This window comes from Lolium perenne, chromosome 7, assembly GCF_019359855.2.
Source record: "Lolium perenne isolate Kyuss_39 chromosome 7, Kyuss_2.0, whole genome shotgun sequence".
Lineage (NCBI taxonomy): Eukaryota > Viridiplantae > Streptophyta > Magnoliopsida > Poales > Poaceae > Lolium > Lolium perenne.
The window spans coordinates 57285938-57358026 of record NC_067250.2 but is presented as its reverse complement, the minus strand read 5'-3'; the positions used below and the strand labels follow the sequence as shown (position 1 = coordinate 57358026).

General features: G+C 45.2%; 2 protein-coding genes and 1 long non-coding RNA gene across 3 annotated transcripts; 2 read left to right on the top strand and 1 right to left on the bottom strand.

The window, feature by feature from the left end:
* Positions 1-57561: 57561 nt before the first annotated feature.
* LOC127317414 (U-box domain-containing protein 21-like) lies at positions 57562-59241 on the bottom strand. Its single transcript, XM_051347973.2, has one exon. The coding sequence runs from the start codon at positions 59083-59085 to the stop codon at positions 57748-57750; it is 1338 nt and encodes a 445-aa protein (XP_051203933.1). The 5' UTR covers positions 59086-59241; the 3' UTR covers positions 57562-57747.
* A 4184-nt stretch (positions 59242-63425) lies between these two features.
* LOC127317415 (uncharacterized) lies at positions 63426-64539 on the top strand. Its single transcript, XR_011749285.1, has 2 exons — positions 63426-63501; positions 63799-64539. It is a non-coding gene; the product is annotated as an uncharacterized lncRNA (long non-coding RNA).
* Positions 64540-66879: 2340 nt separating this feature from the next.
* Positions 66880-67635, top strand: LOC127316011 (uncharacterized). The gene has a single exon (XM_051346437.1). It carries the CDS (start codon positions 66880-66882, stop codon positions 67633-67635), a length of 756 nt encoding a protein of 251 aa, XP_051202397.1.
* Positions 67636-72089: the final 4454 nt, after the last annotated feature.

Genomic DNA, 72089 nt, shown 5'->3' with positions numbered 1-72089 from the left:
CGCGGAGAGGAGATGCACAAGACCTGCGCCAAAAAGGACCTTCACCGTCGAACCGCCCCTCGAAGGTCATCGTACACCACCCAAAGGCAGCTTCGACTTCATAGCAAGAGGAGGCCAACCAGCAACCAAACCATTCTCAACACCATTGTCGTTGCCGCCCAAGCCCACCGTCGAGAGTCACCTTATCGCCCAAGCGACCCAAGGTCAAGCACCCTCGAAGATGACGAACATTCGGAGCCGCCACTCCGACATACCGTTGCTCCGTCGCGCCCTGCGCGTCCACTAAGACCACCACCTTCCGGGGCCGCCGCCCCGACGTACCACCGCTCGCTCTCGAGCTGCGACGCCGCACGAACCGTCCACCCGCAACCCACGCTGCACAGGGCAAAAGGCCGCAGAACACGAGCATTACACCAACTCATCCGGGGCCGCCGCCCCGACATAACGTCCGAATGTCCCCTCTAGGACGTGTCTGACCGAGCCGACTGCCCTACCGCCCACACAGCCAGGGTCGCCACCCAAGCCGTGAAAAGCCGCATCCCTGCACCATAGAGATGCTGCCGCACCGCCTTCCGGGGCCGCCGCCCCGGCTCACAGCCACCTACCCGAGGCCGCCGCCTCGGCATCCTCCAAAGCAGACGGTAAGGCAACGCAGTCCGGCAAACAAACAGCGTTGTGTACTATTGACCTATTGTGTTTGTGGTTGCGTGCATTCTAGATATGAGGAGGTCAGGTGCTGATTCTTTTTTGCTTTTATCGCATTTATAAGACAATGTGAGTTGAATAAAATTGACGTTTGTCGAAACAATTGTGTGGACAATCTACATATCAAATGGTGCTGAGGTGGTTTTACTGATAAGCAAGATACAAACCGTTCTAAAAGTATATTTTCATTTTTTATATAATGGAGTTTTGCATGATTTTGTTAAATTTAAAGGAAATAAGATAATATGTTACTCCGCAGTTATATTTCATATTCTTTTGATTCTTTCAAAAAGAAAGAACTCCCAATTCCCGTTTTTTTTTTCTTTTGTGCTGAGGTGCTAAGTCCGTAAGATGTTGAAACTTAGTTGTTGAGGAGCCAAACATAGATTTTTGTGAACCCCATATCGAAGAAGGTTATGGAAATATATCAATCAAATCTTGGTCTTGGCCACTGCATTAGTCTCCTTTATTTTTGCTGGCGACACTAAATTATTCTTGTACAAGAAGTAATTCGAAGTCGTACATGTCGTTCCAGGTTATGAGAAGCTTCTCTTAGGAATATTGTTTCGTGAAATATTTGTGCAAGAGAAACGATGACTTGGACGTGGAATTCACCTGCGGGGCGCCAGACAAACCAAAGTCCCAGGTTGCCAATTCACTCGCAGCAACGAACGTGTGAACATCGTGCAACTAGCATAAGATAAAGACTTGACCGGCCTCATTCTGTTAGTTTTTGAATGTCAAAGAAAATAAGAGAGGAAGACGTATGAGCGTGTTGTACTGGTTATCCCCGGTCAGAAATTCCCTGAATTCGTTGCTTCATTCATTTCGTCTTCCCCAGTCAGTTGAAGTCAAAGAAATGAGCACAGAAAGGTGTAGCACTTGATGTACTTAGAGCTCGAATTATCTATTATTTTGACAAAGATATGAGTGTTTCTACGCTCATTTTTAAATATAAGCCCCACAGGATGTAGGATATGGGAGAAGGTTCGGGTGTGGTCTCCTTGTAAGAATCAAGTCAACGAAGAAAATGGAAGCCGAAACAAAACCAAAGCTTGCATAAGTAGTCGAAAAAATGGTCAATTAACCGTAGCCAATTGTATTTCAGCAGAGAGCGAACAGAGCGTCCCTTCAACCCTTTACAGTAGGCAATTACTATTTTAAGTTGTAGACATCGATATATACTTAGTACTCCGTATCAGCTTAATATTCACAAAGTATTATGAAGATACATTCTCGAGTCTATACAGACAAGTTTAATTCCCAGTAATTGTCCAATTTAATTCTAATGCAAGTGGGTATATAAATGACATAAATGAGAACCAAGAAAATTCATTGCCACAAAAAGGAAACAAAATAGGACAACATGTACCACCGTCGGACTAGCACAATGTGTCAAGGGCTACCTCATGTGCCAACGGCATTTTATCGGGGCCATCGGTACAGGTCCCCAACCGGCATGTCAGCAGCTTGGCCATTGGCGTAGGCCAACCTGTACCGACAGCTACCGTCGGCATACAAATGGCTGTAAGCGAGACTCGTCTTGGCCGCCGGAAATGTTTTTTTTTCTCCCTTCAACATTGTTTTTCGCCGTCCACACCCTCAGATTGTCTTTTTAAGTTCCGAATGAATGGTAAAAAATAATAAAAGAAATAAAAGTTAGGGTAATAATACTTCGTTTTGCCACGTGAGGTAGAGCTGGTTGGATCGGAACGGTGCAACCGATTTCTGAATTCACGCAATAATATTTCGCTTGATATATGATTTGGCCGATCAGCTTTTCCAATCTTCGCTTGATATTTTTACGGCGGCCATCTTTTACTTTTTCTTCTTTTTTTTTCTCTTTGAACATGCGCTTGATTCCTCAGGTGTTGCTTCTTGCGGATGCTTCGGGTTACCTCCAGTGTTGTGGTAGCTTTGCTTCCTCGATGAAGAACTCTATCCCAGCTACGATCTGAGCGATTGTTGATGATGAACTCGACAGATCCCGCCCGGATAACGAAATCCAGTCGTCGCGTTTTCCACAGAAGGTGCCAATTAACGAGGTATCACATCGCCAATGCCTATGGATTGTAGAGTTGGGTTTTGAGGAGGAGCGACGATGGAGATTCCAGGAGCGAGATTGGGCAGACGATTTACCCATCTTTGAGTCCCCTCGGTGGAGGATCCCTACGTGATGCTAGCAATCTAGTATATGATCATAATTATATTTACAGGGTGCCACCGTTGGCGGAACTATGTTATTTCTCTTGTCTCTATTGCTTTCCCCTCTATATGGGTGCCCTGGCTGGCTTTTTATATACAACCAGCTTAAGATTTTACAAGATTCCTAGTCGACTACTTCTTCAGGTTGCCTTCTTAGGCCATCTCCATATTGGGCCGAGCCGGATATGGTAATAATGGGTACCCGAAAGATATGCCCATGACAGTTGACAAATTTGAATTTTGACCTTTTTTTTGCAAAATAAGTTTGTTTCTCGATAAAATGGCATTATCTTTTGCATACGACATCGGGGAAAAATGTATAACCTATAAAAATGATCATCTCAAAAAGTTACATCCGACTTCAATTGCCTTTGGCTGTTTGCAATTTAAGATTGTCAAAATTCCAAAAGTAAATATGAAAGCATGACAATTTTAGTTTTTGCTAAAAAATTCTTTATTTATATTTATGGTTTTTTAAATAATAATTGAATGCTGCATAAAGATTATTATTACATAATCATTGATGTTAATTTAAATAATTGGTGAAAATTCAAAATAATAAAAAGTTTTTATATCATGGTTTGAGATAGGGCTGGACAAAAAGCTCGAAGCTCGGCGAGTTAAATGAGTGCTCGTTTGCTCGACTCGTTTGAGCTCGGCTCATTTTATTAACGAGCCGATCTGAAGAGCAGTTTTTGCTCGTTAAGATTAACGAGCTAAACAATCGAGTCGACTATGTTCGTGAGCTACTCGTTAAGATCGATAACAAGCTCGGCTTCACCAGTTTTGATAGCGAGTCACTTTAGTTATCTCAAATATTTAGCAGGAAGAGACCAAGCAAAATAGTGCTCTTTAACCATGCTTGAAACTTCTACAATAGGATCTAAAAACATATGCTTCCGCTCTTCCTCACCACGCAATGCACACATATTTGCTTTGCATTGCCTCCTTAACGATCTTTAACGAGCTGCTCGCGATCGCTCCCAAGAACATAACGAGTCGAGCCGAACAATGATTTCAGCTCATTATTCTTAAGGAGCTTAACAATTCGAGCCTTAACAATCACGAGCTTAACGATCCGAGCAGCTCATTAGTCCACCCCTAGTCTAAGAGTTAAGAGGAGTGATATGCTAGTATTATCAACAAGGTGTAATTTCTTTAATGAAAGCTCAACTGAGGGCTGGATAGTGTGAGGATGGGTGACCAAATTGGGTGTAGTTAGAGTTAAAAATGATCTACGCGAGAGATTAGAAAAGTTTGAAAAAAGTTCAAAAAAATTTGAACAAAAGTTGCTAAATGACCGTTAGTTCTATGCCAACGGCAAAGCCGTCGGCACTGGCACAGGCTACTGTGCCGAGAAGATATTAGCCTAGCGACGAGGTGCCGACGACAATTCTAGCGCTGTCGACACCTTGTCTGTTTCCGCAGTGTAGTGTACCAACTGGTCCCTTTTGTAGTCTAGTCTCAGATTTTCTGTATCATTATCCGGGTCCTTGTCGAAAATACTGAATGGAACCCGTCTCCGCGCGAGGATGAAAACCAACCAACCAGAAAGCACCACGTAGCTGACAACATTTGTATTTTCAGCATGTATATGATTGTATTTTCATCGTATCTGACAACAGGCATTCGACATTAACTCCGCTATTAACTCCCGTGTCCTCCTCCTGAACAACTCCTCCCCAGACCATCCGTTCCCCAACCCCGGTTCCCACTTCCCACCACGAACTGCTCCGGCCGTCTCGCTCCAGCGCGCCGCACCTATCCCTGGAAGGGCACGCCCACGATGGCCGCCGTCGGAGACGAAGACCACAAAACCGTCGCCGCGCGCCATCTCAAATCTGGGCAACCCCAGATCGACCGCCGCACCGCGCCCAACCGCGCTGAGCGGATGAGCCAGATGACCACCGTCGTCGCCATCGAGGTCCGGGCCCGCCGCCCCGGCATCCGTACGCCGGCGACCCGGCTCTGCCCCCTGAGCCGAGTTGGACGGGCGCCAGCGCGACATGCGAGGCCGACGGCGATGAGCTCGGGGAGCTATCTCTGTTCCCTCTCCCGCTCGTGCTCTTCCCGGAAGCGTTGCAGATCTTCGAGTTCTGCTGCCGCATCATGATGCACAGCGTGCTCAAGACGGATCTCCGCTTTGGTGTCATCTTCGTGGGCGCCGGTGGCGCGTCCGACGTTGGCTGCGTCAGGGAGGTCGCCGAGCACGAGCACCTCGCTGAAGACCTCTTCATCCTCATCTCAGGAGCGGTTTCATGTCGTCCGCAGCAAGTTCTGCCTCGTTGCCACCGTGGTGTGGCTCAAAGACCGCAGAATCGTGGAGATTGTCTGCAACCTTGTGAGTTGTTTAGTCAGTTCTCCCTTTCAGTCAGGATAGTCCGGCTTCTCTCCCTCCAATCCCTTTTCTTTTCTGATGATGTTTGTGTGTAATGTTCTCGTATTTGGATTCGTTGGCTTGTGGCTTGCTGCTAACATCTGATTAGCTAGCAGCAGCTTAGCAGGTACTTTATGAACTCTGAAAAATCAATGAATCCTATTTGGTATGGACCGAATTTCAGAAGCGACTGGAATATATGTCATGTTTTCCTGAACTGAGATGTTATTTTGATCTGGTGTCCTTTAATCCCGGTGTTTTGTACACATATTCCATCACCTCATTCTGATCTGGTACTTATTTTTTGTTTATTTATCATATGGACCAGATTCAAATTAAGGATTAGTGAATATTATGCTCTAATTGTTGGATTCTACCACAATGTTTTTAGTTCATTTTCTGATAGACTAGTAATGGGTTTAGAACCAATTATTTTGTGACCTCCATGTCTCGTGCATGTTCTTGCTTTTTTATTTATTTCTCTGATTCTCTTCAGTTCTCTTTGATTTGGGTTTTACTACAAATGAAGCTTAATTTGCCAAGTAAAAAATGTATTTTTCTATCTTCTAAAGCCATGGATCTATTTTGTGAATGCACTTTCAAGGCACTGGTGCTTACGGCATTTTATTTCAGATTATGTATACAATTTTGAAGTTATACCTGTACAAAAATCATGCATTTCCTACTTGATAAAAAAATGTTCCTTAGTTAATCTGTAAATTAGCAAAAAACAAATCAGACTTCTTCTATTTTCAGTAGGTTTTAGCTTGACAGGTCAGAGTTATAATTAGTTAGGATAAAATATTAATGACCGATGGGGAAAGCGAGTCAGAAGCATGCATGCACATTAACTCTGTACGGTTCTGGTTATGTATTTCATCACGTATCCAACTAGATACGAAAAAGTAAATCACCGGTATTAACTACACGCTATATTAAGTGCTAATCACATAGCAAACCTTAACGTCCACGATTTCAACCTCGCGCGTAGACAGGTTCCAAACGTCCGCGTCGGGGTCCTTGTTCTCTATTAAAATGGCTAGAGTAATGAACCAGATGTTCCACATTTGTTGTTACGTAACAGCAAGAACTACTTGAAACAACATTGACATGTACTCAAAACAACTTGTGTTATTTCGGATAAACATTAAGCACTTCTTTTAGCGGGGGATTAAGCACATTCATTTTATGTACAATCATGTCGATTTCCAGTGCCCCGGTCGAACTTCAGCACCGTATTAGTAAGCAGCAGTGCAACATCCACGTACCTGCCGATAATTGCGCATGAACAAACAATTCTCCGTCAGTGTTTATCCCGTCAAAATCTTTGCCCAGTCGCACACGATGCAAGCACGCGGTTTTCAAGAAAAGTTGCAGCCGATCAGCTCCCTTTAAAAAGTGCGGCAGCCCGAGACTAATTCAGTCATCTCACAGTGCAAGCCTTTGCAGCTGCATTTGCGCCATTAGCCTAGTCAGTTAATCTGAGTAATCTCAGAATTCGAAATGACGATGAGATCGAAGTCTGCTGTGCCGGTGATCCTTATGATGCTGGCGATCATGGCACTCCTCGTCATGTCGAGCTCGGCTCGGCCATTGGGCGGCAACAATGGAGCCCGAGAGTCCGCCGCCGCCACCGTCGTCTCTGGCGAGTCCACCCTCCAGCTTCTCCAGCGGCTGTACCTGCCGAACCTGCAGGCAGCGTCGTGCACGACGAACAGCCCCAGTGTCAAATGCCCGCCGCCCCCACCGATGGGTTGATGGGGTGGGTACTGGGTAGCTATATATACAAGAACTTGGGTTGTTATACAACGTGGTGGGTTACTGGTGTATACGTTTTTTGATTCATTGGCTAGTTCCAATTTTGTTGAGTAGTTCTCCCAAAGTGTATACGTTCTTTGATTCATTGGCTAGTTCCATTCTTGTAGAGTAGTTCTCCCGAAGTGTATAGGTGTAGCTTCTCCATTCTTGGTTTATGACAAAAAAATTCTTGCACCAGAGAAGGCTGCTGGCAGTTTTTTGCTGCTAGGGTTAAAAAAAAAAACAGTAGTCTGGAGTAAAAGTGTGACATATAGCACATATCGATCTACTTGGCCACCCTAACGACGTTTCTGACCGGTGGGGCCTGATGTCAGGCTGATCCACTGATGTGGCAAGGCAAGAGGGCCCAAGAAGTCTTATGGTGAAGTTGTTCGCATACGAATACGGTCACCGTGTACCCTTGATGCCCAGGCCCAGCGCTGAGCAGGTCCAACCGGTGCACCGGCGACTCTTAGGGGCCCCTGCCCAGGAATACGTTAAGCCCATAATGAAGGCGCCCACGATTCTTTTTTTTTTTTTTTTTTGAACAGAGGAGTGCCCTAGAAGGGTCATGAACCTTTCATTAAAATAACAGAGGAGGTACAAATATGTTACAAAGGACCCTATAAAATGAGAAAAACACACATAGGTCCCTAGCTTTTGTAGGAAGGACCTTGCTAAAAGATCTGAGATTACAATCTAGTCCCTCCTCTTCTCCACTGCGGAGCAGCAAACGCAGCTCGCTGCAGCCATCGACGACGGCGGGGACAGAACCACTTGCCGTCGGCCTGGCAAAGCTCCCAGCGACTGCGCCGATGAAGGGCCTCCAAAAGGAGGTTGAAGACTTGCCGGAGCACACCGGCGTTGATGAGATGAGCACCCAGATCATGAACGCTGCAGAAAAGCTCCATGAAGAAAAGGATCTTGGACCCCAAAGCTGCTTCAGAAAATCACTTGGAACACGGCACCACGACGGCAGGGAAGCCAGCCAACCATCAGACCCAAGATTACTGCCACGAATCTGGGTAGGTAAGCAGAGATGATATCGATGGCGACGGATCTGAGCACTTGCTGGAGCAACTTCAAGAGCCTCCACTTTATTACAGCAAGAAGAAGTGGGGATGGAAGGAGCAAGATCCGCCGAGGCAGAATCCCGCCATGGATACGACATCAAGGTGGTAGCATGAGATCCACCGATGCTCTTCTCCATTCCAGGAACAGATCGAAGAACAAGAGGAGAAACATCACCAGATCTGGATCTGACCGCCTTTTTATTTGCCAGGGGAAAGCTACAAACTACAGAGGCTAAATCTAGAAGAAGCTGTAGGATGACGTTGCATAGAAAACAAAAAATTTCCTACCGCGAACACGCAATCCAAGCCAAGATGCAATCTAGAAGACGGTAGCAACGAGGGGGTATCGAGTCTCACCCTTGAAGATGTAGGATAACGTTGCATAGAAAACAAAAAATTTCCTACCGCGAACACGCAATCCAAGCCAAGATGCAATCTAGAAGACGGTAGCAACGAGGGGTTTATCGAGTCTCACCCTTGAAGAGATTCCAAAGCCTACAAGAGTAGGCTCTTGTTGCTGCGGTAGACGTTCACTTGCCGCTTGCAAAAGCGCGTAGAAGATCTTGATCACGATCGCTTCCGGCGCCACGAACGGGCAGCACCTCCGTACTCGGTCACACGTTCGGTTGTTGATGAAGACGACGTCCACCTCCCCGTTCCAGCGGGCAGCGGAAGTAGTAGCTCCTCTTGAATCCGACAGCACGACGGCGTGGTGTCGGTGGTGGTGGAGAAATCCGGCGGAGCTTCGCTTAAGCATGCAGGATGTTGTGGAGGAGAGAGACCGCTAGGGTTTGGGGAGAGGGGCGCCGGCTAGGGCACCCTTGAGGGGTGCGGCCATGGTGGTGGCTTGAGTGGCCGGCCAGCCCCTCTCTCCCCCTCTTTATATAGGTGGAGGCCCCAAGGTTTAGGTCAAAGAGTCCGAATAAGACCCCAACAAAACCTTCCAAGTGTCCAAACCTAGGGGGAGTGGAACTCCCCCCCTTTCCTTGGTGGGGTGGCCGGCCACCATGGTGGGGAGTCCACTTGGGACTCCTCCTCCCTTAGGTTGGCCGGCCAAGGTGGGTGGAGTCCCTCTGGGACTCCACCTTCCATCCTTATTTCTTCCGGACTTTTCTAGAACCTTCTAGAACCTTCCGTAGATCCTTCCGGATCATTTTAATTCACATAAAATGACATCCTATATATGAATCTTATTCTCCGGACCATTCCGGAACTCCTCGTGATATCCGGGATCTCATCCGGGACTCCGAACAAATATTCGAACTCCATTCCATATTCAAGTTCTACCATTTCAACATCCAACTTTAAGTGTGTCACCCTACGGTTCTTGAACTATGCGGACATGGTTGAGTACTCACTCCGACCAATAACCAATAGCGGGATCTGGAGATCCATAATGGCTCCCACATATTCAACGATGATTTTAGTGATCGAATGAACCACTCACATACGATACCAATTCCCTTTGTCACGCGATATTTTACTTGTCCGAGGTTTGATCTTCGGTATCACTCTATACCTTGTTCAACCTCGTCTCCTGACAAGTACTCTTTACTCGTACCGTGGTATGTGGTCTCTTATGAACTCATTCATATGCTTGCAAGACATTAGACGACATTCCACCGAGAGGGCCCAGAGTATATCTATCCGTCATCGGGATGGACAAATCCCACTGTTGATCCATATGCTTCAACTCATATTTTCCGGATACTTAATCCCACCTTTATAACCACCCATTTACGCAGTGGCGTTTGGTGTAATCAAAGTACCTTTCCGGTATAAGTGATTTACATGATCTCATGGTCATAAGGACTAGGTAACTATGTATCGAAAGCTTATAGCAAATAACTTAATGACGAGATCTTATGCTACGCTTAATTGGGTGTGTCCATTACATCATTCATATAATGATATAACCTTGTTATTAATAACATCCAATGTTCATGATTATGAAACTAATCATCCATTAATCAACAAGCTAGTTAAGAGGCGTACTAGGGACTTTCTTTGTTGTCTACATATCACACATGTACTAATGTTTCGGTTAATACAATTATAGCATGATATATAAACATTTATCATAAACATAAAGATATGAATAGTAACCACTTTATTATTGCCTCTAGGGCATATCTCCTTCAGTCTCCCACTTGCACTAGAGTCAATAATCTAGTTTACATTTGTTAAAGATATAACACCTTGGCCTTCTGGTGCTTTATCATGTTTTGCTCATGGGAGAGTTTTTAGTCAACGGATCTGACATGCTCAGAAACGTATGTATTTTGTAATTCATTTGCGTCTCAACGCATCACTCATTTCCAAATGAGTCGGCATTTAAATATGTTTGGTCTTCTGGTGGAACCTTAATTCCGCGGTCTGAAATATGTTACTAATATTGTCACACACAATATAGTTTCAAAGTTCTGACTCTGTCGAAACTACACCAAGTTCTCAAAGAACCTCTTGACTTAACATCCTTTGTTTATTGTCAAAACAATGACATACTCTGCCTTCTTTTGTAGAATCCTTCACAATATTTAGAACTCTTCTAAATCTAGCATAGACAACTTCTAGCTCATTTGTGCTACCTTTTAAACAACACTTAGTCTAATTTGAGATTGAAATTTTATTTTCATATGTGACAAAACTAATATCGGTGTAACACCTTACAGCGATTTGTTTGTCATTTCTTCATACAAAAATATATATATATATCCTTAGTTCTTCTAAAGTACTCAAGGATATTCTTACTGTCGTCCAATGATCATCATATGAATCATTCTGGTATATGCTCATAACACTTTATAGCACATGATATCTGATTGTGTACATATTATTCGTGATCTATAATCACTCATGTGGTTTTACTCATTGAGTGTCAGATACACTCAAGTCTTGTTAAAACTTTAACATGACAAGAATATTTTCTTAATATTTCTATATTGAACTATTTCAATATCCATTCTATGTACTTTGACTTAAACTTATTTTGTGTTTCAATCTATCTTCATAGATCTTGACACTAGATATGTTTCAGTCCATATCCTTTCATTGAAATTAATTTCTCAATGAAACCTTTTAATCAAGTATATAATTACATCATTTATAACCAACTATATGTCATCTACATAAAGTATTATAAATATGTCTTAGCGCTCCCACTTAATTTCTTGCAAATGCAAGCCTCTTCATCGTCTCTGATGAAATCAAAAACTCTTTGATTATTTTATCTGGTGAAGATTCCAACTCCGTGATACTTACTTCATCCAATTTGAAGTTCGTATACCTATCTAGTATTCCATGGACCAGCAAAACTCTTGGTTGTATCTTGTATACACTTTTAACACACACTTCTGATAAGTAATATATTTTGCCATCCTACTAACATATCTTATAAAGGAAATATGTAGTGATTACTAGAATAATCCATATAGACTTTAAGCATTGCTACGGAAGATCTAATCTTGTCGTAGTCAACTCTTTGAACTTTGTCGTAAACAACTTTTCGACAAGTCAAGCTTCTTCAGGGATATTTCATCCAAGTCCATCAATTTTATAGATCTATTTACTTTCAAAAAGTATTCATCTATCTTGGATTTCATGGCGTATAGCCATTTTAAAGGAGTCAGGGCCCATCATAACTTCTTTGTTTGTAGTTGGTTTATCATTGTTCAAAATCAATCCTTTGTCCACAAATCATTTATTTGATCACAAAGTAAACCATACCTACAAGGTTCAATATGTACTTCGATCTCCATGGCTAAAACACTTTGTAGTCATGGGAGCCATGATCATTGTGGCCGCTTCCGAAACCAATTCCGATGCTGCGCTACTCTGATCATTATGCTCAGGTTCATAAACCTTATCACATTATATTGTCCTCCCACTCATATACTTCACTAGAAACAATTTCTCGGAAATAAGAAACATTGACAAACACTTTTTTTCTTTGTCTCGTGGGAAGAATTCCCAATTAAATCTCTGGGATAACCAACAAAGACATTCATCTGATTTTGGTTGTAAACTCTTAGACCAAAATTTAACGAAAAGACTATTATGGTTTATACCCATACCATAACTTGTATGGTGTCATTTCAACAGATCATGATGATGCTCTATTCAGTGTAACAACGGTAGTCACTAAAGCATAATTCACAAAAATATAATGGCGTCAATATTTTATCTCATCATTGATCCAACAAGGTTTGGATACATATCTCGGATACTATATCATCATTATGATACTCCAAGAAATGTGAGTTGTAGAACAATTTCATAACTCTCTTAGATGTTCGCTAAAACTCATAATTCAAATATTTCCACCATGATCCAATCATAGATATTTGACTTTTCTATTACGATGATTTCCACTTCATGCTGAAATTTATTTGAATCCATTCAAATGTTTCAAACTTCTTCCTTATTGAATATATCCACATATATATACTCAGTTCATTGTTGAAAGTTTTCATGAAGTAGAAGAATCTCCCGCACACAACTATGCCCAGTGAACCACATACATCATCATGTATTTTTCCACTAAGTTAGTTGCCCGTTCAACTTTTGGCCTATGAACGGTATTTTAATCATTCTCTTTAGAAAAGATTTGCAAGCGCCAAACGATTCAAAAAATCAAATGACTCCAAAAATCCATTTGCATGGAGTTCCTTCATGCGTTCCTTTCTAACATGACCTAAATGGCGGTTCCACAAATAAGTGGAATTCAAATCATTTGCCTTATGGCATTTTAGCGTCAGTGTTATGTATGTGTGTTTCACCATTAAGATTTATAATAACTTATCCATCGTACATGGAGTAATGTCATAATTTGAACAACTCATTGTTTTCATTTGACCAGAGCAAAATAACAATTATTAAGTTCTTTATTATAAATTCTAAGGGTTAGATAGAATGCCAACGATGAACATAATAACACTTTATTTTTGTTCCAGATGTGCATTCCTATCATATTCCTTATTAGTCACTTAGGCCATTGTATTCTTGTATTGCGTTGTTTTGTATGACACTTCATACCAACCAATATGGTACAAATACCCAAGAATTTCATTGCGTGACTTAACTAGGAATACAACCATAACATGTATATCATTTATATACACCTGAGCTAGACTTTCTAGTCTTTTCTTTTCTTTTGCCAAAATATCTTTTGCAGTTTCTCTTTTAGCTTTCCTCATTATTCATAAAAACATTTCAACATCAATAACTTCTAGGTTTGTTAGTCAAATACCAATAACCTTGAGGTTCTTACTTTGAAGTTGATCATCATATGACAAGTGTTCTAGATTTAACTTATTAGTAACTTTGTAATACGATAAACAATTTCACTCATAATTTTATCCATCAGTTCATGACAACTTTTTGAGACCATGTCTGTACATGCTAGGCTCATAAAGTTTAACCTCAGTATTCGCATGTGCAAATCTGGCTTGCACCCGTTGTAAACACACGTAGAATCTATAACACCCGATCATCACGTGATGCTTCGATACGACGAGTCTTAGCAACGGTGCATACTAAGTATGATAACTTCATGGATATGCGAATATCGTTAGTGCCCCAATAGTTGGAGGATTGTGACGCCTGGCGTCTTCAACCTTCGTACATTCCCATAAAACTTATGAGTTTATGTAGTCTCACCAAAATATATTCTATCATCTTGCAATAAGGTCTTAGATATCACATATATCTCATACCTTGATTATTTCTGAAAACTAAATTTTCAGCTCCTTATTTTTCAAACAAATTTGAACTTCAAGTTTGACGGAGACAAGATAACTTTAGGTACTAATTAAAACCATAGCTCTTTGAATCAACAATGTGAGGTTTACTAAAAGTTTGCAATAGGACTTAATCAATTCTTGATTCTTTAACAATACGGTACCAATCCGTAAAGTTTCTTGTCAGATTTTAACAGTATTTCTATCTCAATAACAAGACTAGCGCATGGTAGAAAACGGGTGCCAATACTACAAAATTAATTCAAAATACTACTCAGACTATGTTTATGATAATTAGTTCATGGTTTAATCTAATTACTAATGAACTCCCACTTAATACAACATCCCTCATAGTTGTTAAGTGGTACACGATCCAAATCCACTACACCAAAACCGATCATCACGTGAGATGATGTAGCTTCAATGGTGAACATCAACATGTTGATCATATCATCCATATGACTCATGTTCAACCTTTCGGTTTCCGTTGTCCCGAGGCCATGTCTGTACATGCTAGGCTCGTCAAGCAAACCCAAGTATTCCGCGTGTGCAACATGGCTTACACCCGTTGTATGTGAATCGTTGAATCTATCACATCTGATCATCACGAGATGCTTCGAAACGACGAACTGTTACAATGGTGCATACGAGGGGAGAACACTTTATTATCTTGATATTAATGTGAGGGATCATCTTATAATGCTACCGTCGCGATCTAAGCAAAATAAGATGCATAAAGGATTAACATCACATGCAATTCATATGTGATATGATATGGCCCTTTAGTCTTTGTGCCTTCGATCTTCATCTCCAAAGCACGGACATGATCTCCATCATCAACGGGCATGATCTCCATCATCGTCGGCTTAGCGTCAAGGTTCATGGCGCCGTCTTCATGGTTGTTCACCTCATGTAGCAACTATTACAACTACTGTGAAATACTACTCAACATGAAATTTAAAGACAACCATAAGGCTCCTGCCGGTTGCCACAATACAATAATGACCATCTCATACATATTCATCATCACATAATGGCCATATCACATCACCAAACCCTGCAAAAACAAGTTAGACGTCTCTAATTTGGTTTGCATATTTTACGTGGTTTAGGGTTTTCGTGTAAGATCTAATCTACCTACGAACATGAACCACAACGGTGATACTAATGTTTTCAATAGAAGAGTAAATTGAATCTTCACTATAGTAGGAGAGACAGACACCCGCAAAGCCTCTTATGCAATACAAGTTGCATGTCGAACGAGGAACAAGTCTCATGAACGCGGTCATGTAAAGTTAGTCCGAGCCGCTTCATCCCACTATGCCACAAAGATGCAAAGTACTCAAACTAAAGATAACAAGAGCATCAACGCCCACAAAACCATTGTGTTCTACTCGTGCAACCATCTATGCATAGACCTGGCTCTGATACCACTGTAGGATAACGTTGCATAGAAAACAAAAAATTTCCTACCGCGAACACGCAATCCAAGCCAAGATGCAATCTAGAAGACGGTAGCAACGAGGGGTTTATCGAGTCTCACCCTTGAAGAGATTCCAAAGCCTACAAGAGTAGGCTCTTGTTGCTGCGGTAGACGTTCACTTGCCGCTTGCAAAAGCGCGTAGAAGATCTTGATCACGATCGCTTTCGGCGCCACGAACGGGCAGCACCTCCGTACTCGGTCACACGTTCGGTTGTTGATGAAGACGACGTCCACCTCCCCGTTCCAGCGGGCAGCGGAAGTAGTAGCTCCTCTTGAATCCGACAGCACGACGGCGTGGTGTCGGTGGTGGTGGAGAAATCCGGCGGAGCTTCGCTTAAGCGTGCGGGATGTGGTGGAGGAGAGAGACCGCTAGGGTTTGGGGAGAGGGGCGCCGGCTAGGGCACCCTTGAGGGGTGCGGCCATGGTGGTGGCTTGAGTGGCCGGCCAGCCCCTCTCTCCCCCTCTTTATATAGGTGGAGGCCCCAAGGTTTAGGTCAAAGAGTCCGAATAAGACCCCAACAAAACCTTCCAAGTGTCCAAACCTAGGGGGAGTGGAACTCCCCCCCCTTTCCTTGGTGGGGTGGCCGGCCACCATGGTGGGGAGTCCACTTGGGACTCCTCCTCCCTTAGGTTGGCCGGCCAAGGTGGATGGAGTCCCTCTGGGACTCCACCTTCCATCCTTATTTCTTCCGGACTTTTCTAGAACCTTCTAGAACCTTCCGTAGAACCTTCCGGATCATTTTAGTTCACATAAAATGACATCCTATATATGAATCTTATTCTACGGACCATTCCGGAACTCCTCGTGATATCCGGGATCTCATCCGGGACTCCGAACAAATATTCGAACTCCATTCCATATTCAAGTTCTACCATTTCAACATCCAACTTTAAGTGTGTCACCCTACGGTTCGTGAACTATGCGGACATGGTTGAGTACTCACTCCGACCAATAACCAATAGCGGGATCTGGAGATCCATAATGGCTCCCACATATTCAACGATGACTTTAGTGATCGAATGAACCATTCACATACGATACCAATTCCCTTTGTCACGCGATATTTTACTTGTCCGAGGTTTGATCTTCGGTATCACTCTATACCTTGTTCAACCTCGTCTCCTGACAAGTACTCTTTACTCGTACCGTGGTATGTGGTCTCTTATGAACTCATTCATTTGCTTGCAAGACATTAGACGACATTCCACCGAGAGGGCCCAGAGTATATCTATCCGTCATCGGGATGGACAAATCCCACTGTTGATCCATATGCTTCAACTCATACTTTCCGGATACTTAATCCCACCTTTATAACCACCCATTTACGCAGTGGCGTTTGGTGTAATCAAAGTACCTTTCCAGTATATGTGATTTACATGATCTCATGGTCATAAGGACTTGGTAACTATGTATCGAAAGCTTATAGCAAATAACTTAATGACGAGATCTTATGCTATGCTTAATTGGGTGTGTCCATTATATCATTCATATAATGATATAACCTTGTTATTAATAACATCCAATGTTCATGATTATGAAACTAATCATCCATTAATCAACAAGCTAGTTAAGAGGCATACTAGGGACTTTCTTTGTTGTCTACATATCACACATGTACTAATGTTTCGATTAATACAATTATAGCATGATATATAAACATTTATCATAAACATAAAGATATGAATAATAACCACTTTATTATTGCCTCTAGGGCATATCTCCTTCAGAAGAGATTCCAAAGCCTACAAGATGAGGCTCTTGTTGCTGCGGTAGACGTTCACTTGCCGCTTGCAAAAGCGCGTAGAAGATCTTGATCACGATCGGTTCCGGCGCCACGAACGGGCAGCACCTCCGTACTCGGTCACACGTTCGGTTGTTGATGAAGACGACGTCCACCTCCCCGTTCCAGCGGGCAGCGGAAGTAGTAGCTCCTCTTGAATCCGACAGCACGACGGTGTGGTGTCAGTGGTGGTGGAGAAGTCCGGCGGAGCTTCGCTAAGCGTGCGGGAAGTGGAGGAGCGGGCGGCTAGGGTTTGGGGAGAGGGGGGCGCCGGCCACTATGGGGTGCGGCCACCTTGGTGATGTTTTAGGTGGCCGGCCCCCTCCCCCTTGGACCCCATTATATAGGTGGAACCCAAAGAGTTGGTCTCCAAGTCTTCGAATAAGACCCGAACCAAAAACTTTCCATATGGAGGGGAAACCTAGCCAATCTAGGACTCCCACTAGAGGTGGGAGTTCCACCTCCCATATGGGGGGGTGGCCGGCCCCCTAAGGGGGAGTCCACTTGGGACTCCTCCCCCACTAGGGTTGGCCGGCCATGGAGGTGGAGTCCCATGTGGACTCCACCTTCCTTGGTGGTTTCTTCTGGACTTTTCTAGAACCTTCTAGAACCTTCCATAGAACCTTCCGCGACATTTTAATTCACATAAAATGACATCATATATATGAATCTTATTCTCCGGACCATTCCGGAACTCCTCGTGATGTCCGGGATCTCATCCGGGACTCCGAACAAATATTCGAACTCCATTCCATATTCAAGTACTACCATTTCAACATCCAACTTTAAGTGTGTCACCCTACGGTTCTTGAACTATGCGGACATGGTTGAGTACTCACTCCGACCAATAACCAATAGCGGGATCTGGAGATCCATAATGGCTCCCACATATTCAACGATGACTTTAGTGATCGAATGAACCATTCACATACGATACCAATTCCCTTTGTCACGCGATATTTTACTTGTCCGAGGTTTGATCTTCGGTATCACTCTATACCTTGTTCAACCTCGTCTCCTGACAAGTACTCTTTACTCGTACCGTGGTATGTGGTCTCTTATGAACTCATTCATATGCTTGCAAGACATTAGACGACATTCCACCGAGAGGGCCCAGAGTATATCTATCCGTCATCGGGATGGACAAATCCCACTGTTGATCCATATGCTTCAACTCATACTTTCCGGATACTTAATCCCACCTTTATAACCACCCATTTACGCAGTGGCGTTTGGTGTAATCAAAGTACCTTTCCAGTATATGTGATTTACATGATCTCATGGTCATAAGGACTAGGTAACTATGTATCGAAAGCTTATAGCAAATAACTTAATGATGAGATCTTATGCTACGCTTAATTGGGTGTGTCCATTACATCAGTCATATAATGATATAACCTTGTTATTAATAACATCCAATGTTCATGATTATGAAACTAATCATCCATTAATCAACAAGCTAGTTTAAGAGGCATACTAGGGACTTCTTGTTGTCTACATATCACACATGTACTAATGTTTCGGTTAATACAATTATAGCATGATATATAAACATTTATCATAAACATAAAGATATAAATAATAACCACTTTATTATTGCCTCTAGGGCATATCTGCTTCAGTCTCCCACTTGCACTAGAGTCAATAATCTAGATTACATTGTAATATACCTAACACCCATGGCATTCTGGTGTTGGTCATGCTTTGCCCTAGGGAGAGCTTTAGTCAACGGATCTGCTACATTCAGATCAGTGTGTACTTTGCAAATCTTTACTTCTCCATCTTCGATGTACTCGCGAATCGAGTGGTAACGCAGCTTGATATGCTTCAGCCTCTTCTGTGACCTTGGCTCTTGTGCATTGGCGATGGCACCCATGTTATCACAGTAAATGATTAATGGGTCCAATGCACTAGGAACCACACCGAGCTCTACAATGAACCTCTTCATCCATACCGCTTCTGATGAAGCCTCTGAAGCCGCTATGTATTCTGATTCTGTTGAAGACTTCGCCACCGTGCGCTGCTTCGAGCTTGCCCAGCTTACTGCAGCACCATTCAATATAAACACGTACCCAGATTGTGACTTAGAGTCATCAGGATCAGTGTTCCAACTTGCATCGGTGTAACCACTTACAACGAGCTCTTGGTCACCTCCATAACAAAGAAACATATCCTTAGTTCTTTTCAAGTACTTCATGATATTCGTGACCGCTGTCCAGTGTTCCATTCCTGGATCACTTTGATATCTGCTAGTCAAACTAACAGCATGTGCTATATCCGGTCTAGTACATAGCATGGCATACATGATAGATCCTACTGCCGAGGCATAGGGGATTTTACTCATCCTTTCTCTTTCTTCTGCCGTAGCCGGTCCTTGAGTCTTACTCAAGACTTTGCCTGGTAACATAGGTAAGAACCCTTTCTTACTTTCGTCCATTCTAAACTTCTTTAGAATCTTGTCCAGATATGTACTCTGTGATAGCCCTATTAGGCGTCTTGATCTATCTCTATAAATCTTGATGCCTAATATATACGATGCTTCACCAAGGTCTTTCATTGAAAAACTATTATTCAAATAACCTTTAACACTGCTTAATAGTTCTATATCATTCCTGATCAACAATATGTCATCTACATATAATATCAGGAATGCTACAGAGCTCCCACTCACTTTCTTGTAAATACAGGCCTCTCCATGACACTGTATAAACCCGAAGTCTTTGATCACCTTATCAAAGCGTCGGTTCCAACTTCTCGATGCTTGCTTCAGTCCATAGATTGAACGCTGAAGTTTGCATACTTTGTCAGCATTTTTAGGATCGACAAAACCTTTGGGTTGTACCATATACAACTCTTCCTCAATGTCTCCATTAAGGAACGCCGTTTTGACATCCATCTGCCAAATCTCATAATCGAAAAATGCAGCTATTGCTAACAAAATCCTCACAGATTTTAGCTTCGCTACAGGTGAGAAAGTCTCATCGTAGTCAACTCCTTGAATTTGTCGGAAACCCTTTGCGACAAGTCGAGCTTTATAGACAGTAATATTACCATCAGCATCTGTTTTTCTCTTGAAGATCCATTTATTCTCGACAGCCTTTCGGCTATCAGGTAAGTCTACCAAAGTCCATACTTTGTTATCATACATGGATCCCATTTCGGATTTCATGGCTTCTTGCCATTTGTTGGAATCTGGGCTCATCATCGCTTCTTCATAAGTCGCAGGGTCCTCATCATTGTTATCCACAATCATGACATTTAGACAAGGATCATACCAATCAGGAGTGGTACGTTCCCTTGTCGATCTGCGAGGTTCAGTAGTTTCCTCATTCGAAGTTTCATGATCATTATCATTAGCTTCCTCTGTTGCCGGTGTAGGCGGTACAGGTACAATTTCCGGTACTGCGCTACTCTGATCAACGAGTATAGATTCATCAATCTCATCGAGTTCTACTTTTCTTCCAGTCACTTCTTTAGTGAGAAATTCTTTCTCAAGAAAGGTTCCGTTCTTAGCAACAAAGATTTTGCCTTCGGATCTGTGATAGAAAGTGTACCCTATAGTTTCCTTAGGGTATCCTATGAAGACGCATTTCTCCGCTTTGGGTTCTAGCTTGTCCGGTTGTAACTTCTTTACATAGGCTTCGCAACCCCAAACTTTCAGGAACGATAGCTTAGGTTTCTTATTAAACCATAGTTCATACGGTGTCGTTTCTACGGATTTTGATGGTGCTCTATTTAAAGTGAATGCGGCTGTCTCTAATGCATAACTCCAAAATGATAATGGCAAATCAGTAAGAGACATCATAGAATGAACCATATCTAAGAGAGTTCGATTACGACGTTCGGACACACCGTTTCATTGTGGTGTTCCCGGCGGTGTCAATTGTGAAAGTATTCCGCATTTCTTTAAATGCATGCCAAACTCATAACTCAGATATTCACCTCCACGATCAGATCGTAGAAATTTAATCTTCTTGTTACGTTGATTTTCTACTTCACTTTGGAATTCCTTAAACTTCTCAAAAGTTTCGGATTTATGTTTCATGAAATAGATATACCCATATCTACTCAGATCATCTGTGAAGGTTAGAACATAACGATAACCACCGCGTGATGCTACGCTCATTGGTCCGCATACATCGATATGTATGATTTCCAATAAGTCAGTAGCTCGCTCCATACCAGAAAATGGAGTCTTAGTCATTTTTCCCATTAGACATGCTTCGCATCTATCAAGTGACTCAAAGTCAAGTGATTCAAGTAATCCATCAGTATGGAGTTTCTTCATGCGTTTCACTCCAATATGACCAAGACGACAGTGCCACATATAAGTAGAATTATCATTCAATTTAATTCGCTTAGCATCAATGTTATGTATATGTGTATCACTACTATCGAGATCTAACAGAAATAAGCCATTCTTTTGTGGTGCTCGACCATAAAAGATATTATTCATAAAAATAGAACAACCATTATTCTCAGACTTGAATGAATAACCGTCTTGCATTAAACAAGATCCAGATATAATGTTCATGCTCAACGCAGGTACATAATAACAATTATTTAGGCTTAAAACTAATCCCGGAGGTAGATGTAGAGGAAGTGTGCCGACTGCGATCACATTGACCTTGGATCCGTTTCCAACGCGCATCGTCACTTCATCTTTCAACAGTTGTCGTTTATTCTTTAGTTCCTGTTTCGAGTTACAAATATGAGCAACCGAACTAGTATCAAATACCCAGGTACTAGAACGAGAACCAGTGAAATGAACATCTATAACATGTATATCAGATATACCTTCTTTCTTCTTCTTGACAAGGCCGCTCTTTAGATCAGCCAGATACTTGGAGCAATTACGCTTCCAGTGTCCCTTCTCCTTGCAGTAATAGCACTCAGCATCAGGCTTAGGGCCGTTCTTAGGTTTCACAGGAGGCGTGGTAGCTTTCTTGCCACCCTTCTTGAATTTTCCATTAGACTTGCCCTGTTTCTTGAAACTGGTGGTCTTGTTGACCATCAACACTTGGTGCTCTTTCTTGATCTCAATCTCAGCAGCTTTTAGCATGCCAAAGAGTTCAGGTAACTCCTTGTTCATGTTCCGCATATTGTAGTTCATCACGAAGTTCTTGTAACTTGGTGGCAGTGATTGAAGGACACGATTAATCCCAAGTCTGTTAGGAATCACTATTCCCAAGTCACTGAGTTTCTTCGCATGCCCGGTCATAGCGAGCATGTGCTCACTAACGGAGCTGCCTTCTTCCATCATGCAGCTGAAGAATTGTTTCGATGCTTCATAGCATTCCACGGCCGCATGAGTCTCAAAAATAGCTTTCAGCTCTTTCATCAACTCATGAGGATCGTGGTGCTCAAAACGTTTTTGAAGATCGGATTCCGTGGGCATAGGATGGCTCAATGAACTTGAGAGTACAGTATTTTCCGAGTCTCGTAAACAGCTTTTACTTCATCGGTTTCGGTTTACTGCGGAGGGTCACCTAGCGGTGCATCAAGCACATATTGCAGATTTCCGCCAGAGAGGAAGATCCTCACATGACGGAACCAGTCGGTGAAGTTGCTACCGTTGCTCTTAAGTTTCTCTTTCTCTAGGAACTGATTAAAATTGATTGGGGACGCCATCTCTACAACATATATTTGCAAAAGTTTAGACTAAGTTTATGACAAATTGAGTTCAAATTTTAATTCAACATAATTAAAAACCTAGATGAACTCCCACTCAAAACAATATCCCTCGCATTGTCTTAGTGATCACACGAACCAAATCCACCACACCTAAACCCGATCATCACGAGAAAAAATGTGATTTCAATGGCGAACACTCAAAGTGTTCATCATATCAACCATATGATTCATGCTCTACCTTTCGGTATCACGTGTTCCGAGACCATGTCTGTACATGCTAGGCTCGTCAAGGCCACCTTAGTATCCTCATGTGCAAAACTGTCTTGCACCCGTTGTATGTACTTATTGAATCTATCACACCCGATCATCACGAGATGCTTCGAAACGACAAGACTTGGTAACGGTGCTACTAAGGATGAACACTTTACTATCTTGAGATTTTAGTGAGGGATCATCTTATAATGCTACCGTCGCGATCTAAGCAAAATAAGATGCATAAAAGGATTAACATCACATGCAGTTCATATGTGATATGATATGGCTCTTTTGTCTTTGCGCCTTTGATCTTCATCTCCAAAGCACGGACATGATCTCCATCATCTTCGGGCATGATCTCCATCATCATCGGTGTAGCGTCAAGGTCAATGGCGCCGTCTTCATGATTGTCCTCCATGTAGCAACTATTACAACTACTTTGAAATACTACTCAACATGAAATTTAAAGACAACCATAAGGCTCCTGCCGGTTGCCACAATACAATAATGATCATCTCATACATATTCATCATCACATTATGGCCATATCACATCACCAAACCCTGCAAAAACAAGTTAGACGTCTCTAATTTGGTTTGCATATTTTACGTGGTTTAGGGTTTTCGAGAGAGATGTAATCTACCTACGAACATGAACCACAACGTTGATACTAATGTTTTCAATAGAAGAGTAAATTGAATCTTCACTATAGTAGGAGAGACAGACACCCGCAAAGCCTCTTATGCAATACAAGTTGCATGTCGAACGAGGAACAAGCCTCATGAACGCGGTCATGTAAAGTTAGTCCGAGCCGCTTCATCCCACTATGCCACAAAGATGCAAAGTACTCAAACTAAAGATAACAAGAGCATCAACGCCCACAAAACCATTGTGTTCTACTCGTGCAACCATCTATGCATAGACACGGCTCTGATACCATTGTAGGATGACGTTGCATAGAAAACAAAAATTTTCCTACCGCGAACACGCAATCCAAGCCAAGATGCAATCTAGAAGACGGTAGTAACGAGGGGGTATCGAGTCTCACCCTTGAAGAGATTCCAAAGCCTACAAGATGAGGCTCTTGTTGCTGCGGTAGACGTTCACTTGCCGCTTGCAAAAGCGCGTAGAAGATCTTGACCACGATCGGTTCCGGCGCCACGAACGGGCAGCACCTCCGTACTCGGTCACACGTTCGGTTGTTGATGAAGACGACGTCCACCTCCCCGTTCCAGCGGGCAGCGGAAGTAGTAGCTCCTCTTGAATCCGACAGCACGACGGCGTGGTGTCGGTGGTGGTGGAGAAGTCCGGCGGAGCTTCGCTAAGCGTGCGGGAAGTGGAGGAGCGGGGCGGCTAGGGTTTGGGGAGAGGGGGGCGCCGGCCACTATGGGTTGCGGCCACCTTGGTGGTGTTTGAGGTGGCCGGCCCCCTCCCCCTTGGCCCTCATTATATAGGTGGAACCCCAAGAGTTGGTCTCCAAGTCTTCGAATAAGACCCGAACCAAAAACCTTCCATATGGAGGGGAAACCTAGCCAAGCTAGGACTCCCACTAGAGGTGGGAGTTCCACCTCCCATATGGGGGGTGGCCGGCCCCCTAAGGGGGAGTCCACTTGGGACTCCTCCCCCACTAGGGTTGGCCGGCCATGGTGGGACTCCACCTTCCTTGGTGGTTTCTTCCGGACTTTTCTAGAACCTTCTAGAACCTTCCATAGAACCTTCCGCGACATTTTAATTCACATAAAATGACATCCTATATATGAATCTTATTCTCCGGACCATTCCGGAACTCGTCATGATGTTCGGGATCTCATCCGGGACTCCGAACAAATATTCGAACTCCATTCCATATTCAAGTACTACCATTTCAACATCCAACTTTAAGTGTGTCACCCTACGGTTCGTGAACTATGCGGACATGGTTGAGTACTCACTCCGACCAATAACCAATAGCGGGATCTGGAGATCCATAATGGCTCCCACATATTCAACGATGACTTTAGTGATCGAATGAACCATTCACATACAATACCAATTCCCTTTGTCACGCGATATTTTACTTGTCCGAGGTTTGATCTTCGGTATCACTCTATACCTTGTTCAACCTCGTCTCCTGACAAGTACTCTTTACTCGTACCGTGGTATGTGGTCTCTTATGAACTCATTCATATGCTTGCAAGACATTAGACGACATTCCACCGAGAGGGCCCAGAGTATATCTATCCGTCATCGGGATGGACAAATCCCACTGTTGATCCATATGCCTCAACTCATACTTTCCGGATACTTAATCCCACCTTTATAACCACCCATTTACGCAGTGGTGTTTGGTGTAATCAAAGTACCTTTCCGGTATAAGTGATTTACATGATCTCATGGTCATAAGGACTAGGTAACTATGTATCGAAAGCTTATAGCAAATAACTTAATGACGAGATCTTATGCTACGCTTAATTGGGTGTGTCCATTACATCATTCATATAATGATATAACCTTGTTATTAATAACATCCAATGTTCATGATTATGAAACTAATCATCCATTAATCAACAAGCTAGTTTAAGAGGCATACTAGGGACTTCTTGTTGTCTACATATCACACATGTACTAATGTTTCGGTTAATACAATTATAGCATGATATATAAACATTTATCATAAACATAAAGATATAAATAATAACCACTTTATTATTGCCTCTAGGGCATATCTCCTTCAGAAGCCAGACCTCTCTCCCACCCACCGTCGGCCACCGTGGCCGCCGGCGGCGAGGGGGAGAGAGACCGGCGGAGGAAGCAGAGAGAGGAAGGCTCAAGCAGAGCAATTCTCCACAGGGGTACTGTAGTTTAACGAGAGCTACTGAAACTGGTCATGGAGTGGAAATGGTGGGAGACTCTTGCTGCGCACAGCGTGCGTCGGCGCCCACGATTCTGCAGGGAGCAACCAGAATAATCCTGCGACTCATCATCTCCGCGTGCGCGTGGCCTCCTTCGTTTTCCCCTCTCAGGTCGCCTCCTTGTTTCCCATCCCTATTCCCTATGGCGCTCCAGGATTCCTGGTCGTTTCGCCGGAATTAATTGAAGAGGAATCCAGTATGTTAATTTCCCACATGTTACTCATCAATTTTCACTGGCAGGCAAAATCCCTTATCGACAAATATTTTAGATTCAATTCATTTCTTCATTCAGTCCGAGACGTGTATCTATGCTCATGTAATCTCATTCCCAAATTGTCAGTAGGAATGTGCTCTATTGCCAAGGACTTACATGAGCTTGAGCGTCTGTTTTCGGAGGAGAAAGTGTGGAACACTATCAGGGAGTTGCCCTCGGATAGAGCGCCAGGGCCGGATGGATTCACAGGGTCTTTTTACCAGCGGGTTCGGCCAGTGATAAAGCATGACATTATGGCCGGACTTCTGAAACTGGGAGCGGAGATGGGAGAGGGTTCGGGAGGTTGAATAGAGCGCTGATAACTTTGATCCCCAAAAGACGGGACGCGACGTAGATTAAGGACTTCAGACCCATCAGTCTCGTGCATAGCTTCTCCAAGCTGTTGGCGAATAGGCTGAGAGGGAGACTGGGAGGCTTGTAAGTATGAATTAATCGGCGTTTGTGAAGAAGAGGAGCTTGCATGACACTACTAGGAAAAGGCCTAGCCGTAAGATGGGTGTTAGTGGCGCACCAGGAGGGCAGTGCGCCACTACTACTTAGCAGTGGCGCACCGGAAAGTGGTGGGCCACTATAAAAAATGTAGTAGTGGCGCACCTCTTCTGTGGTGCGCCACCACTAAGTTTGACCATGGGTTTGACCCAGGCTTATACATAGCAATGGCGCACCATGTAGAGGTGCGCCACAGCTATTTTATGTAGCAGTGGCGCACCTCTACATGGTGCACCATTGCTATGTAAAGGGGATGATGGACATGTTTGGGCATCACTTAGTAGTGGCGCACCATGCTTGGTGCGCCACTGCTAAGTGGTGCCCAAACATTTCCACCCCCACCCCCCCCCCCCCCCCGTGGATCGCCTTTTCGGGTTTCGAAAAAATAAAAGAAATAGATAGAAATTTCAAAAAATAAAATCCTTCGAGATGCCCATGTAATATGTGATCTAGTTTTAGTGAAACTTTGAAAATTTGAATTTCGATGTATTATGCAAAATGGCATCATGTTTCGGTAAAACGGGATTTATGGTTGCATACGACCTCCGATGAAAAACTTTTTTATATCAAAATCGATCTACTCAAAATTTCCTATTCGAATTCAACGGCCTACGGCCGTTTGGACAAAAAATGGATTCGTCAATTGGAAAACAGAAATAGGACTTTTTTCAGGTTTTAGATTTTGATGAAAAAATAGAAAAAAATAGAAAAAAAAATAGCGGTGGCGCACCCATGCCTTGGTGCGCCACAGCTAAGCTTCCCGCCCACGAATTTCAAAATGGCCGGGATTCAAAGTGGAAGGAGCCAGCCACTTACCCCCTCCTCCCTCCTCCCTCCTCCTCCACACATTCTCCTGCTCTCATTCTCCTCTCCTCCTCCTCTCCTCTCCTCCTCTCTTCACCTCTCCTACCCCTCTCCTCTCCTCCTCTCCTCTCCTCTCCTCCTTTCTTCACCTCCGGCGACCTCCTCACTATGTCGACCTCCGGTGACCTTACTTTCCGGCGAGCTCCTCCGCTATGGTGACCTCCGGTGACCTTACTCTCCGACGATCCTACGGCGACCCTCCGGCGACCCTCTGGCCTCCATTACCTCTAGCCTTCGTCCTCTTGTTCATCCTCTTCTACATCCTCCATCTCCTCACCTCTCTTCACCTCTCCTACCTCTCTCATCCATCCTCACCGGCGGTTATGCTAAGAAAAATGAGAATGAACATTGCACAAATAATTCTAGCAACAAAAACGAGAAAAAATAACGAGCCAAAAAAAATTCGAAAAAAAATGTGCCAGATCCAGATCCAGATCTAGAAATTTCAAATTTTAGTAGTGGCGCACCTTGTTTCTGTCCAGTGGCGCACCTCAGACATTTAGGAGTGGCGCACCATGAAGCTAGTAGTGGCGCACTACCTGGTGCGCCACTACTAAGCCAAATAGCAATGGCGCACCACTAGTGCGCCACTACTAAAAGTTAGCAGTGGCGTGATAGTAGTGACGCACCAGCAGTGCGCCACTGATGGGGAATAGTGGTGCGGCACTGAATTGCCATTTCCTAGTAGTGTGATAACTTTGTGCTTGTGCAACAAGTGGCTAGGAAAATAAACTCTCGGAGGAAAACTGGAGTATTTCTCACACTCGACTTGGCGCGAGCTTTTGATTCGCTATCTTGGAGTTTCCTGTTCGAGGTGCTGAGGAGAATGGGCTTTGGAGACAGGTTCCTTAAGTGGATAGCGGTACTCTTATACACGGAAAATATGCGAGTGATGGTAAACGGAGTCCCAGGAGAGCGCATAGTGCATGCAAGAAGGCTGAGACAGGGGGACCCTACTTCACTCATGCTGTTCGTGGCAGCAATGGAGGCTCTGTCTGCAGTCATTAAGAAGGCGGTGGAGGGAGGTATGTTCTCTAACCTGGCCGGAATATCACCGCTACAGAGATTGTCCATATATGCTGATGATGTGGTACTCTTCTTCAAACCGGAGAGACAGGAGTTGTGGGCGATCAAGTACATCTTACAGATCTTTGGAGAGGCGTCCGGACTCAAGGTTAACTTCAGAAAGACCACGGCAACGCTCATTAGAGGGAGTACAGAGCAAGGGGAGGAGATTGCAGGAATCTTAAGATGTCATTTGGCATAGTTCCCCATAAAATATCTGACTGCAGTTAGCCCTGAGACCCCTCACAAAGGCAGAGTGGCGGCCTCTGCTAGACCAAGTGGTCAAATGCATGCCGGCGTGGCAAAAAGGCCTCATCAAGAAGGAAGGGAGATTGGTCCTTATCAACTCGGTTGTCTCGGCAAGGGCAGTGCACCAATTGGTGGTCGCGGAGGCACCGAAATGGTTATTGGAGGAAATAGACAGATGGATGCGCGCATTTTTTTGGGTGGGAAAAGATAGAGTGAATGGGGGCTAGTGTTTGGTGGCTTGGGAGAATATTTGCAAACCCAACGAAGCGGGAGGACTGGGTATAAAGTGCCTACGCTTACAGGGGCTTGCCCTGCGTGCGAGGTGGTATTGGTTGAGACGCACAGACTCGGATAGACCCTGGCAAGGGTTGCCAGATCTTTGTGATAATGAGGCTGAGGAGGTTTTCAGGAGTTTGTCGAGTTTTAGCATCGGTAACGGCCGCAATACCCTGTTCTGGCGCGATCGCTGGATCAATGGTTTCACGGTTGAGGACTTGGCACCGGAGGTGAATGCCAAAGTCCCGACGAGGCGTAAAAATACTAGGACTGTTGCGGAGGCCATGGCAAACAATCAGTGGCTCAATGAAATTTCGGAGGAGCTCACCTTGGAGGGAGGTGCCCAGTGCATTAGGTTATGGGAGGCGGTGGATACGGTTCAGACCGATGATATCAGGCCCGATCTCATAAGGTGGAAGGGATCGGCAAGTGGGGACTACTCCTCCAAGAGCACATATGAGATGCTATGCATGGGAAACACGAGTTGGTGTATGAGCTCACCTGTTTGGGAATCTTTTGCCCCTGCTAAATGCAAGATTTTTGCTTGGCTAGCGCTAAAATATAGGATTTGTACCTCGGATCGGAGAGCGAGGCACGGCCTCCAGGACCATCCCGACCCATGCTACACATGTCTACAGGAGGAGGATACGGTCGACCACATACTCACACAATGTCCATATGCGAGACAAGTATGGTTCGATGTGCTACTAGGAGCCGGGGATTGATTCTAACTTGGAAAGGTGGTGGACCGAGGCGAGGAAAAGAGTGAGGAAGCTCGACAGAAAGAGCTTTGACTCTATGATCATCATCACGGCGTGGACACTATGGAAGCAACGGAACGCGAGGGCATTTGGTAATGCGCGGGAGCAGAAGGATCCCATAAAGATTTTGGCGGCCATCAAGGAGGAATTTCATTTGTGGGAGCTAGCTATGAGAGGAGGGAGCGCACCGATAGCGCGAGAGTAGGCTTCAGTAAGAGGGAGTGGTAGGAGAAAAGTGTATATGATGTTTTCTTCTTCTATACAGATAAGGCACGCTTTTCGCGTGCTCTCGAAAAAAAAATTCTCAGTAGGATTTAGTTCCCTCTCAATTTGATTGCGGCACCAGGAAATACAAAGGACTGCAGTCCCTTGTGGGTTCCGCCAGCAGCCAGCGCCCAACAGGCTTGTCCAAGGTGAAGTCAACAAGGCCATTGCTGGTGGCGGCTGACTGGTTTTGTTCTAGCGATGGAGACACAAGTTCGCACGAGGCATCAAACAATCATCCAAGCATCGGACCTCCACGACCAGGTGTTTTGTTTTAGTTTCATGCCATAATTTGTACCTAGTGAGAGTTAGAAAATATTGCCAATATATACATTTGATTTTAAAGTTGCTATGGAAATTAAAAGAAGTGCTTCTAAAATCATTTGCATACAAAGGGCCCACATTGGTGTCTTGCACCGGGGCCCCAATATTTCAGAGCCGGCCCTGTCGACGCCGAGCGCGATGCGCAGCAGCGCGCGCTGAGGGAGGCTCGCCAGAAGCACGGTACGCAAGACAATTTGATGGGTGCTTTTGTAGGCCCAAAATCTCGCTTGTCCGGGAGGAACCCCGTCGGGGCACGCAGCAGCTATGGGTTGCCCTAGGTCGGCCTGACCGCCCTTAGGACCTCGTGCAACCTTGAAGAACGAGAAGAAAGATAAAAAGGGAGAGATAAAAAGTAGATGAACACAGAAAAATAGTACATGTGTTTATTCGATTGGTGTTGATTCAATCGGCCTGCACCCGTCAAGTATATAAGAAGCGGCTGGACTTTCCGTGCAAGAAAGTGGCTTGGATTCACGTCCAAAACCCTAGTTTGGATCCAACTCTGATTGTTTGGTCCAAACTTTGCATAAATATTTGGTTAAATACCTATCTGTACTTTGCGGGCCCTTTTTGACGCAGTAAACAACCTCGAATCGAAGTCACCTAAAAAGCAAAATTGTTCATCTCGAAAAAACGAGTAACTTTCATGTTGAACACTTTTCCATCCGAGTTCGTCTTAACCGCGCTTAATCGAGATCGCAAAAAAATAGAAAATGATAAAGAAATAACTACCACAATTGAGGCAATCCTTTCACATAACTACCAAACGTGTTCGTTTTGTCACGTGACCACCACTATTGAGATCGGTTCGTGAACGATACCACGGATTTCACTCGTGAGACATGTTAAACCGTTTTTTGACTATTTAGGCCCACATGTCACCTAACTATTAGTATCATTTTGCAAAATAACCTCGGAAACTATTTTCATATCACACACAGGTCCAATTCCTGACATAAAAAATAGAAATAGATAAAGGAAGAAAAAATGCGCAAATGCTAGCGCCTGCAGGTCAACGCCATTATCTTCGTCTTCCTCCCATCCCACTGCCCACATGGCGCCGCGGGAGATGGAGGCGCCGCCTAGGCCGCCACCGCGTGCTCGTCCCCTGATGAGCGCAGATTGCATACCGTTGGGGAACCCCAAGAGGAAGGTATGATGAGCACAGCAGCAAGTTTTTCCTTAGTAAAAATACCAAGGTTTAATCGACCAGTAGGAGAAATGAGTGACTTTTAAAGGTGTTGCTAGCTGACTAGTGGCAGGACGCACTACCGCCATCAGCAACAACGTGAAACCTGCACACAAAACAACCAAAATACTAATCTCACTGGTTTTGCTGAACACGAAGGATTAAAGATATCAATTGGAAAGATGATGATTGGTTGCAGTAATTAAAGAGAATAATGTTTGCGGATAGTAAACATAACGGGATTGCAGTGGATGAATTTATCAGTGTAAAGAAAAGGACCGGGGTCCATAATTCACTAAAGGTGTCTCCCCATAAAGATAAATAACATGCTGGGTGAACAAATTACAGCTGAGCAATTGATAGAATAGAGACCATACATGACAAGATGATTATTGTGAGATTCGTTTTGGCATTACAACATAATACATAGACTGTAATCCAACTGCGTCTATGACTAATAATCCACCTTCTGGTTATCGTCCGAACCCCTTCCAGTATTAAGTTTCAAGCAACAAATTATCACATTAAGCAATATGTGTAAAGTAAACAATATAATTACCCTTGGATAAAATATTGTTATTTTCTCCCTAGTAGCAACCGCACATCTATAATCTTAGAACTTATTGTCACTCTTCTAGAAAACTAGAGGCATGAACCTACTATCGAGCATAAGTACTTCTTCTTGTAGTCACAAACATTTACTTGGCCAGAGTATCTACTAGAAACAGAGAGCATGCAAGATCACAAATAACATATGGCAAGTATATAATCGATCTCAACATAGTATTCAATATTCATCGAATCCCAGCAAAACATAACATGTAACATTACATAAGGATGATCTTGATCATGTATGGTAGCTCACAAGATTTAAACATGAGGTAAAAATTGGAGAAGACAATCATCTAGCTACTGCTATGGACCCATAGTCCAGTGATGAACTACTCACACATCACTTCAGAGGCGGGCATGTCGATGATCTTCCCTCCAGCAGGGTGCCGGGAAGAGCTTCAGAACCCTCCTGAGCTAGGCTATGCAATGGCGGCCGCGACGGAACTTTTCGTGGATGGAGGCTCGGGTGTTTAGGTTTTTCCCGAGATCGTGAATAAATAGGCGGAAGGGCGAGGTCGGTGGAGGCCAGGGGGCCCACACCACCCCTTGGCGCGGGCCCAGGATAGGCCGCGCCAAGGTGTGGTCTGGCCGCCCTGCGCCTCTTCTTCGTCCCCCCCCCCCCCTCTGGACTCTGCCTTCGTTATGGAAAAATATTGACTTTGGCTTTTGTTTCTTCCGATTCCGAGAATATTTTCTGTACAACTTTTCTGAAATACAAAACAGCATAAAACAGGGAACCGACACTGTGGCATCTTGTTAATAGGTTAGTGCCGGAAAAAGTATAAAAGTCCAACGAAGTATGAGCAAGACATATAAAAATTGGTGTAAAACAAGCATGGAGCATCAAAAATTATAGATACGTTTGCGATGTATCATCCCCCTCTCCCGTCGAGGCCCTCCTCTCCTTCCCATTTTGTTTCAACCTGGATATGTAAAAGGGATTTAGCGTCTACGTGGACAACAAGAGGAACGGCGAGATGGGTCTGCACTACGACGACGCAGGGAGCCGCGTCGCCGTGTCGTACGAAGGCGTGAGCCTGGCCTAGAGCGCGTGGCCGGCGTTTTACCAGGAGCCCGGCAACGTGACGGTGTTCGTGGTGAAGGTGAAGGGCGCCCGACGAGGAAGACGTTGAGGCATAGGATGGCGAGGAGGAGGTAGAGGCAGGCGCGGAGGCTGGAGCAACTGCTGCGGCGCTTGGCGAGGCGCGTGTATTGCTGGAAGAGGTGCTCGTTCTTCGGCGGCGGCATGCGGAAGACCTTGTCCTTGGGCACCTCAACCACGTACGTGCCGGGCTGCGCGGCTTCTGCGGCGGCGGTGTTGTCTTGTGCTGCTGCACATGCTGCTCTTGCTGGTGTTGCCTGGGCTGCTGCCCATGGGGGAGCACCGCCGTCGGGATGGGCTTCTCGAAGTGGAAGTTGTAGAGTGGGCTGGACGAGGGGTCGAAGGAGGAGTAGGCGGACTGGGACTGGTCATCTCACCAGAGAAGTCCGAGCTGGTAGCCGATGTCGGGTGGACGCGGCCGTCGTTCATCATCAGCGCTTGCTCCTCTAGTCGCGCCTACGAATCAATCTGCAAGTTTTAGGCTGGGACTCGATTGAGTTTGGAAAGGAAGGTTAGGGGGTCTTCTGTAAAATTAGAAGAAACAAGTCATTTGTTTTTACCATGTAGGACCTGAAAGTGGGTCCCACGTGCGTAAATTGGAAAATCAATGCTCTTCATCACGAACATGTCTCAATAGTGGTAGTCATGCGAGAAAATGAACACATTTGGTAGTTCCATAACACAACCGCCTCAATTATGCTAGTTTTTATCATTTACTCCAAGAAAAAGATCAATCCTAACATTTTCGTATGTGCTCAAATTCGCCCCCGCCCTACCACGGACAACTCTATGGCTGGGCACCCCACCTATTTTAGCTCCACAAGTTACATACTGAATCGGATCGTGATGACTTAAAAAGCAAAGTTATTTGTTTCACGGACGCACAACTTTTATTTTTATCACTTCTTCATTTGAGTTAATATTGAATGAATGTAATACCCATTGTCTTATGGCGCACGCTGCGGCAGTCACTTTGTCAAACATGGGCCCCGCATTTTCTCTAACTACATCGTTGTCTTCTGCTGCCTCGATGCATCACATCTTCTCCCTCCCCATGTTTTATTCTTTCTCACCCCACCGTCATGGCTTTGTTTCTCTATCCTCTGTTTCCACCGCTACCTAGCGCCCAAACCTCGCCGGAAGCTTTGCAGTGCAGTTGCTCTAGCGTCGCGCCCATTCGTGGTATGCTCCGGTGTCCCCCTATCCTTCTCAACCACTAAAGTTTAGGGGCTAAATTAGCCCGCGAAGGAGTATCAAGATATTTGGATGTCTATAGGGGCCAAAGTTTGAAGAGGGGAGGACACCGAAGCAAAATACCCTCTGATTGTTTTAAACATCAGGCTCGATGAGCCTATCTTTCAATTAACAAAGCCATCAACTGGCTAGGAGTACATGGTGACATGAAAGAAAGAAAAAGCAAAAAAGAAAAACTGGGGATACCAGCTAGAGATACAAGCCCAGATGGTGAAGAGATAAAGTCTAAAACAAAGGAACAATGTACACCAGAGCCACCCTAAACTACATGTTCTCTGAGAGCGCCCATGACTTCAGCAATACACCGGTAGCTCGGCTTGAGGCCCCATGTCTGGAGACGTGACTCCACGGAAATGAACCATGCAGGACTAGCACACTGAACATCCTGGCATACAGAGGACCACCAACACCCCAGGAACTAGCTAATTACGCGAGTGAAGCCGGCGAAACTCCAGAGTTCAAAGGGGAAGCTTCAGGACAACGCATCGGGAGGAAAACAACGCTCGCGAGCGTCATCGTTGTCAGCACATGCCAGCTGTGCAGTGTTTTCGTGGAAACTTCGGCGCCCACCCCACGAGAACGCCTAAGTCTTAGCGCATGCCATCAGGACAAACCACCAGTTGTTGAGGAACACCTGGGTACCTCCTGCCACGACCCACACGCTGACAGCCACCCTACGCTCGGGAGTGGTCACGCAAATGGGAGTCATACCGTCTAAATGGGAGTCATACCGTCTATATGGAGCCGGCACTACGTGATTCTCCTGCCCAGTCAAAGTCCTTGGGGTCAATCTCACTAAGCCAAGAACTTAAGCAACCAGTTTAGTTATACCTTGACCTATTATTGACCCCAACAACCTTTTATCATATTAGATTTTAGTATATTCTCAAAACTAATTTTGATTTTCTCTGGTTGAGACTTGGGAGTCGCATAACCAACAAAACAGTGACGGAAAATAGAAAGAATAACAATGTTTTATACCAGCTGTTTGTTGGTCTTTGTTATCTAATCAAACGCCTAAGAGCTGTTTAGTTCCAGTCATCAACCAGAAGCTTGGGTTCCACATTTGTTGTTCCGTGACGGCAAGAACCACTACATAAAGTAAGACAACATGTAGTATTCAAAAGAAATACTAGTGTGATTTGGGGTGAACATTAAGCACATTGATTCTGTATACAGTCATGAGTCATGTATGTACGTGGACTCTTAGCGCCTCGATTCAACTCCACATCGAACTAGTAATCAGCAGCAGTGCACATCATCCGCGTAGCTGCTGATACTTCCGCATGCAGAAAGAATTCTCCGTCACAGTTTATCTCGTCAAATTTCTCTGCCCAGTCGCACACGATGCAAATACGCGGTATTCAAGAGAAATTATAGCAGACCAGCCCTCTTTAAATAGTGCGAGAGCCCAGGTAACTCAGTCATCTCACCGTACTAACCTTCGAAAGCAAAAGCTAGCTAGCATCATAATCTGATCGATCTACGTACGTACAGCACTATCTGCAAAGTTAGTTTGTGTGAGCTGATCAGGGGTCAGAAATGATGATGAGATCGAAGTCTGTCATGCTCGTGATCCTGGTGGTGGCGATCACATCACTCCTTGTCGCGTCAAGCTCGGCGCGGCCATTCGGCGGCAATGCACCAGCAGCAGAGGCCGCGGCGGTTGCCGTCGTCTCCGGCGGCGAGTCCATCCTCCAGCTTCTCAAGCCGATGTATCTGCAGAACCTGCAGACAGGGCCAGGGGCATCGTGCACGACGAACAGCAACAACGTTAAGTGCTCGCCGCCTCCACCTATGGCCTGAGCGCGCGCCTGGCTACCTGGCGAGCTGGAAGCCTGGAAGGACTGTACAAGAAGTTGGTTTCATTTATAGTGTGGTGTAGTTATTTGATTCATTGGTTACATTAGTTGCATTTCTTGCTAAATAATTCTTCCAGAGTGCACAATAGGTCTTGGTTCTTCATTCTCGGCTTATGGCAACAGATTCCGGCACCTACTGACCTGAGTCGGGCTGTCGGCTGTTTTCTTCTACTTTTCTTCGCTGTATATTTTTTTTCCATGTGATCAACTGTAACGGGCAATATGATAACAATGTACATTTTTTTCTCTGCCGACCATTCTTGTAATATTTTCATCAATATCTAATGTTAATTAGTGTAAGGCCACTATTTTGTTGTCAACCTTTGGGGTGAACGGTTGGTTTTCAACAGGGGATTTGCCTCCTTTCCGGACAAAAAAATACTAATACGCATATGGCTAGACATTTTCATTACAGGAATTCACTGTGTTTACCAAGTGTCAGAGTGTTTGGCGAATGTATTTTGTTGAACACTCCGTAAACACGTAAGTCTACCAAAGTTTCGGAACACTTAGTGCAAATCTCCAACTTTAAAGTAATACAAACTAAAAGTTTGTATGAATTTGGCCTCTTTTAGTTGATCTTGTAACTAGGCCTTCCATTTGCCTGCCTCTTTCCCACGCAGCTCGCCACAACCAAGCTATAGCTTGATCCCTCAATACCATTTGTTGACGGATGTGGTCCTTTTATGCCCTATGCGTCCGGTCGATGCTTGCGTTCTGGTTAGACCACAAAATCACTGTCGGAAAGAGGGAGACAAGCCCAACTTCAATTGAATTAGTGCGCCCTACAAAATTGTTTTTAGTACCAATGTATTTGACATAGGCGCAGTCCAAGTCCAATTCAAGTCAATACATTCTAGATTAGTGCGGCACATAAATAATGCGGACCTAGTATGATTTTTGGCTCCTGAGCACCAGTGCTGCTCCTGCTGTTTTCAAAAAATTAAAAATCATATTTATGAGTTCCAAAAACATTTATAAAAAAGTTTATGTTGTAGCCAATGATTTGTCCCACAAACTTGCAAAAACTCAATTTGAAATATTTTTTATCCTGGGCTACACAAAAATGAAACGTGTGGATCTGTGTATGCATATTTTAAATCTCAAAATTTTAATAGATTTTGTCTTTTTTTGTAGCCTAATATATAAAGAATTTCACATTTTTTTTTGAAACAATAAAGCACAATATATTAAGAAAGCACGCCGCCTCATTAAAAACCTCTCAGTCCCCTTAGGTACCCTAGTGAGGAAAAGAGTGCGCCAGAAACGTGATGCTTCAGGTAAACAGAGTCGTATTACAATCCTTGTGGATACTCTCCATCACACACGGCGGAGCAGATCTAGCAAGGCAACCCGATGTGCCACTCTTGCCTAATTGTGCTAAACTTTGAGCTACTGAATTACACACTCGATCCACTTTGGATACACTAATACTGTTATACAAATTCGGAAGTTCTCTACCCTCACTATACGTGCACCACCTATTGGATTTTTCCATAGAATCACTTGTGAGAACTTGAGCAGCCCGGAGGCAATCTGACTCCAAAATAGAAGATTGTCCATTAAGAGTGATCAGATGTTTCAGACCTTCTAAACATGCAAACGTTTCAGCATTTTCTGCACTCGCACATCCAGGAATAAACTTCCACTCTGTAATAATATGTTTACCTTAATGGTTCCGAACAATCACCCCAATGCCAGCATTTTTCCTAACCGGATCCCATCATGCATCTACATTCAACTTCAGCTCGCCCTACCTCGTTGCAGACCACCTCGACGTGGGAGACATGCTATCAGTGATTACCTGGCGCTCCGAATCCGCAGGACCCTTTCCATTCCTCACACAAGAAATGCCGGTTGCAGAGATAAAGGATTCCAGGTAGCTGCATAGGTAAGGAACCGAAGTAGAAACCATGGCCTTGCCATCCCCATGAACAATATTGTTCCGATGGTGCCACACTTTCACATTAATTTTATACTCTTGTAGGTTACATCATTTACTATGTCCAGATTTATTTTCAGATTTTCGAAAATTTATTTATATATGTTTAATTTTTTTTAAACACTAGGAGCACTAGTGCCGAGGAGTCAAAGACGCTTTCCGACCTAGTATGCATCTTTACCCACGGTCTAGTATACAAATGTACTTTTTTTTTTTTTACAATCAATACCACATATATTCATAGTAACAAATAGTACATGGTAGAGATACATGAACTGACTCCAACGATTACAAAATAAAGTGGGACCTGAATAACGGAAAATTTAAGTTCGTGTTCCAAAACAAAGTGGGAGTCAACTAGGCAATAGCACGCGTCTGTGCGTTCGAGTCTGCGCGAATTTCAACATATGTAAGTGAAATAGTCCACGCACACGGTACACCATTCAAAACAAAATAGTTCACGAACATTAGTTTGTTCCGGCCTGTTGGGTACGGCTTGAATGCCGAAGTTCAGTTCCGCATCAAGATCTATAAATTTGGGAGGCTATGCCGAGGGCCAGGCTATACGCCGACGGCCAAAAGTCGGGGCCGTCGGCGTATGGCCCGGCCAGGCCAGCCTGCCCTTTCAACACTCGGCGAAACGTGGCCGTCGGCGTAGCGACCTCTACGCCGAGGGCAGCCCTCGGCATATCTTTGGCCCTAGGCGTATGCAGGGCTACGCCGACGGCCACCCTCGGCGTAGGCTATTTTTCAAATTTGTCTAATTTTGTAAAAATCATAACTAATTCATAGGATGTCAGAAAAATGCGTATGAGGTATCAAAATGTTCAGAAAAACATCCTCTATCCGTTTATGTCAAAATCATGCATATTTGAATCATGTAGAATAACATGTTAACATAGAAACAATTCAATCACTTTCTTATATGTTCTCAGGTTCCCGTTTTAGCCAGATGGCAATTTAAACGAAGTCAGAATATCTTGCGGAGCCGCATGGCATCATTTTATGTGTCCTAGTAACCACTCCAAAAGATGGAATTGGGATACGACAATTATTTTGGAAAACCCTTCACGAACAGGGCTATCAAGTCCGGATTTCTATGGCTTTTAGGGCAATGAGTAGGAAACGGCCCGTGACACCGCATAGTTTGTCGGAACGAGACCATATTTGGCACGTGCGTGGTCCCTGGGATGGGAAGCAAGGCCCCGGGAGCGAATTTCCAATCCGACCCATGGGCGATGGTTTTTTCATTTTCGGGGTGCCAAAACAGGTTTTTTTTGTGAAGGAACTACATGGGGCGTATTTTAGTATTGCGCGAGACCTCTGCGTAGTGGTAGGACACCGCCTTCGCACCCCATATCACATGCCATATGTGCGCGCTAGCAATCTGGGAATCCATGCGGCTTCCTGCGGTGTCCCGCCGAATCCGCTGGAAAGTGACCGGATTTGAACTAGGGCTACACTTTCCTTCGCTCAATAAATTCCGCAAAAATTGTTTTTAGGTCTATGACATATCAGTTTATGTGCTAATTTTTGTCCGTTTAGCGCGATGGTAAATGGGTGCACCAGCGCGCCCGGTACGGCCATAACGCATCTCTGTGGGGGCCCCTTTTGGCCAAATGACAATTTAAACAAAGTCAGAAAATCCCGCGGAGCCGCATGGCGTCATTTTATGTGTCCTAGTAACCACTCCAAAAGTCGGAATTAGGATACGGCAATTATTTTGGAAAACCCTTCATAAACAGGGCTATCACGTCCGGAGTTCTATGGCTTTTAGGGCAAATGAGTATGAAACGGCCCGTGACACCGCATAGTTTGTCGGAACGAGGCCATATTTGGCACGTGCGTGGTCCCTGGGATGGGAAGCAAGGCCCCGGGAGCGGATTTCCAATCCGACCCATGGGCGATGGTTTTTTCATTTTCGGGGTGCCAAAACGGGTTTTTTTTGTGAAGAAACTACATAAGGCGCATTTTAGTATTGCGCGAGACCTCTGCGTAGTGGTAGGACACCGCCTTCGCACCACATATCACATGCCATATATGCGCGCTAGCTATCTGGGAATCCATGCGGCTTCCTGCGGTGTCCCGCCGAATCCGCTGGAAAGTGACCGGATTTGAACTAGGGCTACACTTTCCGTCGCTCAATAAATTTCGCAAAAAATGTTTTTATGTCTATGACATATCAGTTTATGTGCCAATTTTTGTCCGTTTAGCGCGATGGTAAACGGGTGCACCAAATAGCGCGCACGGACATACCGCATCTCCGTGGGGGCCCGTTTTGGCCAAATGACAATTTAAACAAAGTCAGAAAATCCCGCGGAGCCGCGTGGCGTCATTTTATGTGTCCTAGTAACCACTCCAAAAGTCGGAATTAGGATACGGCAATTATTTTGGAAAACCCTTCACAAACAGGGCTATCACGTCCGGAGTTCTATGCCTTTTAGGGCAAATGAGTAGGAAACGGCCCGTGACACCGCATAGTTTGTCGGAACGAGGCCATATTTGGCATGTGCGTGGTCCCTGGGATGGGAAGCAAGGCCTCGGGAGCGGATTTCCAATCCGACCGATGGGCGATGGTTTTTTCATTTTCGGGGTGCCAAAACGGGTTTATTTTGTGAAGCAGCTACATGGGGCGTATTTTAGTATTGCGCGAGACCTCCGCGTAGTGGTAGGACACCGCCTTCGCACCACATATCACATGCCATATGTGCGCGCTAGCTATCTGGGAATCCATGCAGCTTCCTGCGGTGTCCCGCCGAATCCGCTGGAAACTGACCGGATTTGAACTAGGGGTACACTTTCCGTCACTCAATAAATTCCGCAAAAAATGTTTTTATGTCTATAACACATCACTTTATGTGCTAATTTTTGTCCGTTTAGCGTGTTGGCGAACGGTGCACCAGCCCGCCCGATACGGCCATTTCGCATCTCGCGAGGGGGTTGTTTTGGCCACATGGCAAATTGGGCGTCATATTTGGATTCCTCTAATTTTTAGGTTCAAATGATGATATGTATATTATATTTAGATTCCTCTCATTTTTCTGATCGATTTAGACATATTATTTGTGGAATTTTGATTTTCCGATTTAAAGATATTAATTATTCAATATTAAATAGAAAAAAAGACCAAAAAATAAAATTATTTTATTTTTATTTGAATTCAATATTATTATTACTTATAAATATTCATTGTTGTCTACTTAAGTAATTGTTTGGGATTCAAAAATAAAGAAGTGTGCATCACGGTTCAAGGGTTAATAGGGTTGATATGCTATTATTATCAGCAAGAGGTGTCAATTCTATAATGGAAGCTCATTCGAATGGAACCAAGAAGTTAAGCGTGCTGAGGCTAGAGTAGTGCGAGGATGGGTGACCGACTGGGAAGTTTAACCATGATTGTAGTTTGACATAAGATTAAGTGTAGTTAGAATTAAAAGTGTATTGGGTGAAAGATAAACAAGTAAAAAAAAGAAAAAAATTGTGTAAAAGAAATTAAAATTTTAAAATTTTTAAATGTCTATGCCTAGGGTTTTGCCGTCGGCATATAGAAAAAAATATTTTTTTTTCGAATTTTTTTTTTTGAATTTTTTTGGAAACGGAAAATTTGAATTTTTTAAAAGTCTATGCCGAGGGTTTTGCCGTCGGCGTAGCGTGCTACGCCGAGGGCCGGGATACGCCGACGGCGATAGTGCCTTTGCCGAGGGACTTACATGCCGAGGAGCTATGCCGAGGGCGGCCCTCGGCATAGCCTACGCCGAGGGCCAAAGCATGCTACGCCGAGGGTTCCCGGCCCTCGGCATATAGCTCCATTCCTGTAGTGTCGGGCTGTCGGCTGTTTTCTTCTACTTTTCTTCGCTGTATATTTTTTTTCCATGTGATCAACTGTAACGGGCAATATGATAACAATGTACATTTTTTTCTCTGCCGACCATTCTTGTAATATTTTCATCAATATCTAATGTTAATTAGTGTAAGGCCACTATTTTGTTGTCAACCTTTGGGGTGAACGGTTGGTTTTCAACAGGGGATTTGCCTCCTTTCCGGACAAAAAAATACTAATACGCATATGGCTAGACATTTTCATTACAGGAATTCACTGTGTTTACCAAGTGTCAGAGTGTTTGGCGAATGTATTTTGTTGAACACTCCGTAAACACGTAAGTCTACCAAAGTTTCGGAACACTTAGTGCAAATCTCCAACTTTAAAGTAATACAAACTAAAAGTTTGTATGAATTTGGCCTCTTTTAGTTGATCTTGTAACTAGGCCTTCCATTTGCCTGCCTCTTTCCCACGCAGCTCGCCACAACCAAGCTATAGCTTGATCCCTCAATACCATTTGTTGACGGATGTGGTCCTTTTATGCCCTATGCGTCCGGTCGATGCTTGCGTTCTGGTTAGACCACAAAATCACTGTCGGAAAGAGGGAGACAAGCCCAACTTCAATTGAATTAGTGCGCCCTACAAAATTGTTTTTAGTACCAATGTATTTGACATAGGCGCAGTCCAAGTCCAATTCAAGTCAATACATTCTAGATTAGTGCGGCACATAAATAATGCGGACCTAGTATGATTTTTGGCTCCTGAGCACCAGTGCTGCTCCTGCTGTTTTCAAAAAATTAAAAATCATATTTATGAGTTCCAAAAACATTTATAAAAAAGTTTATGTTGTAGCCAATGATTTGTCCCACAAACTTGCAAAAACTCAATTTGAAATATTTTTTATCCTGGGCTACACAAAAATGAAACGTATGGATCTGTGTATGCATATTTTAAATCTCAAAATTTTAATAGATTTTGTCTTTTTTTGTAGCCTAATATATAAAGAATTTCACATTTTTTTTTGAAACAATAAAGCACAATATATTAAGAAAGCACGCCGCCTCATTAAAAACCTCTCAGTCCCCTTAGGTACCCTAGTGAGGAAAAGAGTGCGCCAGAAACGTGATGCTTCAGGTAAACAGAGTCGTATTACAATCCTTGTGGATACTCTCCATCACACACGGCGGAGCAGATCTAGCAAGGCAACCCGATGTGCCACTCTTGCCTAATTGTGCTAAACTTTGAGCTACTGAATTACACACTCGATCCACTTTGGATACACTAATACTGTTATACAAATTCGGAAGTTCTCTACCCTCACTATACGTGCACCACCTATTGGATTTTTCCATAGAATCACTTGTGAGAACTTGAGCAGCCCGGAGGCAATCTGACTCCAAAATAGAAGATTGTCCATTAAGAGTGATCAGATGTTTCAGACCTTCTAAACATGCAAACGTTTCAGCATTTTCTGCACTCGCACATCCAGGAATAAACTTCCACTCTGTAATAATATGTTTACCTTAATGGTTCCGAACAATCACCCCAATGCCAGCATTTTTCCTAACCGGATCCCATCATGCATCTACATTCAACTTCAGCTCGCCCTACCTCGTTGCAGACCACCTCGACGTGGGAGACATGCTATCAGTGATTACCTGGCGCTCCGAATCCGCAGGACCCTTTCCATTCCTCACACAAGAAATGCCGGTTGCAGAGATAAAGGATTCCAGGTAGCTGCATAGGTAAGGAACCGAAGTAGAAACCATGGCCTTGCCATCCCCATGAACAATATTGTTCCGATGGTGCCACACTTTCACATTAATTTTATACTCTTGTAGGTTACATCATTTACTATGTCCAGATTTATTTTCAGATTTTCGAAAATTTATTTATATATGTTTAATTTTTTTTAAACACTAGGAGCACTAGTGCCGAGGAGTCAAAGACGCTTTCCGACCTAGTATGCATCTTTACCCACGGTCTAGTATACAAATGTACTTTTTTTTTTTTGACAATCAATACCACATATATTCATAGTAACAAATAGTACATGGTAGAGATACATGAACTGACTCCAACGATTACAAAATAAAGTGGGACCTGAATAACGGAAAATTTAAGTTCGTGTTCCAAAACAAAGTGGGAGTCAACTAGGCAATAGCACGCGTCTGTGCGTTCGAGTCTGCGCGAATTTCAACATATGTAAGTGAAATAGTCCACGCACACGGTACACCATTCAAAACAAAATAGTTCACGAACATTAGTTTGTTCCGGCCTGTTGGGTACGGCTTGAATGCCGAAGTTCAGTTCCGCATCAAGATCTATAAATTTGGGTCTCGTCAACTCCGTGCAAGTGCGCTTCATCACGTGTTTACGGACCTGTCCTAGAGCAGACCGTCCAGCTATGATGTCCGCAAGCCAAGGAGTGTGGGTTAAAAAAAAAATTACAATGAGTTTTGACACGTTCAATGCCGGAACCAATATTCACATGATGGATGTAGAAAGTCCTTTAGGCTTTTCGAATGAGTTTCCTGAGTTGATCTTTAGTGTGAAAATCCATGACCTAACATTATTTGTGGTTGGATCAAGGGACGGAGATGTTTGTGCGTCCTTCATTTCTCTAAGAGCTCCTTTGATTAATATGATTATATAGGATTTAGATTTTGTAGAATTTTTTTCTACATTAGTTGTTTGATTCATAGGAACATATCATATTGTTCTAAGAGCAGGCTCGACCGCTCGGGTCGTCCCCTCCAGGGTGACTCGGGGCGGCAAACCCTAGCCGTCGCCGCCATCTTTCCCTCCCCCTCCTGCCCTCCTCGTCGTCCCCGGAGGCCGTCGCTGGCGAAGCCGGGCGCGGCCGGTGATGGGGGCGGTGGGGCTCCTCGCGAGATCCCTTCGTGCGGCGGATGGAGGCTAGCCTCCGCGCGGGGGGGGGGGGGGGGGGGTGTTGGGGTGGCCCCGGTCCGTGGAGGATGTTGGCGGTGCGACCCCTCGCCGGGCGGGCGATGGTGGCGGCGGCGTGGCCATGATCTGGTGGCGCGGCCTTCGGGCGGGCGATGATGGGGGCGACGGCGCGGACCCGGAACATGGCGGCGAGATCCTCTCCTTCCGTCCTAGCCTCGGCATCGCCGGGCCAATGGTAATGGAGACAGATCTCGCACTGCTCCTCATCAAGGTCTGGGACCACGACACCAAGGGCGGCGGCCCTGTATGGCGGTGACGGCGTCGACCTGGTGGCATGTGGCGGGCGTCTGGTGCCACTGTCAGTGGCACCGCGGTGGTGGTCTTCTCTCTCGCCGGAGGAGATCGGCTAGTTTTGTGGCTAGCCGTGGTGGATCTCGCGATCCGTCGCCTAGCCCCCGACGGCGAGGCGCAGCTGCCGGTGAAAGCCAGCCGGACTTCGGTCATGGCGGATGATGTCCGTCGTGCTTCGTCATTACCTTGTTGAAGGCACTGTCTCTGCAGCCTGCGTTCTTCGCCTGGGCTGCTCCGGGGGAAACCCTAGACCCGGGTCTCCCGGGTCGGACGATGGCGGTGTGCAACGCTGTTCTCCCTGTTGGGGGCATCGTTTGTGGAGCAGACAACGTATGGCGATGGTGCTGAGGTGGAGCGGTGTGCTTTCGCTGTGTCGGCGTCGTAGAGTCGCCGTGGCATGGTGCAGTGTGTTGGACTCGCACATGATGGTGGAGTCGTCTGGCGCCGTGGCGGCATCGATGGCAGGCCTGGCATGGTCAATGCGATGATCTCTCTTGAAGATGGATTCGAGGAAGACGGCGGTAGCAACTTCTATGGCGTAGGCGTTAGCGTATGCTGGGAGTCTGCTTGACTGGATGTGCTTCTCATCTGCTATTGGGTGGCCTGGGAAGGCATATGTGTGTTGGTGAATTGTCACCCACTTCATCCCTCTGTAGGTTTGGCAATGTGACTTCGAGTTTGATCTTTTGTATTTCTCTTGTAAGGTATTGTGAATAATCTAAAAAAAAACTGTGTGCATCCTTTGGATGCAGAAGCTGGGGCAATATTTTCCCCCATTTCAAAAAAAAGAACATATCATATAAAATTAATCATACAGAAATATATAAATCTTGTAGTGTAAATCCTGTTGAAACAAAATATGAGGTCATACCTCATGGAAAATTTCTTTGGCACAATCAAAGAGAACTCATCTTTCCATAAGAATTCAACTAGTCACGACTAGGGCTGGAATTGAAACTCGAAACTCGCGAGCTAAAAGAGTAACTCGCGACTCGACTGACGCGACTCGAACTCAGTGTATAACGAGCCGAGCCAAGTTTCAAATTGTGTCGTTAAACGAGTTCAAACTAAACGAGCCGAGTTCATCGAACTATTCGCTGGTTCAGCTCGGTAAAAATGAGCAATATGTTGTATAACCTGGCGAAACAAAGTAATCCATTCCAAAATGGGCAAGTGGTGTCGTGTTGGCCCATGCCCACTAATGTGGGCAAGTATATTTGTCGTTTCTAGACTTGGCAATCTTATTCGCATGATATATTAATTATTGTGGTTTATAATATTCTAGTACCATAATCCTAATGATTGTTTTGCATCACTCATGACCAAATTGCCTAAATATTCAGAAAAATACACTATACATTTTACATGTTGCATTTGACAATTTTTGATGAATTACTCGTGAGTTACTCGCGAGATTTACAAGTCGAGCCGAGTTTGAAATATGTACTCGATTGTTAAACGTCGACCAAACTTTAGCGAGTCGAGCCGAGATGGCTCGGCTCGAATTCCAGCCCTAGTCATGACATCTTAATCCTATTGTTTTCTATTCCTATGTTTTAAAAGAGCCGTAAAGATGTTTCTTTTGGAGGAGTTTCGCAGTTATGTTATCAATTGATGGTTCATGGTTATGGTTGTCTGCCGTCCAGGCTTCCACATGCAATTTTTGTTTCAGCTATTTTAGTTTGTTTTTAAATTATTTAAATGTGTGAATCATTGATGTTTTGATAGACTCTTAACATTGTTGTTGCAGCAACCGGATATACTAATATAAACTCAATACTCCGTCCATTTATAATTGTAGTCGCTAATTTAGATGTATCTATATATAAAATGTGTCTACATACATTGCAATCAGTGAAAAGAATTATAAAATGGAGGGGGTATTCATAATATGAATGGAGGGGGTATTCATAATAGTATCATATCAATCATATTAACCTTTGTCATGATGTCACACTTTTTTACTACTTGAATTCCAAAAAGTTATTTGACTAAACGGCAATGAATAAGTAATAATAATCTTGAATTCAAATAGCAATAAAATTATTTTCCCTTTATAAAAAAAGTTATTGTATCAAAATCTAAAACCTGAAAAAACTCCTATTTCCTTTTTGATTTTTAGGAATCTAAAAATCGGTTGTTAATTTTATTGTTTACAGAAAAAAGTTGAAATGGATATTTGTTAATTTTTCTAAAAACTAGAACACATAACACGTGGCCATCTCGAAGAATTTTAAAATTTAAAATTTCTATCATTTTCTCTTATTTTTTTCGAAACTGATTGTTTTAGAACTGGGCCGACGGCCAAGCCATCCGCGTAGGTGTGATGCAGTCACTTCGCCGTGTGAGGGCAAGGTCTTCTAGGGCCAAGTGTCGCCCCCTATGCTGACGGCATTCCCACAACGACTGCACCAACGGCCTGAGCTACGCTGACGGTTGCTGTCAGCCTAGCATGTCCTACGCCGACGGATTACCTAGGCCAACGACCATGTTGTTGGGCTGCCCGGCTTGGGGCCTCCGCCGACGGCCGCGACTAAAAGTTGTCGGTGTATGTAATGGTCGTTGGCACCTTGACTGTTTCCTGTAGTGATAGATACATATATATCTAACCGATATTTTGCCTCTTCCTCCTTCCCATAGGTGGTGGGTCCAACTCCTACCGATCTCCTCCACCGGTCAGGGCATTGTCTTTGGTCACCTCTCCCTCCGGTTGCCGCTCCAGCGACGATATGAGGGAGGGGACCTTATTCCTCCGTTCTAGCCTAACAGTTAGGATTAGGTTTTGCATGTCGTGGTGCGTCGTTGGGGTGGTGGGAGAGGCATCTGGGCTAATAAATCTGTCTCAACTCTACTCCCACACCGACGGCGACCTTCTAGGCGACCTCTCGGAGTTGAAATGGGAACGTGTGCTGATCAGTCATTCATATCGTCAGCTTGGCCTTCTCGTCGTTCTGTAGATCTGGCAAGATCAATTTCTCGGTGTGCCGCTGCCGTTCGTTGTTATCCGTGACGACGCTGGCGGCCGGGACAAGGTGGTTCTTCTGGAGCGAAGATGTTGGTCCGGAGGTGGTGGATATGTCGTTCTTCTCCGACTTCGTCGATGGGAGGCGGCGTATCTTGGTCCAAGATAGCAGATGGACGTCCTCCGGTAGACATGCCAAAACGACATGTGCCTCGCTGATTGCAGCATTCATGTTCATCGACTCACATAGCCTCGTTGGTGATGGTGCTTTTTTGGATCTTGCAATGATGGAGGCTGTCTTGTGTCCGTCTTGGCGGCGCTGGAGTTGGGCGGCGGCCACTGGCTACGGTGGTTGCAGGAAACCCTAGGGATCGTTTTGTGTTTCTTGATCTTTTAGGATTTTATCTGCAAATTCAAGATAATCGTTTTATCCCGGTTTGTCTTTTATTTTCCACATGTGTTGCTTCAACTTGATTTTCGATTAATGAAATATGTGGTTGCTCTAAAAAAAATTACATATGTATCTAGAAGAAGGTGAGCATTTTTCAGTGCGATAGAGGGAGTATTAAATATATCTTTTAGCTTTTCTGAAGTTGAGTTTCGTTTAAATTTATTATATATCTGAAATATTTGGACTGCGGTCTCAACTTTCCAAGTTTCATCGTAAGTCTTTGTAGTCTAATGAAATAGTTAAGAGTTGTTTAGTACCGATTGGCAACAAGTCAATTTGGATTCACATTTGTTGTTACGCAATGGCGAGAGCTACTGCTTACAGTGACATAACATGTACTGAAGCAAAGCAGTGTTATTTGAGATTAACATTAAGAAGATTTATTTGACGTACAATCATGTGGATTTTAATTGGTGTCTCGTATAAACTTCGTACCTTATTAACAATAAGCAGCAGTGCAACATCCGCGTGCCTGCAGAAAGAATTCTCCTTCTCTGTATCTCGTCAAATCCACTGCCCCGTCGCACACGATCGATGCAAGTACGCGGTATTCAAGAAAAATGTAGCCGATCAGCTCCCTTTAAATACTGCGAGAGCCCAAGAATAATTCAGCCATCTCACACTGCTAACCTTTGCAGCGCCATTTGCAGAAGAATCTAGTAACCTGCAGTGTTATTTGCAAAGTTAGTTTGTGTGATCCGATCAGAATTCGGAATGACGATGCTATCCAAGTCTTCTGTGTTTGTGATCCTTATGATAATGGCCATCTTCGTCGCGTCGAGCTCGGCGCGACCGTTGGGCGGCAATGCAGGCGCTAGAGAGTACGCAGCCGCTGCCACCGTCTCCGGCGAGTCCATCCTCCAGCTTCTCAAGCCGCTGTATCTGCAGAACCTGCAGACACAGCCAGGGGCGTCATGTAGTACGAACAGCCAAAATGTTATATGCTCACCGCCACCACCAATGGGTTGATGGGGTGACCGGCTAGGTATCTAGCGAGCCGGTCTGACTATACCGGAACTTGGTCTATACAGTGTGGTGTAGTGTATGCGTTCTTTGATTCATTTGTTAGTTCCATTGTTGAATAACTCACCCTAAGAGTGTAGGTGTAGCCGTGTAGGTACTACATTCTTGGTTTATGGCAAAAATTCAGGCAGCTAGGCTGGCTGCTTGCGGTATTTTACTTTCCATAAGCATGTTTTTTTTCATGTGGTCAACTGTAAGGGACACAAATATGTTTTGATGTAAGTTTTCATAATAAAGTACTTTGGATGTATAATTTGATCTGCAGATCATTCTTGCAATATGTAGCTTTATATGGAAGACCAATAACTTTTGTAGTCAACACCTTTTTGAAGCACACTTGGCTTCCCAATTTTGTTGTTGTCTCGCAGGCTCCATCCCAAATTTGCTTCAGAAAAACTTGAAAGATAAACTTTCATAACAATAGGCTGAGATTTCAAAATTCAGAATACATACAACAAAATTTGTGACATGAACTTTCAGTACCTAATTTATGAACTTCTAACTGACTGAACTTAGCTTTCAAGTATCTTAACCGATCTTTTCAAAACCTTTGAGACAAAATTTCAAAAATGAAAAGTTAAATTAAGGAATAGGAACACTAAAATTTGGACGAAAAACCTTGAACCAGGTTTCAACATGAACAAATCTAACCTCCATCTTTTTTAGAAGTCCAAAATAAATAAATAAAACTATCATACCCGCCTACTCCAAATTATTGACGATAAAAAAGGGTGATGACATGTCCATCTAGCAATAGGCTGCATCGACTTTTCGGCGCTAGCTCAGATCTCCTATGATCATCCAACCGCTGGTTGTCTATTCTTGATGATTTGTTAGGCACACAAATCTTCGCTAGACGATCCAATGCCACCTGTGGGGTCTCAACAACCTTGTGGGCACTAGGCTCTCTTCTAGATAAGCCAACAGACGGCTGGATTGCTGGAGCGCGAGGACACAAGGAGAGAGAGAGAGAGAGAGAGGGGGAGGGGGGAGGGAGGGGGAGAGAGATGGTAGAAGTTTCTCAATACTTTTCACGAGTTTCTCAATACTTTTCACGAGCTCGATACTCTCGTATTTTAATTGAAAGATATTTTATTCATAAGATCTCAAGACATCGTTTCCATCTAAAAATGATCATTTTGTTGGGTTTGTCTCTAAACCTGCCCCATGTTGTCTAGAGACTTTCAGACAATCACAACAATTATTTCATTTCTCGCTATTGGTGAAAGCATGCTAAATGTGAACATAATCTTTGTCATAGCTCTCATCCAATTTGAAGCATAGTACAATTACAAATTTGAGTGTTCGCATATCAGAAATGAATCTAATAATGATATAACTGTGTTATGAATTAAATATTTGTTCCATTCGCGTGAATTTGGAAATTTTAAAGAATTCTACTACCTCCATAAGGTTTTTTTTAAGTCAAACCAAGTAAAGTTTGACCAAATTTTTAGAAGAAGTTATGTAAAAACATGATATTCTGTAGATACCATATAAAAATATATTTCATTATCTATTATCTATCTAATGATATTGATTTTGTATTTTGCATGTAATGGTTTTTGGTAAAAACTTGGTCAAGCTTGACATAGTTTAACTTTCTAAAATAATATAAGCGTTAAGCTTTGGGATTGAGATAGTATGACAGGCAAAATTGTGGATTTGTGGCATAGTAGAATGAAGTAATCTTAAGAAATGAGCAAATTAATTTTATTTGCCCCCCAACATACATGCATTGCTTACCTTCTAAAATATAAATGGGCGTATAGAAAATTTAAGACAAGTTATGGAGTTACTTAGAAAGTGTATTGAAAAGTTGACACCCATCGTCTCTGTGCTTTTAATTTCTCCACCTCCAGTGAGCTAAGTGCATGTAAAAAATGAGAATACTATTTGTTAAACGTTATTGGGTTTGATTGCCGTATGACGAGAGATAAACAAATTTTGTACTTTAAGGTGCACTAAGAAGATGGACAAATTTTGAGGCTAAGTGTCCATTTATTTGTGATCAAAGAGGGTACTATATTAAAATACCAAAGACTAAACAAGCATGCAACTTTATTCTGGCGCAGTCCAGGTTCGAATCTAGACTAGTAGGGGCACAACTAACGCAGGACTAGTATGCATGTACTTTCCGTTGACTGGAGCAAGAAAAAATTGAAATTTTCATATCCTAAAACAACTAGGCAGTCAACTAGTCAAAAGCACACGAAGGGCACAGCTCTGAATGGAACATTCAGTTCAAAACGAAGATCGATGGGTGTGGCCGTGTGGGTCTCGTCTCGGACTCACGGACCTCTCCTGAAGCAAACCAGAGTACCAGACCATTAAACGGGGCAGCCGACACAGAGCTGTTGGACTGGTGGTGACGTGTCTAGTAGCGTACGTATCCTCCAATTGAAAACCGTTTAGGGTCCCGCACGAAGCCGGGTTTTTGTTTTTCCGTTGCCAGGCCCCGTTCCTAGCCAGGTGATCTGTTCGGGAGAGACTTGTATAGGATCTCCCCATTAGGTAGGATCATAGGATCAACTTAGAGAAATCATATTTTGGTTATGCGAAAAAATCTGAAAATAATTAGCAACATGCATATAGGTTGTATTTACAACTCCAAGAAATTTCAGCTCAAAATATAATCTACACTTGGAGAAACAAAAAAGACAAATTCTGTTGTGAATAGTGTCAGATCTAGTTGAATAGTATTTCACACTATTCACACCCAGATTTATCTTTTTTGTCTCTCTAAGTGTATGTCGAATTTGAAGTTGCAAATTTTTGGCATTGCATATATAACATAGATGTGTGTTGTCATTTTTTTCAGAATTTTTGAACATGTTTTGTCTTTGCAAAAAAATTAATCTCATAGATCCTATCTAAGACTTGATCCTACCTAAGTCTTCCCCTGTTCTGTTCACCGACCTAGTCGGTGGTTACCGGTTGCCGCACAACCCTTGGTAGCTGTTGGGCCAGCCCAACGTTTTCTTTTTTGCCTATTTCGAATTTTCGTTTTTTTCTACTATTTATTTTCTGTTTTTTGTGTTTATAAATTTCAATATATTTTAAATTCTGAACTTTTATTCAAACCTGATTTTTTAAAAAAAATTAAATTTTTTGAGTATGAACATATTTTAAATTTGAACGGTTTTTTATTTAAAAGATATATGTTTTACAAAACAATAACAAATTTCCAAATTTGAATATTTTTTGAATATTGTAAAATTTGACAATTTTTTAAATTAGAAAAAAATCAAAATAAGAATGATTTTTAAATTTGAACATTTTTTAATTTGAATCTTTTTAAATTTGAACATTCTAAAAAATTAAACAATTTTCATATTTGAACATTTTTCTATTTTTTCAAAAAGCAAACATGAACAAAAAAAAAGAAAACCGAAAAACAAACAAAACGCGTAAAATCAGAAATAAAAACCACGCTATATGGCCTGGCCCATAGCAACGATGGAGGTGTGTGGTACCAGGTCGGAGGAGCGAAGACTTCGGCCTTGCTATGTTGTTTAGACCTGGGAAAAAACTAGATAAAAATTTGCTAACCAGCGAAATCAATAAAATTATGGAAATTTCAAAAATTATTTTGGACAAATTAACCATTGAAAAAACTATGAAACAAAATCAGTAGATATAAGAAATATTCTATCCATGCTCATAGAACCTTACCATCCTAATGGTATGTTTACCATTGCGGTATTTCCATGTTGATTAGCCCAGGTTGATTCTATGCGTAGCTAAATACTTTAGCATTTTTTTCTTCATTTTATCATATAAGTGAAATTTATTAAAAAAAAAGACTTACACCTGAGACTGAATGAAATGCATCAGCGATAAGAAAAAACCTTGTTCTACGTGCACAATCTAGTCCACAAACTGTAAAATGTTAATTATTATTCCAAAACTCATCTTGTCTCACTTGGTTCCAAGTCTCCGGCAATGAGCGGCTTGAGTTGTACAGAAAGACCATGAGACTCAACTTAGTTAAAATCCTAACCTTACTTTTAATTCACAATTCACGTAAAAAAGCTAACGCATGCGTCCTTTGTTTTCAAGTTTTTTTTTCTAGGAAGCTAGAATATTCATGAAAATTAACCAGGACGACAAAACGTAGAAACAATGGGATATTTTTGGAATGGTCACTAACAATGTCGTCACAGAATGGCACATACTAATGGAAGTATAGTCTGCTTTAATGTGGCACATGCCAGCCGAATATGGATTTGATATGTTGTAGGACAAGACAAATCAGCCCTCCTGATCACCAAAAAAATGTGGCTATTCAAAATAAAAAAAGGTCAACATAATAGGAAATACTACAAAGACCCGAACAATTATCAGTGAGCGTCTTCCACGGTGCCCCATCAGCTCAAAACGTTTGAACCAGTCAGCTAGCTGCCACAAAATTCCATAAAAAGCAAACCAATTCTTTGGAACATACCCAAAGCTAGAAATCCAAGTACAGAGAGGAGCAATCAAAACAGAACTTATGTAAGAGGGACAAGCAGCGATCACGACTAGGCATACACAGAAATGCAATGGCCGACCGGCGAACAGCAGGAAAGGGATACGACTCTAATAGGTGATGCAAAACTCAATCCATCACAAAATGTGAGTTTTCTATCATCTGTCTAGTTTTTTTTTTGTTTTCTGTATGGTATAAAATAGGGTACGTCCTCCACACAAGGTAATGTATGGCACGGTTGCCGCACAACCAACTTCAGATTTCCTTACATATATGAAAGCATGAAACGAATAATATGCAATTAAATAATAAAAAACAAATAATTACTGAGGATTACATCACAATATAAGTAATTCATCAAATGGTTCTTCAAGTAGCATATAAATCAACACATAAACAACATTGAAATCACATTTGACAACATGACGCAGCTGAGATAAACCTAGTGGTTTTGTTGGCCATTCCAACTCCACCACTCATCGATGTGATCTCTTTGAAGAACTCTGTGCACATCATAGGGGTTTAGCAGCAGTATCTTTTGGAAGGTGCTATGTCCAAGAAGTCATGTGCAATTCCTCCTCTACTTGAAGCACACTTGGCTTGACACACTCTGCGATGTGATTGAGCAAATCGAGAGACACCTGGAACTGGCGGCGAAAATACCTCTTGAAATACATCGTATGCTCAACGAAGTAGTTGATGATGAGCTTGTTGTCCGCATAAATTCTTCGCCTTGGGATAAACTCGTGGCCGAAGATGGAACCATCATGCTTCGATCTCATGTTCTTATGCATGAACAAGAGAATAGCAATAACCTCCTCTTCCTCCATGTCAAACTCCTCATCGGAGGAGGTGTAGTCGAAACACAAAACCATCTACAAACACAATAATATATATTACAAACTACTTCTACATTGCAATAACATTTTTTGTAAAAGTAAAATTTGAGAGATTACCCTTGACACTTCATGTCAAATACCTCATGTGCGCCAAGGCGGGAATCGGCCGGCGGTGGAGGGCGGTCGAGGATTCAGCGGCGGCGGTGTGGGGTGGCTTCTCCTCTGTTACAGCAACTCAGCTGAGGACGGTGTTTGCTGAATCGGACTGCGGTCACGCGTTGGTTCCTTTCCCCGTGGCAGACAACGGTGGGTTGCGGGAGGGAGAGGCGCGACACCTCCATAGCCAGCTAGATGGATGTAGGCGAGGCGGGTCCTCAATCGGCCGTGATCGCTGTGGGTCGAACGGTGTGACGGCTGATTTAGTGAAGCAGTGGCGGAGCTAGGTGACGCTGATTCACGGTTGCACCTATCGAATTGGTTGTTGGCGTGGTCGGTGGTAGGTGAAGGCCACGCGACAGGAAGTGAAATGAAGCTTCAGGCTAGCAGTTGACCTCTCCCGCGTCACCGATTTGTTTTATATCACCATATGGGTGATGGTAACGTATAATTACATCCAATGGGGCGAAAAAATAAAAAATCACCCTACAGTTATAAATATCTGTTGTAGGCTAAACTTTTATTTTCAATGTGGTAAAAGTTAGTTTTTACGTCGTCTCTCTTACCTGTTATAGTACTCCCTCCGTCGTATGAAAGTTATATGAGATTGGTGTAGATTTAAATATATCTAGATAATAAAGATAATAAATAGCATCTCGATACATTTAAATTTTCATAAATCTTAAACAAGTTTCGATATAGAGGGAAGTACACTGGATACTTTGAACAGGCGCCACGTGATCCGATGCCGACTGAGAGGGTCGTCGGTAGCATGCATGCCTCTACATGCCTCCACTGCTATCGCGCTCGCACGGCCGTCGACCGGGTCTCGTGGTCCATTGGGCCGATTCCCGTATCTGTTCTTCCCGCCGGTAGCTGTCATGGCTGAGCTCAGATCGAGCTGAACACGGTTGGTCCGGCGTTGAACGCAGCACATCCAACTCGACCGCTGACGACGACGACGGACGACTGACGAACAGGTATAACTTGGTCGACGGCGAACCGGTGGGTGGTCGATGAGACGACATCGTGGCGCGCCAGTCCGGTGCCGTGCCGTGACGGCTCGTCGGCGTACCGGCCGGCCTTCGGAAACTGCGAAATGCTCGAGCTATCTTTACAGCTCGAAAGTCGATAGTTTCTCTTTGTAAATTGGACAAATGGAAAGGTCGCACTAGCCGTCTTGTTTACCAAGCCAACGAGTTGACTCACCGAAAGATGTTGAGATGGTCAAATTGTAGTTGTTTGTTTTTTTTGAATCCCGAATAAATGTGAACACGTCTCTCACGATCAGTTGAATGGTTGAACAGTCTGAACATGCGACAATAATAATGGACTCTCGAGATTTCTTTGGCTCCCGGGCATAATGTTTTTTTTTTTAAATTGAAAGTCACATTTACGATTTCAAAAAGTTGATATATTGTTGTATCCCACAAACGTGCAAAATATTAATTTTAAATAGTCTGTAGTTTGAGCTACACAAAAATGATAAAAGTGTGAACCTGATTATGCATATTTCATGTCTCACAGTTTTATCAGATTTTTTCATTCTTCTCTAGCCCACGACACAAATAATTTACCATTGGGATTTTGCATGGTTGAAGTTTTATCATTGACTATGTCCAGAATTTTTTGAACTTATAAATATGATATTTGATTATTTTTTTAAATGAAGGGACCACTGATGCTCGGAAGACACTTTTGTTTTTCTTAGCTTAATTTTTTTATTATTCCTTAATTCCACTTTCCCAACTTCTGCTTTAGCTCTGCTATGTTGGGTTCAGATTAATAAAATCAGAAATATAAAGAAAGGTACCTGGAAAATTTATAGATATTGCACGAGAAAATATTTGGCAAAACAAATGTTAATTCTCATGTGTCTTTGTCTTCTATGTATGATTATGCAATTATAGTCTAATAAAGATAATATAAAAGTCTAATAATCCTCCGTATGTTTTATCCACACATCTAGTCTGAGTCCTAAATCAATCTAAACAAAATGAAAGTGCATGCTCAAAATTCTGTATCTAGCTGAGTTCAATTCTAGTTATGTCCACAAAATACAGAGAATAAGTTGAAGGCAAGTATTAAATTTGCGCAAGAAATTATATTGTGAAAAAAATGATCAGTTAATTCTCTTCTGTGTTCATCTTTCCTATGTATGAGTATGCAATTACAGTTGTAAAGAAGAAGAAAAATCTATTCATCCTAATTGTATGTTTTATCCACACGCGCGCCTAATCAGAGTCCCAAATCAATCTACACAAAAAATTGAAAGCTGACACTAAAATTCTGCATGGATCAGAATGGCCTCTTGAGCCCCTTGAAGTCGGCCGTCTCGATGCACTCGACGCTGCCCCTGGCGCCATTGAGCAGCTTGAGCAGCTCGCTGGCCCGATCCTTGGTCAAACCGCCGCACCCGACCTGGAGCAGCAGTAGCAGCTTCTGGAACGCGCCCACGCGCAGCGCGTCGGCGCGGCACGCGGCGGCGCCGGCGTCGGCGCCGCGGCAGAGGCGCCAGAGCGCGGAGACTGCGAACTCGGTGGCCATGTCGGAGACGCGGAACATCTTCTTGACGAGCACGGGCACGACGAGCGCGTGGGCGCGCGCGGAGTGGAGACCCGCGTCCGCGCACAGGACGCCGTCGAGCACGGCCAGGGCCTTCTCGCTGGTGCCCTTGTCGGCGTCCACGAGGAGCTCGGCGACGACGTGCGCGGCGCCGAGGTCCGCGAAGCGGGCAGCCGCGCGGTCGCTGGCGGAGATGAGGTAGTAGGCCGTGACGAGCGCCGCCTTGGTGGCCTGCGGGGATACGGGGTCCCTGACGAGGCCGAGTAGGGCGGCGCAGGCGTTGGGGGTGCGGGATATGGCGTCGACGGTGGGCCGGTCGGCGGAGGAGGCGAGCTCGCGGAGGACCACGGCGGCGCTGGCCCGCGCGGCGAGGTCGCCGTGCGCGAGCACGGAGACGAGCGTCTTGAGGGAGGCGGGCGAGGCAATGCTGCGGCGGGACTCCTCGTCGAGCGGGAAGAAGACGGTGAGCGCGGCGAGGATCTTCCCGAGCGCGGCGGACACCGAGGCGCCGTCGACGGGCTCGCCGGCGAGGTCGCGGAACGCGGAGGACAGCCTGCGTGCGGCGCCGGCGGCCGCGAGGCAGCGTCGGTTGCGGTCGCTCTCCTTGCCGAGCGCCCTGGCCCTGGCCGCCACGGCCCCGCACGCGGCCGCGTCGCCGCGCCTGGCGGCGGCGGACACGCCCGCGAGCACCTCCGCCGCGTCGGCGTCGGCGACGGGCACCTTGGGCGTGGGCACGCGCTCGGCCTGGTTGGCGACGCACCAGTCCTGGATCATGCGGCGCGTGGCGTGGTTGGGGACCAGGTCGCCGAGGCGGACGGGCGCGCCGGTGACGGGGCAGGTGGCGCGGCCGCGCGCGAGCCAGCCCTCGAGGCTGTCCCGGTCGTAGGTGATCCCCGTGGGCGCCGTGACCGGGTCCTTCATCAGCTCGAGCGAGATCGGGCAGAGGAAGTGCGCCGGTACCGCCGGTTCTGCTGGCTCGTCGTCGGTCGACGCGGCCACCTGACGCCTCCCTCGCCGTAGGAGCGGTAGCTCCGGGACCACCCTCGTAGCTCTCGACATGGGTAGAACCATCGTGTTGTGCTTCGAGCTAGCTAGCTTGTGCTAATGGTGAAAGAAAGAAGACGTGCGAAGCGAGTCGAGCTGGTAGCTGTTGTTATTGAGTCGCACCTTGCCGGAAACTTTGAATGGAATTAATGGCGCCGGAGCCTTTGAACGGAATGGTTGAACGGGAGGTGGAATAGGTTGGGGGAGGAGACTCGACGAATATATAGGTTGCGGGAAGAGGAGCAGTTTGGACGCGGTGGCGGGAGGCAGTGAGTGGAGGATTGAGTATTTTGTTGGTTCTGGTCGGAGTCGGGGTGTTTGAATGTTGACCGTTGAACGCGCAATGTTTGAATGTACGACTCCGGCGCCCGCGTCGCGTTCGCGTTGCGGCCGCGGTCATCCAACGGCGCCAAACAGTATATTCCCATCCGAGCCGTTGAGTGTGCAGACCGAAAATGTACAAATTATGACCTCACTCTCAATCGGTTTGTACAAGACTCACAAGTCACATCTTCGTCTACATTATCTATACCGTCAATCGAGTGTGCCTACCGACTTGGATATCTCCGCTGGCGGAGTGATCGATGAAAATCGCACCGGCTCGCCACAGTTATTCTTTTTAACCGTGCTTTTTTGGCTGTTGAGATAATGCAGTACAGATGCATACACTCGTTGAACGCATAAATATATTTAACATATACACTCATGATACCTACATATACTTATCTCCATGAACACACACACAAACACACACATAGCCTACACGCCTATGAGACACCAACAAGTGGTTGGAACACTGACCCACCAGAATTCAAATCCTAGATTTGACACTTTAATGTCTCATAAAGGCAGAATATTCTTCAGTGGGAGGCAACGTTTCCGTCGATAGCGAGGTGTCTGTGGTGACTTCGTCAATCTCAATACCCGCCATATCAGTTCTTCGACGCAGCCTCTTGGAGGTGCTCATAGGGGTAGGGTGTGCGTGCGTTCATGTGGGTGAGTGTGTGCGCGTACGTGTGGGCGCCTTTGATTGTACTGTGTTTCGCGAAGAAAAAAAACGTCCAACCCGGTGTTTGATCTTTGGTGAACCGGTGGTATCACAACACTCTTATATACCCATCTAACCATATTTATCAATGCAAAAGCAAAAAAAAAAAAAAGAGGTTACAAACCTCACGAAAGTTGCAAAGAGGTTACAAACCCGCACACTCATCGACACTATCGGGCATGCATCATCAGCCACCAGCGTAACCAAGACGCTCGATAACTGAATAAGAGAAAGACCTCCATCGTCGCAATAACTAGGGAACCACCATCGTTGATCCAAATATCAGACCTGTCGCGCGAGGCGATGCACATATATATCTTTGGGGCATGTCCTATGGGGATGTTTCACGTGCCTTTCCGACCCCAGACTTGCTGCCTCCCGTTGATGTAGTCAGAAGATCACGCAAAATTAACAATCCACTGAACACCTTCTACACTTCAGTGCTGCTCCAAACGCACACCGGCACTGCCACAACCACATGTCCTAGCTGCCTCACTGCTCCTTAATAAATCCCTCCTGCTGCACCATAGCGTCAGAGGCAACGCCACAACAACGGGGACAGAGGATGAGGATTGACACGGCTGATGGAGTAGGCAACGCCATCCACGAACCCTAACATTGCCCATCTAAAGTATCGCCAACCTCACAATGACATCAGCCCCAAAATGCTACGATGAAGGACATCACCAATGTGAGAGCGGAGCTGTGGTCAATATATGCGCTTTGGGTGTCGCTTCCACCTCATCAACATGGCACCATAACATACTAGCCCAAACCCTAACTACAAAGCTAAAACAGAGTAACAAGATCCACTCCCTCTTACCGTCGGAGCGACAAGCGAAGAGAGCATGGACCACCACCCTCGTCAGCGCATATCGACGGAATCGGAGTCGGCTCTGTTGTCACCTACTATAAAATGGTTTCTCTTCGTCGGCACTTTTATCGCCAGGACAAGGGGAGAAGGGACGAAGCGGTGGCTCACCATAGTTAATCACAAACCAAAAGAATATTATTTCGATTAAAAAATAATGATGCTAGCTGTGCTAATCTATGGCATAAATAATAACCACGGACAGCTCTATATTCGTAATGCTAGCTGTCCCAGAGCTTTTGGCCAGGTCAGCATCCACCCTACAAAATGGTTTCTCTTTGTCGGCACTTTTGGACTTGGCCACCGTACGAGAAATACGTGTTGTGCGTGTTTGGCTTGATGCGCACGCGTCTCATTCCGGTTGGCTAGAATGGAAACACGGCGTCACAAACTTCATGGCCTTTCGGCTGGATTGATCTGCACGGTTCGTTTTGTTGACTGCTGACTTGAGTTCATTTCGTGTTGAGCTGCACCGCTAGAAAAGAGCAACTCCAACTGTCATCCCATGGACAACGCCGTTTGTTTTTGCTGGCGCGCAGAAAAAGAGCTTCAACGACAGTGAGCAAACGTAGATTCCGCCGACCGTATTTGGGAAGCAAATTTAGGGCTAATTTTGCTCTCCGGCTGATAGTGTAAGCGTCCGAGCTCAAAAATGCATGCATGCATGACCAATAATTGAGCACAGAGAGCATGACCACGGTTACTGATTGGTCCATGCACATTGGACGTGGCCCATTTTTTTTGTTTAAACTTGTACTCCCTCCGGTCCAAAAAAAGAGTCGGAATGGCAATTTTACTGAAAAAACCTCAAGCTCTTTTGTTCGTTAACCCGCAGTCCCGCGTCTCTGTCGTGTGATGGCAGCATCTGTCCTCACCCGCACTCACTCACGGGAAGCCACACGCTCGCATCGCACCCTCACCGCGCTCTCCTCTCGTCGCTGCTAGCTCGCGCGCGTCGCCGTCCAGCTTGTGTCGCCGCCGCGCCCGCCTCGCCGTACAGCTCGCGTCGCCGCCACGCTCTCCTCGCCTCGCGGCACCACCTTCCTAGCCTCACCACGTTCCCCTCTACTTCCCACCCCCCTTCAACAAAAAGTTTGACCTTTTGGTCCAGGCCGGCGACGAATCGCCGAATCCGGCGTCGGCGAGGCCTGATCCGGTGGCTACAAGGCTGGATGCGCCAGATCCGGTGGTCGCGAGGCTTATTGAACGAGGTGCGGATCCGGTGGATTCGTTCCAGAAACACGGCATGTCGGGCGTTGCCGGCTTCTTCGACAAGGTGCGCGTTGGTATGGCCAAGATCCCGGCGGACGCGCTGCTGCCTCGCGAGATCGTCGCCGCGAACGTCAAGGGCGAGCACGAAGAGTCCACGGAGCTCCAGTGATGGCACAAAGTTTCAACCCTGGCATCCGAGGGCCACCTCATCAACCGCATCCACATGTGCGTCCCGCGCCGTGGCTCCATCCCTGGAGGATAGTCTTCCTCTTGGCTACGCTGTAAGAATCTTTCTTTGTTTTTTCGTACTCTTGGCTCCCCAGTAATTGTTTAGTCTTGTTACATCCGATCACTGATCCAGCTATGCAGCAGCATAGTCTCAACTAGGCACACTGAATTGATTTTTGCTGCTACTCCTATTCCTACCACACTTGGTCAGAGCTAATCTTTGGACATGTTAGGCCAGGTAGGGATTATATGAGTGTTTCTTGCTTCCAAAATGAGCATCTGTAAACATCTGCAAAACCTGTCATCTGCAGTTTGTCTGTCAGTCAAGTGCTAGTTTGAGTGCAGTTAAACTGAAAAACACAGTTTCCAATTGCTAATTTGGCTGTCAAGTGATCTGTATACTGATGTGGATTGGCTTCTGCAGGAGAATTCCATGCGATGTTGCAGCGAGGTGAGGGCACGTTGCACGCACGGCGCTGCTGAACCCGTCATCAGCGAGCTAGAACCAGACGCCATGGCTCTCCTGGAGGCTTCTCTGATGGAAGCCAATAGGGAGAGGGAGAAGAGGATCCTGAAAGGGACCAAGAATTCGTTGTCGTCGCCGACACGTTCAGATGACAGCACCACCATCTTGGAGGTACTGTTTACAACCAAGTCGTCTTTAGTTACAGTAGTGTCTTGGTTGAGGTTTTCATACTGTAAAAATTGTGAGAATTAACTGGCTTTACATAATGGAGTGAAAACTGAAACTTGAATGAAATTAATGCATAAATTTTCTGTAGGAATAAACTTCAGTTCAAATGAGAACTTGTACAGTACATATAGTGAAGAACTTGTACAGTATAATACATATATTGGAGTAGTTTAAACAACTGCTCTTTCTAAACATGGATTACAACCAAAATCTGCTCTTTCTAAACAAGTTACTCCTCCTTTTCTTTCCTTTCTTCTGTGTGTGTTCTTCCACTGGACAAGGATAGCATCAAGACATTGTGTTTGTAAGCACATACTAGGAGAATCGTTGGGGATGGGATTCACTCTATACTAGGAGAAGATCATTGGGTGCATGGAAGGGTGATTTAGTGTAAGTATTGAGATTAATGTGCATCTGTTTCAACTTCCAGTATGAATACTTTTCAAAGTTCAGAGACGTGTGTGCATAAGTTAGTTACTAGCACATACTTATACACACTACAGGGAATAGGTTTACATATACTCCAATATAATTTCGCATTATTTCTAGCTTCAGGGCTCCCTATGTTAAGTTAGCACATGCTTATACACACTACAAGGAGTATAACTAGATTCACTAGGCATTTTATCTCCCAACCAACAGTTTTGAACTCGTGTTGTTGCAGTACTAATGGGAGTAATTTTCTAGTGCAGCAGTCTGGGTACCTGATCCGGAGGAGGATGAAGATCCGGAGGCGAAGGAGGAAGAAGATGATCCAGAGGTGGAAGAAGATGATCCAGAGGCGGAGGACGAAGATCCGGAGGCGGAGGACGAAGATCCGGAGGCGGAGGACGAAGAACTTGATGCCTCCATCATTGACGGAGGAGTTGGCTGGACGAGGCGCTGGTGTGGACGAGCTTGCGTGGAGGAGGAGCTGGCCGGAGGCGCGGAGGCAATCTTGGCCGGAGGTGCTGCGGTGAAGTACTCCGGAGGAACTGACCGAAGGAACTGGCTGGAGGAGTAGGAGCTGGCCGGAGGAGGGAGGAGGAAGCGTGGAGGAGCTCGTGATCTGGCAGTATGAGCTGCTGGCGTGGAGGAGCGAGCGAGCTGGGATCCAGAGCTGGCTCCTCCTCCAGCCATGGCGTGAGCTGGGGCAGATCGGCCAGGACGTGAGCCGGAGACACACCATCACAGGCGCAACATCCCGGACGTGAGCTGGAGAATGACTGCGGAGGGCGGCCTACGCGATCGGGAGAGGAGGCGAGCTGGGCGGCTTGAGCGATCGCTTGCTGTTTTGAATTTTGAATTTAGATCGGGGGTGGAGGCGAGCTGAGCGATCCGGGGAGGAGGCGAGCTGAGCGATCGCTTGCTGGCGTTGTGTTTCTTTTTAATATTCTAGAAGGGGTTAATTGTAAAACGTGATTAGAATATGACTTCCGACTCTTTTTTTGGACCGGAGGGAGTACGATTTTATCACTTTGTTTTGCTTAAAGTATATTGTAAGTAATTTCGCATTGTAAATTTGCATGGTAGTAGTGTACACCGTTGCTACATGTGAATATTTTTCCAATTTTTTTTTGAATACTTTCTTGAAATGAGGATCACCATTAGGGACACATACCACTTCAAATGGACCGCGGTCCATTTCTGTCTGTCCAACCACCGCACATACAGACCACAACGGACAGTTTTGTTGTATGAAATACTCCTCTCCGTTCGAGATGGCATGATTTGTATTTGGCAAAAAAATTGAAAATTTTGATAATCGTGCGTATCGTTCTCAAAAAAATCTGCCACAAATTGTATAGCTAGGTATACATATCAAGATTGTATGCCAGATTTTTTTAAATAAGTTTTATTCAGGGAAATAGAAAAGACAAATTTCTGACCAAAATACTCGTATTTTACTCCTACATATTGTTAGATTATTTTTTCTATAGCCCAAAACATAACGAGTCTCTACCGAAACTTGGGACGGATATAAGGACCATGCATACCTTTTCCTGAATTTGTTTTTTAATCTTTTTGAAACATAGAAGTATAATCTTTTTGAAACATAGAAGTATAAATTTCTTTTTAATATTCTAGAAGGGGTTAATTGTAAAACGTGATTAGAATATGACTTCCGACTCTTTTTTTGGACCGGAGGGAGTACAATTTTATCACTTTGTTTTGCTTAAAGTATATTGTAAGTAATTTCGCATTGTAAATTTGCATGGTAGTAGTGTACACCGTTGCTACATGTGAATATTTTTCCAATTTTTTTTTGAATACTTTCTTGAAATGAGGATCACCATTAGGGACACATACCACTTCAAATGGACCGCGGTCCATTTCTGTCTGTCCAACCACCGCACATACAGACCACAACGGACAGTTTTGTTGTATGAAATACTCCTCTCCGTTCGAGATGGCATGATTTGTATTTGGCGAAAAAATTGAAAATTTTGATAATCGTGCGTATCGTTCTCAAAAAAATCTGCCACAAATTGTATAGCTAGGTATACATATCAAGATTGTATGCCAGATTTTTTTAAATAAGTTTTATTCAGGGAAATAGAAAAGACAAATTTCTGACCAAAATACTCGTATTTTACTCCTACATATTGTTAGATTATTTTTTCTATAGCCCAAAACATAACGAGTCTCTACCGAAACTTGGGACGGATATAAGGACCATGCATACCTTTTCCTGAATTTGTTTTTTAATCTTTTTGAAACATAGAAGTATAAATTTCTCCCCCCCCCCCCCCCCCCCCAAAAAAAAATGGCACACTGGTGCTCGGGTCCTGCCAATTCGTGTCCCTTTTGGCAACTGCCTAGTTGCACCCGATGACTAATAAAAGTTCATTCTAGAAAATTAGAACATGGTACCCTTCTTCTCGAAGCAAAAAAGGCCCAACCCAAATTTGAAATTTCCTCTTCAAATAATTAAGAAACTAAACATCCAAGGTAGAGGTCAGCGACCACGAGTTTCAGCTATACATGCTTTTCCAGGCATGAAAAAAGTTGAGATAAACGTTGGGGCTGCAAATCATTTAGCTCTCAGCCTCTGCTACGTACAAAATACGAATCTCACTGGTCGACAATATCCGTGAGATAGTTCAGTCCAACGACCGGACATCTCCGATGATGTGACTTAACAGCATAGGGAAATCAAATTTAGACATCAACGACGAATATTGTGTGAAACACAGGGACACGGGGTTGTGCAAGAGCATAGTATACGTACGGTATCCGGTATCCCGGCGCTGAACGCACGATGTAAAGAGATAGAGACACTGGATTGAATTCAAACAGCCTAGTTTCAGGGGACTGAAGCAACAAGTACTACTTGAGAAGATAGAAAAAAACACCCTGCGTCGCCTAACCCTAGGCGACTCGGGGGCGATCCCCCGCCGCCGGCTGCTGCCACCTCCCTCCTCGCCCCATCCTCCTCGCCGCCGCCGGAAGACCCGCAGGGCAAAGCCCTGGCGGCGACGCCGGCAGCGGGGGCTTCGTCCATCGCGCGGTGGAGGCTCCCCTGGCGGCGGCGACGTACGTCTCCGGCGGCTCCGGCAGCGAGCTGGCGCGGGAGTGCGGCGGCGTGGACGTTCCTGTTAGACGTGTATGATTAGGACACGTCTAGAGCAAACCGACTCAAAAGAGTCCTACCTTATTTGTAATCTATTTACCTTAGCAGCTAAGTCTCCTGTACTATATAATCCCAACGTGAGATCAAATTAATCTAAGAGCAACAATTATATTTTCCTTCATGGTATCAGATTAGGGTTTTCTTGATCCTCTCCTATGGCGCCGTCAGAGCCCTCCGCCGCTGATCTCGCGGCCGCTGCCGCCGAGGCCACCGCCAAGGCCGCTCTCTGGGCACTCGCGGCCGCACTCCCCAGCATCCGTGCCGTCGTGCCGGTCACCCTCGAGCTTTCAACCTCCAACTACCTCCAATGGCGCGGCATGTTCTCCGACGCTGTTGAGAAGTACGCCCTCGAGGATCATCTCCTCGAGGATGCCTACCCCACGGACCCCCCGCCACAGTGGGTCCGCAACGACGCCATCGTCCGGTCATGGCTCAACAGCGCCGTCGCGCCCGAGCTTCTCGCCATGATCGTTGACACCACGACGCCACTGCCTGCACACGCCTTGTGGAAGCGCCTCTCCAACATCTACCACGACAACGCGGACACCCGCTCCTCCTACCTCGAGCAAGAGTTCCACGGTCTCCAACAGGGCTCCCTGACCGTGGCTGATTACTGCCGCAAGCAGAAGGTTCTCGCCGACGAGCTCAATGCGCTGGGCACGACCATCACCGACAAACGCCTAGTCCAGAACACGGTTCGCGGTCTCGGACCTCGTCTTGCGTACATGCGCACGTTGCTCCTGAAACAGCGTCCCCTTCCGCCGTTTCTCGACGTCCGCTCATCTCTACTACTCGAGGAGCTCACGTTGCAGCAGCAGTCCGAGTCATCCTCGACCCCGTCTGCCTTCGTCGCGCGCGGAGCCCCCACACCTCCACCACCGCGTGGCCCTGCCGAAAATACGGGACCTTGATGTCTACTTCCCCCTCCTTTTCCTGTAGACAGTGTTGGGCCTCCAAGAGCAGAGGTTTGTAGAACAGCAGCAAGTTTTCCCTTAAGTGGATCACCCAAGGTTTATCGAACTCAGGGAGGAAGAGGTCAAAGATATCCCTCTCATGCAACCCTGCAACCACAAAGCAAGAAGTCTCTTGTGTCCCCAACACACCTAATAGGTGCACTAGTTCGGCGAAGAGATAGTGAAATACAGGTGGTATGAATATATATGAGCAGTAGCAACGGTGCCAGAAAACAGCTTGCTGGCGTGTAGTTGATGGTGGTAGTATTGCAGCAGTAGTAACACAGTGAAACAGTAAACAAGCAGTAGTAACGCAGCAGTATTTAGGAACAAGGCCTAGGGATTAGACTTTCACTAGTGGACACTCTCAACATTGATCACATAACAGAATAGATAAATGCATACTCTACACTCTTGTTGGATGATGAACACATTGCGTAGGATTACACGAACCCTCAATGCCGGAGTTAACAAGCTCCACAATTCAATGTTCATATTTAAGTAACCTTAGAGTGTAAGATAGATCAATTCGACTAAACCAAGTACTAACATAGCATGCACACTGTCACCTTCATGCATATGTAGGAGGAATAGATCACATCAATACTATCATAGCAATAGTTAACTTCGCAATCTACAAGAGATCATGATCATAGCATAAACCAAGTACTAACACGGATGCACACACTGTCACCATTACATCGTGCAGGAGGAATAAAACTACTTTAATAACATTGCTAGAGTAGCACATAGATAAATTGTGATACAAATACATTGCAATCATAAAGAGATATAAATAAGCACCTCACTATGCCATTCATCAGTGAATAAGTATTCTGTGAAATATAGCCTAAGAGACCCACACGGTGCACACACTGTCACCTTTACACACGTGGGACAAGGAGTCTCCGGAGATCACATAAGTAAAACTCACTTGACTAGCATAACGACATCTAGATTACAAGCATCATCATATGAATCTCAATCATGTAAGGCAGCTCATGAGATTATTGTATTGAAGTACATAGGAGAGAGATGAACCACATAGCTACCGGTACAGCCCCGAGCCTCGATGGAGAACTACTCCCTCCTCATGGGAGCAGCAGCGGTGATGAAGATGGCGGTGGAGATGGCAGCGGTGTCGATGGAGAAGCCTTCCGGGGGCACTTCCCCGTTCCGGCGGCGTGCCGGAACAGAGACTCCTGTCCCCCAGATCTTGGCCTCGCGATGGCGGCGGCTCTGGAAGGTTTCTGTTGGTTTCGTCGATCGTATCAGGGTTTTCGCGACGGAGGCTTTAAATAGGCGAAGAGGCGGCGCCAGAGGGTCGAAGGGGCGACGCCACCATAGGGCGGCGCGGCCAGGGCCTGGGCCGCGCCGGCCTATGGTCTGGGGGCCCAGTGCCCCCCCTCTGGTCCTTCCCGGGTGTTCTGGATGCTTCTGGTGAAAATAGGAACCTGGGCGTTGATTTCGTCCGATTCCGAGAATATTTCGTTACTAGGATTTCTGAAACCAAAAACAGCAGAAAACAGGAACTGGCACTTCGGCATCTTGTTAATAGGTTAGTTCCAGAAAATGCACGAATATGACATAAAGTGTGCATAAAACATGTAGATAACATCAATAATGTGGCATGGAACATAAGAAATTATCGATACGTCGGAGACGTATCAGACCTCCGCGGCGCCCGGAAGTCTGCCGCAACTTCCAGCGCTTTGGAACCTGTCGCTTTGGCGCACGGTGCCGTTACGTCCACTCAGCGTCTCCCCAACAACGCGGCGGCACCCCCAACACATCCGGGAACGGACCGCAGGCTCCCTGGCCGTCGATGCAGAACCCTTGGGCTGGGTCAATCCAGATGTGGCCAGGACCACCGCCACGGCCACCTCCTCTTGGCCTGTCTCAGGCTCATCACGCCATGCTATCGGCGCCACCTCCATGGCTCTATGGCTCTACATCACCGATGCCATGGCCACCGGGAGCAGCTATACCATGGACGCCAGGAGCGACGCCATCCGCCCCGCCACCTGCACCCACATACAACCCAACCGCACCACCGCCATCCTTCGACCAAGCCCAACTCATGCAGGCTTTCAACACCATGTCCCTGACACCACTGTTGTGGGTATACTTCATGGGTGTACCATCGACAGTGCCAAGATCCGGCAAGCCCGGGTGGCCCATAGATGGTGATGAGGCATGTGGCCCATCGGGCGGCCCAGTTGCTGTTGATCCTGATGGAAGATGTCTGGCCCAGGAGCAGGGAGCCGGATCCGACCGACCTTTTGGAGGAACCCGGATCCATGAAGGCCCAGTAGGGATCCGGATCCGGTACGACATAGATGGAAGGGTGGATCCTTGACGTACACGGCAAGACATTGTACCGTAGTTAGGAAACTTGTATCCGGGTAGGACTCTCCATGTAAACCCTAGATCCGTGCGCCTTTATAAGCCGGATCTCGGGAGCCCTAGAGGAACAACGACAACTCATTGTAACAACGCGAAAGCGCCCAGATAATTCCAGACAAGCAGCAGTAGGCCCTGTCGTCGTGCAGGTGTTCCGAAGCTGGGTAAATCGCATACCACCGTCCCGTGTGCACTCCGCCCTATGGCCCCTACTTCTTCTCCCCCTCGTGAGGATCCCTCCTCCGAGGTACCGTCGAATAGGCAACGACAGTTGGCGCCCACCGTGGGGCCAGCGGCGTCTGGAGGCCGGAACCGGGAGGGTTCCGCCATGGGAAGCTACGACGACACGATCGCGGTGGGGCGTGTTCTTTACGCCGGGAATCTTCCGATTGTCCCTCCGGATGAGTGCTGGATTCCGGCTAAGACTAACCCTGTCAAGCTCTCCATCGTCCCAGTTGGCGGCATACACATCTTCATCGGGGAAACCGTCGATTCCGACGGAAACCCACTGGTAAGTGACGCTGACGCGACCGCCGCTGAGCAGGACGCAGTCGCGAAGATTCGATCTGAGTCGCAGGAACTTCCTAAGGAAGATTCCGCCTTGGATCTGAAAAAATTAAAACCCACCCAATCCGCCCCTGAGTAGGAAATAACGGTGGAAGACCAGTGCAGATCCGCCTGGGTCTCCCAGGTGTTAGAGAAGCAAAGGTGTCACTTCGTACACTTCATAGCCCATACCGCAGGAGCCGCCCCTCAAGAAGTCGGAGCTGGTCCCGTGCAGGTTGAGGCGCCGGAAAACGCTGCTCCGGATCAGCAGGAGGCTGTCGGAGAAAGCGGAGCCCCGGTGGAAGAGTCGATTCTGGGGAACCTAAGCCCAATTTCCGGAGATACCCAATCCATGGACACTGAAGAGTTCGACCGCAGGGTGAAGGAATATGGATACGGTGATCAGTCTGAAGTTGATTCCGCCCAGCCAAAGCAGGTACTTGCGACCGTGGCGGCGCTGGGAGAACATGAATCAGAAGGGGCAGCCACCCAATCCGACCCCCAGCCATCCCATCAGGGATCTCCAATGTCGCGGGAGCGACCCCGCAAGGATTCTTCCTCGGAGGACCTCCTGTCGCCTGAAGAGATGGTTGCACAAGCAGGCATGGATGCGGTTTATCGCTCGGATATTCTTAACAAACCCATCACTCCCGAAGACATAGAAGCATTAGAAGCTAAGAGACTGGAGCTACTGGCCACAGCCAAAAAGTTTAAGGACACTGCAGCCGCCATGCTGGAGGAACGGAAGCACGCCGCAGTTTTTGTGGAAGACTTCATCCAGCGCAAGCAGGAGGTGGACGAAGGACTGGCAAAGGTCAAGGAACTCCGAAAGCATTGGGTGGACAAGATCATTGAAGCTCATCATGAGGTCGAAAAGGTCCGGCGTGAGTAGATAGCTCCCCGCAGGATCACCTTCGCAACTCCAACGGAGCAGCAGCCGTTCACCACCCCGAAGGACAATATGACGAAGGCTGCAGAGATCTTGAAGAAAAAGAACGAGGAGATCGATATCGACTACGTTCGCACGCTCGTCGCGTCAGCAATGATGCAGCAGAGCAAGGCAGACACTTCGCGCAAGTTGGAATCTAACCCGGAGCATTGCGTCTCCACTGCGCAGAAGGACGCCCACGATAATCGCCATCGAGATGACGAATCGCGAACCGGCTCTTCGGAACGCAGAAGGAAAGCCAGAGAGCACCCAAATCCAATCCCCGTCCCGTCAAGGACGCCTCCATCAGATCCAAGAAAGGGAAAGGATGCAATGTACTCTGGACGGGACAAGTACCGCAACCCCTCTCCTCCGCCTAATGGTTACCCGCGTCCCCCTCGCCGCCGTAGTCCAGCCGGAAACATCAGGCCCCAGGGCCATGGTGGAATTATTATCCGCGACAACGTGCTGCCCTCAAGAAACAGAAACAGGGATCGCACGCCGGAACCTCGCCGGAACCAGAACAACGATCGTG

Bases quoted from the DNA above. Each gene is read 5' to 3' on its own strand.
- LOC127317414 (XM_051347973.2), bottom strand. From the start codon at position 59,085: ATGGTTCTACCCATGTCGAGAGCTACGAGGGTGGTCCCGGAGCTACCG.
- LOC127316011 (XM_051346437.1), top strand. From the start codon at position 66,880: ATGGCGCCGTCAGAGCCCTCCGCCGCTGATCTCGCGGCCGCTGCCGCC.